The following is a 64,464-nucleotide window of genomic DNA, read 5'->3' as shown; positions in this document are numbered from 1 at the left end:
AAAAGAGATAAGAAACATGACTGCGTCTATGTACAAGAGCATAGATGAAAATATTTATCACATTCCCCAAATTTCACGATAGACTGCATCCTCAATTTTGTCATTACAACCACATGATGCTCTAAGTATTGTATCTCCCTTTTATCTATAGAGAGGTGATGCTACGCGAGGATTGATGGTAATGTGTTTATACTAACTCGAATATATAGAAAAAATTGAATGATCCAGTAGATTAAAATGTAAATGAACATTGTAATTTAGCAATATCGTTGATATATATTTTATGACCTCACATTCGTTTGTTAGCACTACTTTTAGTTTTACTCATACGCAAAGATTACAATTCATAAACGATATCATCCTATTTACAATTTAGATATTCGTCACTTGTTAAATCAATGGTAAATGAAGCACCTGTTAATTAGATTTACATGAATTGAAGTATTAAATTTAGATATAATTCAATCATTAAAATCTTAAAATCGTCATATTATGTAGAGGAGACACGTTCGCATACGAATTAGAAATTTCAGAGTTTTTACAAGAAATAGATAGACATCATTGAAACAAATTCAGATAACTCTCTCTGATTCAGCGGAGACGTCATAAAACGGGACACTTTTTACTGGGAGTCATTCAAAAACCTGAATTATTATTGCGGATCTTGATACTTCTATATACGAATTCGTGTGTGTGTGTGACTCGGTGAATGTTTCGTGGACAAAATATCTACCAGCCGTGACATTATATATACCATGAGATAATCAAGCATCGTAGTTCGAAGGTCCGGCAATATTATGGCCAAATAATAAAAAAAAAACGTAAAAACAAGCAGTATTCCAAATTTCACTACACAGAAAAACTTACTATTTAATAGGTTGACCAACACAAAAAAAACGTATGTGAACTCAGGTGTTCCCTAAGGTAAACAGTCATCGCTTCTGTTGTGGCTCACATCCTTTTGCTCATAACATTTGTTCTGCTGAGCAAACTCATCAGAGGAAGGCAGGAGTGTTGCATGTGACAGGCTTGCTTGCTCCATATTCAAAATTAGTATTGTTCTTATAACCCTTCTTCTGTTCACACAAATATGAGTGTCATACTATTTCTATGCCACCAAAGATTAAGATCCATAGTCATGTGATTTAACGTTTGTGTTAGGTTGTCATGTGATTTAACTGTTAGGTAGGTTGAACGACCTTGTAACTAGTGTAACTAAAAGTTAATCAAAGATCAGACAAACATATTTTTATTTACATGAATTTTATTTGCAAATTTAAACTTTTATTTTGTTGACTTTCAAAAGTTAATGAGATTTTGTGAACATTATTTTCTCTTATGAAGTAACCAGACAGTGAAAAAACATCGCTCATATAAGGATGAAAGTAATGGGCGTTCCAAATGAATACTGTATCGAAACAATTTTGCAATATTGAGACCATTTTAAATATTTTGTCACTTTTCCTTTGTCCTCTGTAACAAAAGATAATGACAATTAATTAAACATCTCTTCTTACGCTAAATTTATTTGTCATTTAGATACAAATAATTATTTGAGTTTTCCAATAGAATGCAGACGTGTTTTTGTTCCAGGTTTGTTTTGAACATTTGTGTATTTTTTCTTGTGTTGCCATAAAGGTAATTTCAGTCATTACTGGTCACTTTTATTAGGATTGTTGCCAATTTTGAATCATCAACATGTATATATATAATATAGCTGTCAATCCGATGAAATCTACATTAAGTGAACTATAGCATACCATTGAGTGCATGCAGTTTTATATTTTATCTCTAATTCAATAGTTCCCAACTTATGTTTTAAAATTTGCTTTTAAATCGTCGTAATGTGAACTATCAGGCACTTCTTTTCCGAGATCTTAAGATGGATGGAGTTTACAAAAAGAACGATTTAAAGAACACAAATCGTAAGTTATTTAAATAAAGTGGCAATTTAATACATTGTCCTTTTATGGTTTATTCATTTATTTCAAACAACAATTTCATATGGTTGAACGTGTTCAAATTATCATCAAATTTGCGAGCGAGTGTTTATTTATTTCGTCCTCACCTCCAGGCACAGCAATAAATGGCCTTTGTTTGTTTTTCTAAGGATTCACCATACTAAAAAACGATTGTATCATCAATAAAATTTAAGAGTTTTGAATTAACAAACATATTTATCAAAGGTATCTCTTTATCATTGTTTAATGGTTTTTCTTTCGGTGAGTGATTGGATAGGTCAAACAAAGTTAACGTGGTTAGATTGTTTTTCGAATAGTGTAACTATTGTTTGGTAAAGACAGTAGTATGCTTGTTTTCAAAAAGAAATTGTCATAATTTGAATACAAGTAGATCTTGTTTATACATGAAGAAGAGAGCAATACAACGACATAAATAAGTAAGACATTTAATGGTCAGTTTATATAATAATCAATTGTCTATTACAGCACTCGTTTAATGTTCACTTCTTTAGTACTTCAAATAAAAAGGTTTGGGTGGGGTTCATTTCGCTCGGTACTTAGTTTTCTATGTTGTATTTTGGTCGTTTTTCGTTTGATTAATGCCATGCCATTGTCAATTTGTCAACACCTTATGAGTTTGAATATCCCTTGGTATCTTCCGCCTCTCTTTTTAAACGTAAAGTAGTTATTGTATTAAAATATATTCAACGGTGTATTTTTACCAAAATAACTTTCTATTCTTACCATTCTGTTCAACAAACTTTTTGTTTTTTCAGCGTCCAATGTATGTTTTTGTAGGTTTTAGCAGTGATTTTGTTTTGAATAAAGTAAAACATAACTAAATATGTAATGCTTTACAGTTATGAACATTTATGGTCCTACATCCTGTCGATATATATATTTTGTCGTTACACTAAATCCGTTGGAGTTGTACTGCTTGATATTTTAGACTAAGAAGACATGATGCATGTATTAGTTGGTATGGGCTTTGAATAACTGCGAGTACTCTTATATAAGTACTTTCATATGAGTTAAATCTAATACAACTGATGCATTTACAATTTGTGTTCATGCTGTTTTGCGACACGACTGTCCCAAGTAATATGGGGAGAGAGCGCTCTTAGTCATTTCAACCCTGCCCAATTGTTTATGCCCCTTTCCCAAGTCGGAAGCCTGTAATTCAGTTGTTTTTTTTATGTCTGCTATAAGTGTTGTATTTCATTGTATCAGGCTTAACATAAACGAGGCCGATCGTTTTCTCGTTTGAATTATTTTACATTTTGTCATTACGATGCCTTTTATAGCTTACACAGTATGAGTTTTGCTAATTTTGGAATGTCGTAGGGTGACCTAAAGTTAATTACATCCACGTCCTATGGTCTCTGGCGGATTGTTTTTGTGTGTCTCAATTCTATCACATCTCCTTATCTTTTATAATTAGATTTCCTTATGTTTCAAAACTAGAGAGATAAGTGGAAAGATATTATAAAAAACCGCCCATATACCTATCACCTTTATTTTTGGCTTTGTTAAATCGAGATGCCTAGTTTTTTCTTTGTTCTTGTTTGCTTATTTCCTGTTAAAAAATGTTTATTGTGTGTTCAGTTTGCTTTGATGTGGGTATTCTTTTTGGGAAGTTTTCATGTTATCTTGTGCATATACATTTATGGCAAATGTTGGTAGTTTATTACTGTTTATTATGTTAATGTTTTAGATAAAGAACTTCAATTTTAGATGAATATTGCTTATAGTCATATTTTTCTTGCACCGATTTAGACGTTCTTTGATAAGATCGTGTCTTTAGTACTTGCAATCAAAATTTATGTGTTAGAAGACATGATTTCATTGTTCCAAGAAAGAAGTACAAAATGTTGGCTAAATTCAGTTAGTTACAGCAACCTTCATTGAAAAACTATATTCAAACAAGTTCTATGATTATATGTGTGTTATTTTCGTCTCTGTATTGTGTCAAAAATGTCCATGATTGTTCCGAGTACAAATCAAAGTAACGTGGTGACCTCTAATTATTTATTTTTAGTTATTGGTCTACTTTTTAGTTTGCCTTTCACCTATATTTTCCTCTATTCATATCTGTTTACATCCAGATTTCACTAAGATTACTTTTAATTGCCCTTTGAAATTAGTTTAATGTTTAAAGAAAATTTTGACGTATTTGAATATTGTGTAACAAAGACAATTTTATCCACAGTTGACAAATCTTAAAACCCGTTTTTTCTAGCATGCAGAAAAACCAGTTTATCAAGGTATTAAACATTATATTTTTTTTCATTTTGGAATATACTTTCTAAGGGTAAGTTTGAGTTTAACCGTGTGCTTCCTGTATTTTTTCCACAATTAAAGCAAAATACAAGTCTTTTTTCAAAAGGAGAGTCTCTTATTGATTGTTTAGCAGTCTGGTTGTAATTTTTTTATAAGACTGAGAATATAATTACCAGTGGTCTAGTTCATCAACAGCTCAGTAGTAAATAAATTTGGCACTGACATAACTTATAACGTACCTTGCTTAAATTCTACGTTGATGAATTTAGAAATTGTAATGAAACTCAGTTTCTTACAAGAAGACATTATGTGGATTCTTTGAAACCTTTTCTTACGGTTAAAGTCCTTATCAGCTGCAGAAGATCAAAGGTTAGCCTAAAGATGCATAGATATATAATTTGCAAAATGTTTGTTTTGCTCTATGATGTATAACTGGTACAATGTCATTTAAACAACATTTAATGACACGGCTGTCATTCGGTATATCGCGAAAAATGATTGTGAAAGAATACGTAACGGTGGTCAAGTATTGCGATTGGATCGTGAAAGATCTGGTATAGGATCGTGAAGGAAATTTTATCGAGAAGACACATGCATCGTCAGTAAATAATCAATTTAATCAATTATAATGACAAATATTGGAAAAAAAACTGTCTGTCAAAATGGTTCAACAGTATGATCAGTATCCGAGAAAGTCGAGGTTTAAAAGTACACCGTTTTTACAAATCTACAAAAGGCAGATAGCTCATCGAAATTTAAAAGAAATAAAAATATAAACAAATAAGATTTTTTTCAAATTTTTAATGCATACACTACTTTTCTCTTAAAAATATCGTTCATATAATATTACTGTTTAGAATAGTTCTTGAAGTTATTTTGTTTTAGTTTAATCAGAAACTTTGCAAACAATGGTAATATTTGTATAAATTTGATATTTCGGATCGTGAAAGATCTGGTACTGCATTTTGATGATCGTGAAAAGGATCGTGAAAGATCTGTTGCCGCTTATTCGTTATTACAAAAATCCACGAAAACGATCAAATCTTTCTTTAAACACATGATAATTTATATTAGTAATTGGTATAACAAAAGATGAGATTTGCATGACTTATTCCGCTTCACTTTTGTTTGTGAATATGGCTATGATGGTTCAATGCCATTGGATGAGATTATTTGATAATACCACACCGACTAGTTTTCTTATAACAATATAAATCCGTCTGTCCATCCTGCATAAATTTTATGTTGTTTGAAAAGTAAAGATTGTCTCATCTGATTTCCATTAATTTTTATGCACAGTCATATCTATAAAACGAAGATCCTTGTTGATTTTTGTAAAAATAGAAAAAAAAAGCGCAGGAAAACAACTGTCATATTCCTGACTTGGCACAGGCATTGTCCTTAGAAAATATTGGGTTAAATCTGGTTTTCATTCTAGCTAATACGACCACTTGTATAACAGTTGTTTAATGTTCCATTAAATTGGCAAATTAGGTAAGCAACCCAAACAGACATAATTAGTTACCGTGGCCATCACTGGGATCCAGCACCCAAAAACTGTGTAAACATACATCACAGACATACAAATGTACAACACAACTGAATTAAACGTTCAAACACATTTACAATCAAATATAACAAAGACGTCAATAAGAAAGTTTGTGTAGTTGATAATACAGTCAGTATAGTAAAGCATAGTTACGGAGCCCCTTAAGTGCCATTTAAATATAAATATTTTCGTTTGCCGGAAATTTAATCTGGTGCGCACCAGTTTGAAAAATTGTGCGCACGACTTGCAAACTGGTGCGCATGACTTTCAAACTGGCTCGCACTTCTTTCAATTTGGTGCGCACGATTTTCAAAAATGGTGCACACAACTTTTAAAAATGGTGCGCAGGACTTTCAAAATTTGGAACGTGAAAGTCGTGCAAACCAGTTTGAAAGTCGTGCGCACCAGTTATTGAAATCGTGCGCACCAGTTTTTGAAACGTGTGCGAACCAATTTTTAAATGTCGTCCGCACGATTTTTCAAACACGTGCGCAACAGATTAAATCTCCGTCAAACGAAACAATTTATACAAGTTTTACATGGCACTTTAGGGGCTCCGTACAACATGACATATACACTTTCCCGGTAGAATACAAAATAAGTCAAATATAAATACAAGGATATATACAAAATGAAAACAACACGATAAAAGCCTCATGTGTCCGAATCGCATCTCTGGACCCACCCGCATAAAGAACGCCAAAAACCTGAAAGCTGGATGCTCATATACCGAACCACGTCATACAATCAAATGGAGCATAATAGTACAAAGACAAATAAAGGTAAAACTATAAAGTAGATCAAATGCTACACAGAGTCAGCACCTAGAATCTATAACTCAAGACCACTCTGTATTATTGTTGTTAAGAGGACACTGCATAGTTATCTATTAGTATTAGGTCTTGGTACTTTCCAATGAATTTTTTCATAAAAAGGACGAGACGTATTTCACAAAACCCTGGCTCATTATTTTTTTGCTCAGACACTGATGACGTTTTACAAACTCTTATTAGCAGCTGCAAGCTTTTGAAAATCGTATGAGTTGAGAAATATATACTTCATATGCGGATGAAGTTGGTAAATTGCTGTTAAGGTGAGGAAAATTTATAATTTCAAAATTTAAATCATATCGTATGTCATAAACTCTGGTATTGAAATGACCGCTATAGGCAAATTGGGGCTATTATAAGTATACAAATTAGGTTGGGGAAGCTGTATATGTAGTGTCTGTAATCTCTAGTTCATGACTATTAATGTGACCCAATCAGGAAAGTTTGTATTGTGGATGGAAAGAACATCTTCAATACACATGCATGTAAAATTTAATGATATATCGTCTTTGATCTAACCCTTACGAAAACAAAAACGTACACATAAAGATATTCCCAGGGGAAGACTTCAAGACCCCCTCTCGCTTCACTCATTCGTGGATGCATTTAGCATTAGATATACAAAGATATTTGCATTTCGACAATTAAAGCTCCTGGAGGTCTTATTATCTTGGATGCCTAGTTACATTTAGCGTTGCCCCTTAAATGTGAGTAGCCACCATATTTCCAGGCTTATGGAGATACCTTGTTTAAATTTGTTTTTTTGGCATATTTATCTAGTACATACTGAAACAAAAAACTCTGTCATGTTATTATGACCTCTTTTTTTTTAATATTGCATAATGAGACTGGGCATAGGACATAAATAAAAAATGCACATAGGGTCATTTGAGCGCCGACATCATAGGACATTTTAGCGCCGGAATATTAACCTTACCTGGATTTTATAATAGGACGTTTGAGCGAAATATCCTGTGATAGTTTTATATGAAAAGAAAATATTTTTAAAAGTAAAAAAAAAGAGTAAGTTTTTAAAATAAATATATTTTATTTGATTTTACACCCAAGTAATTCGATCGGTTCTGGCTAGTTAATGGTAGTGTAGTCCTGAGTTCAAATTAAACCTCATAGCCGAACAGACATGGAGAAGGAACAGAATCTCCTGGACTTTCATGCGCGGCACTGCCAACAGGAAATAACAAGGGATTTTTATGTCAGAAGCCTAGGATATTTTCAAACCCGAACTGACTTGAAAATAATGCCATTGCCGAGTTTTAAGTTTTATAACCGTGCTTTGTATTTTTTTTTTACAATGAAAAGATGTTTTCAACTTTGTGCGTTATAAACTCCACATTTTATTAACTATATCCTGCTCGAAATCCTACTTCCACCTCCCCGTGGTGAGCAATGGTAACAGATTATACCTGGCGAACAGAAGAGGTACTCCTACATCATTCTTAAAAAAATTTCGCTCAAATGCCCTATGCTTCTTTTTTTTTATTTTCGCTCAAATGTCCTAAAATTTCGGCACTCAAACGTCCTTTTTTACTCGCTCAAATGTCCATTGCCGAATGAGACTATTCGATGACGACTTTTTATTATTTTTTTTATTTTTTTTTGTTGGCGCTTAGTAATCTCCAACAGCGTATTGGAATACAAATTTAAATGGATTAAATTTACTACAATACAAACAGTGTTTAGCTCTTGTTTAGAAAATGTAACTTAAACGTGTTGTAATGAAGTTAGTATAACATTTATCAAAGTATTTTTTAAATTTGTCTTTTGACTAAGATGCATGTCTTTTCACCACATTAAGCTTTTGAAGCGTATTAAACAGGTTATAAGCAGTTGTTCTCAGATACGCATTTGATATGGTGTATTTATTATAATGTATATTCCACTGATTTATGAAAATCTATAGAGCAGAGAATTTTGATTTTTTGTACCAATTTAATGTGTAGATTCAAATATTTTTCACTTCAAACGATAACGTAAAACTTCTTCAGAATTCGGTATAATACATGTTTATACTAAATCGGGAATATCAAGTAAAACAGAGAGTTTATATATACAGCAAGACAGTGAATCAGTCACAAAAGGTTCACATCAAAGTCTTTAGGTTTTGTGCAACGTTCATGACAAATTTCACGTTCAACGTGAAATTATGTCTTATTTCACGTTTTTTCCTTGTAAGCAACCCATTTACCACCCTCAATTATATGTTGGAAACCAAAATCATTGCAGAAAAATATTATCACTGCATCAAAGGGAGTAGTTATTTCACAACAGCATTCATAAATGAAGAAATTTGTCTATCCTGTTACTATGGTTACAGTAACAGGATAGACAATATTTGACTGAAACGTCTTTAAAAAGTATATAATTATATATGATTTTAAACATAATGAAATGTTTGGTTGTTTGAACTCATTTAGATATTACAACGTCTTAATCTTCGCAATTTAGAACATAAAAGTGCAATACTGCTATCGGGAACAGGATAGACAAAAAGGGTAACAAGATAGAACTGTTGTTATATCGTTAACGTACGTTCCTGTTACTCAACACAAAACGACAAAAGTAAACCAGCGTGCGAGGGAATTACTTGATGTTGGGTTTATTTGAAAGAGAAAAAAATGATGAACATTACTAATCGCTATCTTAAACTTACTTTGCTAGTAGTTATTTTTATACACTTTGAAAACCAATTTTTAGCGGTATTTTTCAGTACATCATGGAAATTTGACAAATAATCTATCATTGCCCAGAATGAAAATAGATAGAAGTTTTTTACTCTTGAAAACCATCTTATTGGCTATGAAAAACAAGCTTAAAATTTTATCGAAATCTTTTCTAAATAACTCAAAAAATTCTTTTGAACATGGTAACAGGAAAGAAAAAATATTGCTCCACCTATCAAAAAATGTTTCAATATATTCTTGCATGACATTATCAAGAGTTCATCTATTTATAAGTTGTTCCATAAGTATTGTTTGTTTTGATTTGCTTATGAAAAGGATGGTTTAAATTAGTATTATTAATTTCAAAATTCGACATTTTTTGAAAATGACCTATACAGGATGTAAAGTTCAGTGCCAGCAAAAAAAAGAATCCAAGGTAAATTGTTAATCTCTTCTTCACAAATACTTCGAAATGACAATTAAACATTATTCAATTGAATCTCGAGAAAATTAAAGGAACCATCCGAAAACAGTTATAAATTTGTAAATGAGAGATTTACTCTAAATCTATATATCATTTTTACCGGGTTTACTTGTGAAGTCAGAGGCGGATTTTTATATCTATTTCTTTTCTCTCTTTGAGTGTTGGGGGTGCTGGGCCGCAGCTACATATATGGAAAATGCATAAACGTTTTTCAAATGCAACTCCTAACGTTGTCATGGTACCCACCCTTTTCAGAATCATTGAACTGCAACTGGAAATTAATTACTAATATATTTTAGATCTACGATGCAAATCTATCTTACGACTTCTTTGGACTTCTATGATAAATACTGTGTCTGGTCTTTTCTGTTTTACTTATCTATGGAGTAACTGTACATCGCACTAATTCATGTGAATCGTTTTATACCAACCAACTGTCCCTAGTTTAGATAAATGCATCATCTTTCTTTAAATTCTTTTAAGAAGCTTGTATTCTTATGGAACCTACAATATTTTACAATTCGTGACAAATTTATGTAGACAAAAGCGTTGAAAATAATATATGATTGGAGGGGAGTATTTAGTGGCTATAACTTTACAAAAATAAGAAGATGTGGTATGAATGCCAATGAGACAACTCTCCACAAGAGATCAAAATAACGTATATTACAACTATAGGTCACAGTACAGCCTTAAACAATGAGCAAAATCTATACCGCCTATTAAGCTAAAAAAGGCCTCCAAGTGACAAATGTCAAACAATTCAAACGAGAAAACTGACGGCCTGATGTATGTACAAAACAATAAACGACAACCACTGAATTAGAATTACAGGCTCCTAACTTGGGATAGACACATACAGAATATGGCGGGGTTAAACATGTTTGTATACAAAATATTCATTAGAAAATGTGATGTACAATGCACCAAAGTATACGGAAGAAAAAAGTTCTTTTAAAAAAAATCATGTTTTTGATACCGAGATTTTAAATGGTAAAATATACAAATGTCCCATCTTCTTTTTGACGTTTATGATTAGTTCGCTCTTTAGCTAAAAGCGTTAAATTATATAAATTTCATATGCAATGGTAAAAAGAATACCAAACCTAAATTCAGTATAGAAATAAACGTGTATGTCCGTCCTCATACGAAATACATTACGTTTATATTTATATAATAGTTATTGAAGAACTGGTCATTATCGTGATATATGGACTGCCCACAGGACAGTGATATTGACTAAGACAGCGATAATGTCTGAGCCTTTGAAATTTTAGAGTTGTACCAGTTCATATCGCACATTACTATTTTTATTTGAAGCATATCTTTGCAGGCTCTGTTGTAAATAGCTACATAACCTACGTCATGTTTAAAACATTTTAGAATTGTACAAGCGTCTTTATGATGTTAAGTTTTGACTGTTTTATTGTATGAATTTCAAGATTGTTATAGTTTTATAATCAGACTAGATTGATATGATTCATTTTACATCGTGATCATACTCGACACTGATGAAGGTTATCTGTTATCCGAAATATTTAACATATGTTCATTTTATTATTATTTTTTGGTGATGTGCCCTTTTAGACTTGTTATATATATATGTAACACTCGGCCACCGAAAGCTTTCTTTATTATTGTGGAGCCTAGGTGGTCGTGTGGTCTAGCGCGTCGGATATAGTGCAGGCGAATTGGTGTCACGACATCTCAGTAGCATGAGTTCGAATCCCGGCGAGGGAAGAACTAAAAATTTGCGAAAGCAAATTAACAGATCTAACATTGTTGGGCTGATGTTTAGACGAGTTGAAAACAACGTTCAAACCTATGATTGCGTTGGATAAAAACCACAATTTTTATACGTGTGCATGCAAAACAAATTTCTCGATAGCGGGGTCTAAATACAGCACAAACAACATTTTTCCAAAAAACCAAAAAAGTGAAAAAGTATATATCAACAAAACGCATTTGACTAACAGGTCGAACAACAGATGTTCTTAAACCCTGCTGACTGCCATTGGCGATTGCCAAATAAACGGATCACAAGATGTTACAAAATGGATCTTTTAAAATTATTAATTAAATACCAAACAAAAAACAATAAACTTGAGGAAAAGATGGTATATCACAAACAAAAGGTGCAAAAATTAGTGTGCAAAAATTAGTACACCATATCCGGATTTCGACAATTAATGTCTCTTCAGTGATGTTAGGGATCGAAACGGTATTTGGAAGGCCATATAATTTACCTCAATTTAGGATAGACTCTTGAATTTTGAAGAGTCGAAATATTAGAAATAGGATAAACGGATCATATAAACCCGAAGGCAAATATAATACAAGCCCAAACGAAAAAATATAAACAAATCTAAATTGAAAACAACGTTCAAACCTATGATTGCGTTGGATAAAAACCGCAATTTTTATACGTGTGCATGCAAAACAAATTTCTTGATAGAGGGGTCTAAATACAGCACAAACAACATTTTCCAAAAGACCAAAAAAGTGAAAAAGTATATTTTAACAAAACGCAATTTACTAACAGGTAGAACAACAGATGTTCTTAAACCCTGCTGACTGCCATTGGCGATTGCCAAATAAACGGATCACAAGATGTTACAAAATGGATCTTTTAAAATTATTAATTTAATACCAAACAGAAAACAGAATATATACATCGAAAAGTTTTAAATTTTGTCCACGCTGTGCATAAAATAGGGGAAAAAAATAAGGCTGAAAATGCACCAAAAATTTATATTCAATATGAATATTCACATTTTGTCTATTACAACATTAAATTGTTCAAAAATGTTCTCTATGGTATCCCTGGAACAAACAAACAACATTTTCCAAAAGACCTAAAAAGTGAAAAAGAATATTTTAACAAAACATATATATCACCAAAAAAATTGAAAGCATTAGTTTACGTTCTTAGTAAGTAACTACACACTTCAACCAATTACAAGTATATAAATTGGTAAAAAAAGAATTGTTTTTAAAATAATATGAACAAATAATAACATACTTTTATTTAAATGGACTATCTGACGCACTAAATATTAAGTTTCAATTATATCATGATATTTTGGAATGTGACCATTATATATGTAGATACAAAAATTGATTTTTTCTTAATGATTCTCATAGGATTGTGTGTCGTCTTATGTGTTTTCCTTAAAAGTACTGCATCTTTTCTTTAACTTAGTGCACAGCATAATTAAGGAAGATGAATCATTTTGACAGACATATTTCTGTTTTTCTGATTTGTTCCACATTTTGAAAATACAGCAGACTTTTCACAGATTTTGAAGTAGATTTACACTTAATGGCATTCACGATCCGATACCACCCCTTTCATGATCCGATCGCAATGCCGAGTCGACCATTGTTAGTTATTCTTTCACGATCTTTTTTTCGATATACCTAATGACACCCGTGAAATGAGTTCCATTGATAAGATTATCAACACCGTGCAAAATCGATGTTACATTGACAAATACATCCGACTTTTCCGAACAACACGAGATCTCAGTGAGATTTTATTTTGTTTTGTTTTACTTTTGTTTTTTGTTTTTGTGTTTGTGTTTGTTTTTGTTTTTGTTTTTGTCTTTATTATTTCTTTTTTGATTGACATCGGTTCTATATTGGATATGCGGTCATGTTTCTTCTTATATTCGTTCCGTTTTACATTTTAAAAATACCTTTAAGGTAGATACTGTTACACTACGGTCAAATATTTTACTGATAATAGCCACACACATATTGTAGTCTATTAACGACTATATATAATCCCATTACAGTAAATAGAATATATAGTTTGTAACATTTAGAATTTACATATTTTCTTTTATCATATATAAGTAATAAATGAAATAAAACAGGTTCTATATTATCAACCAAGTCCATCAGTTATACATCTACTAGACAAGGTAAGTTTGAATGTTTTATTTTATTGCATCTTATTTTTTATTAGAGCGAGTACGTTCAAATGAGTTTATAACTTTTAAAGAGTTAAGATATTGCTATCTTATAATTCAACGTGTACTAATTCAAACTTATAAATAAGAATTAAATTAATTTTCATTTCTAATTTTGTCCATTTCATTGATTCGTCTCCCTTTTTTAGACCCACCTCTGTGCTATTCGCCAAAGATGAAGAAGAAACCCGAGAGAGGGCTCAAGGTAAATACAATAAGCCACAGAAAAAACACATCAACATACCACCATTTCGCCGATCAACTTTTTTCAATTTCATGTTTTCTTGCTAAATATTAGGTTTAAATTCTAAAATTGTAAGCATTTACCTTCAAAGATTGTGCCGCTAAAACAACTAATCACAATGCGTGTTGGATTGAAATGAACCTAGAAAATACTTGTTAGTTGTTTTGTATGACGACTGTCTGAATGACTCCATTTTGACGAAATTTAAAACGGCTTTTGAGAATTCAAAACAAAAAAGAATTTCAGAATTTTTGGAAAAAACAGAATTGAATTTCAATGTTATCAAAAATATTGCGTCATAATTTCTTACCAATGCTATCGTTAATTGAATAGATACATTAATTTGATTATTTTCGTATAAAACATGTAGTGTTGTTGTTTCTTTTGTCATTGATATATTTTCGTATAAAACATGTAGCTCATCGGCACTCATACCACATCTTCTTTTTTATATTCAAAGGTAAAGATAAGACCTTAAATAGTAGACAAGTGTTTGCACCCTTTCTCAAGCTCTGAAATAACCCTAAGTTTGAATTGGTTCAAAGAAGACCAACTTAATATAAAATAAGGAGATTTGATTTGATTACCATTGAGACAACTATCAAAACGAGTCCAAATGAAGTGGATTTTAGCAATTATAGGTCACAGTACGGCTTAATCGACGCCATATTCCTTGACTGGCAAAAAGATGTACGTATTTGCAATAAACATGTATCACTTGCTATGTGATATGCACAAGTTCATCTGAAAAAGGGGACATTGATTTATATACATTTTTTTAAAAGGAAATAACAAGTAAAGTCTACTTATGTTGTTTAATATTTTAGGCTTTGGCTACTGGTTCTCTAGCTATAGCCAGATTCCATTCTATATTAGATAAAACGGAGAAGCGACTGGAATTAGAAATACAAAGAGAAAATAGAGCTCCACCTCAGACGTTGGTTGGAAAGTAAGATTAATTCAACTATACAATTTGTTTATATTAACAATACAAATAAATTGAAATAGAATGTTTATTTTTAAATCAAACACCTGAAATAGATTTTTTTTACTTGCACAATTAGTATTTCCGTTTATCTACTTTAGAATAACATCTTTGGGCGATTAAGTAAGAGAAATATACTAAGACGTAATCACCAGCCACGCTACATAGGCATGGGAATTTGGCAAATCATTTAAACATTTTCGGAGATCAAATGTTTTATAGGAAAATTGTTTGTTGGTTTAAGTTGTAATTTATATCTGAATATTTGAATGAAGAACCATTGTTACATTTCTCCTAAAAATAGAATGACTCCACAGATGGAAAATACCTGGATAACAATTTTCTTATGTTCGATTATTATGTCTGGTAAAATAATTTTAAGGGAACCAAAAAGCAGTTTTAGCATTCGAAATTTCGACTAATGAATGTCATGTGGGTATTTGTTCGAGGTACAAGCGGTATCTATAAATTCTAAAAGAAACATTGCTGCCATTTTCTAAGGAAAAGTTGTACTTACATTACTAGTTCATCTCCAGTTTTAATAATAATGATATATAGTTTTGAATGAGAATGCAAACTAAAAGTAAAGAGAATAATAATCCTGCTTCATTTATTATATTTGCATGAAAGTTACAATATGCAAGACTGAAGTAGCTTTTGGTATACCAAGTCAAATTATCAACACTACATTTCAAAAAGACAGTTACATATCTATATGTCGTTAAAGTTTTGGAAGGGCTAATAAAATCAAGGTGAAAATCCTGTTTAAAACATGATGAAAGGAATAAGTGCGGTAAATTCTCTAATTGGTCCCCAATATTAAATCTATAAAAGCGTTTTCAGTCGATACATTTATATGTGAGAACGATTTTGTAACGCTTATTATTATAAAGTGATGAGATTAACACCCCAAAAAGGCCAGAGTTTGAGATTTTAGTGAACGTTGACGAAATCTTCTAGATCTCAATTCTGGATTATTTTATTAGTGGTTACATACTATAATAAAATTAAATAATATTAGTAATTTATCCGATGGTAAGTTGATCGTAATTGATTGATTTGTATATGATTAAAACTGTTCTAATAATATTCACATATTTTGCACTTTCTGAAAGTTTACTTCTGAAAACGAGGCGGAAGACATGAAAGGGGCAATCAAAATGATAGGTTGGTTCCTTCCGTAAAATATTCAGTATGCCTTTGGAATATACAAATATTAATGGTCGGTATGAGCTTACCATGTCCTTAAACTTGAACGTTTCGGTTCCCGGTTTGTTGACGTCGACATACGGTTCCAGTTGAAAATGGCGTTAAATTTTCTTCCATCTTCGGGTCTTGATGGAAACATATTTTTAACTCCGTGATTCTTGATTCAATAACAGGGGGAAATATGCTTATAAACATGAAGAATAATAGATTGTCTTCTGTTTCCTCATTCCTTAATGCAATGAAGGTACCCCCATTACGTACGACCCTCCATTATCTTATACCAATGCTTCCCCGCCACAGGTCATTATTTCTATCCATTGGGAGTTGGACTATCCATATACATAAATGAAGGTGGCTAACGAATATGTGTGTACCGTCTCCGCTTCTGACCATTTTTGTTACCTAGCTTTTTAACTTAATGTACAATTTGCCCTACCCTGTTTTATATTCCCCTCAGTGTTCCATTTCATCTTCTTTTATATGAGGGTAGGAATGCCCTTTACCGTCAGGCGTGAAACGGTCATTTTCGGCTGCCGTTATCGTCAAATTGTTTTAAATTTTATCGTGATTCGTCAGATGTCTCAAATAATTATCCGTTACCGTTATTTTTGGGAAAAAAATAACGTGATTCGTCAAAATCAGTCGATTTTTTTTTCGTCATGAAGAAAGTATACATGTTATCGTCATTCACCAAAAAATACCGTTAACGTCATTTGGCAAGATTGTTTTACCGTTATTCGTCATGAAGGTACCCCAATACGACCCTCTTATATATGGATAGTCGACCTCCTAATGGATGGAAACAAGCGCCTGTGGCTTCCCCGTAAATATTCTGTTCGATCGGTCGTATGATGTCATATCCACGAATAAGGAAATGTAACGGGCTTACAGGGCGACAGTATTTATAGGACTTCAGGGTTCAACGTTAGGCTGTTGTTTGATATAAATGATTTGGTAACTCGTTTTCTAAATCACGGTTTTTTGAAATGTTTCCCCCTTCTACTTCTCAGATGTCGCATTCCAATTTTTACCCCTACTCACCATGACCAACAATATTGAGTCCATTGATTTGCCTACAAAATCCTTAACAAGAACCAAGTGTTACATGCAATTTTTACTTTAACTAAACATTAACCAATATCAATTATTTAATATGCATGAGTCGGGACTGGGATTTAAGCTAACAGATACCTTGGTAGCTGTTACACCCAAATCATGTCCTGATACTCTCGGCATTAATAATAATAATTATTATAGTGATGTGCCTTAAACCAGAGAAGAACTTATGAACAGTAAATCAATTGCAACTAGTTAAGTTGAAAATGATTCAAGTCCAATGGCCGTTTCGTCACAGGTGGAATGTTGTCTCATTAGCAAAGAAGAGCTAATAATGCCTGTTTTCACCTCATTCCTCTCTTAATCACCTTACTAATATTATCATTAACAATTTCACCTTTGACCCTTTGGACCTTAATGTGGACCAATTTGAAAGCGTGACCAAAAATCAAAAATCTAAATATATGGTTAGATTCAGCATTTCAAAGAACCCCAAGAATTCAAGACTTTAAACAAAACACCATTGAAATTGACCAAGAAATAAGCAATTTATACAAAGTATTAGAAAAGTATTGTTTTTGGTCCCTTTTTCCTAAACAGTTAGGGCCATAACCCCCAAAATTAATTGGTATGGAACCTTGTGGAACATTTTTATAGAGATTTAAAGACTTATACTCAAGTTATTGTCCGGAAACCAGAAAATCCTTGGTTTTTTTGCCCTTAATTCCTGAACAGTTTGGGCCATAACCCCAAAAATCAATCCCAACCTTCCTGAGGTATGGAACCTTGTGGTACAAATTCACACTTATACACAAGTTATTATCCTAAAATAAGAAAAATGCTTGTTTTTGGTCCCTTATTCCAAAACAGTGAGGACAATAACCCCCAAAATCAATCCCAACCTTCCTTTTGTGGTATGGAACCTTGAGGTACAATTTCATAGAGATCGATACACTTATACTCAAGATATTGTCTGAAAACCAAACGTTTTAGGACAACGACAACGTCATGTATCATATACGACCGCTAAATTTTTTATGTCTTATAAAATATATTAAATAATATTTAGGCAGTCTCTGAACCATGAAAATGAGACCAAGGACAATGGACATATGACAGACGGAAACTTCTTAACATAAAGTATTTGTATACAGTCAATGAAGCATCCAAGTCTTCTACCCACGGAAATATGAAGGTTTATGCAAATAGTTTAAATCCTCGCTGGATTTTAATCCCTTTGACTTACTTTAGCAGGCGAGTTAAAAAAAAAACTAAGTCTTCTTGGTAAATTTTAGACCAAATCATAACAAAAGTCAATATTTAACATTGGGAATCAATTTTGAAAAGCATATTATAACTACTTTATCAAATTTTGTGGAAATTTTAGCCAAAAAATGTTTTCTCAAAATTTGTGATATTTTTAAAAATACCTAGTGTTCGACCACATTTTCACCCCCAAATTTTACAAAAAACACAAGGGATCTTCCGTTTTACATTTATTTCCACTTTGCATATACATTTTTTAAATCAGTTGAGGTAATCTTGACTTATCGTATGACATAGAAGTGTTGACAGACAGACGAACAGAGAGATTACTATATAGAGCAGATGTCAACAACTAAGCCCTAATAATCAACATTAATTGTCACAAAAAGATATAAAATCAATTTATGACAAAATATGTTGTAAAGTAGACGCAAATAAATTCTTTTTAGGCAGCATTCAATTCAGTAAATAGATATGAAACTTTTAAATTCACTATCTTTGGGAAATAATGGAACAAACGTTTTCTACAAAATAACATATTTGATCCCTGTGTAACAGTTCACATGTTGGCAAAATCCATCTATAAATCTGCAAATAACAATTGCACAAAATCTGGCACCTCAAGTTGTTTTGTCTAACTTCATGTTACTTCTTTTGTTCATTACTTGACATCGCTCATTACATTTTCCGGAAAGGAAAAGCACATATATAATTTTATAAGTAAATGTTGCTGTATTTAAAAATAATGCAAACATTCATGAGGAATCGAAGAAAATTCCAATTCCAGTATTTATATATCTCTTATTTTCATATTTTATAATATTCTAATTAAGCAATCTCAAAAAAAATCTTTTAATGCTGACTTGTGAATATGCAAGTTTTACCCACTTAGAGTACATTTGGCAGAGTAAAATATGATAATTCAATATAAAACTTTATTCCAAAATATTTAAAAGTATTCATTCTTACAAACTTGTGTAAAATTGAAGGTGCGTTTAAGGATCACACTGACTTTTTATTTTATAGTGGACACAAATAAATTTATTTACAAGTTTTATAGAGCTTTGCATATTGTATAAACACTTGTCCATCTTTGTTGTAATCTGAGACTATCTTACCCTCTGGATATATGATGGAGATGTTTGTCATTGTGTTGCTGTCTCATTGACAAATACCCACATCTCTTTTTATTCGTACATATGAAAAAGTTTGTATTACTTGTAGTTAGTGTTACTGAACTTCAAATTCTTCAAAGCGTGATTACATATATTTTATGTTTATGAATATATAATAAATATAATAAATCTATTATGATTTGTTTACTTTATATATATAGTAACAATGATGCAGTTTTTAATGATTAAACTAATCATGCTAATGAACCATTGGCTATAGTCAAAATAAAAATTCAATAAAAATTTTTCCCATAAACTAAGGTACAAATGTATAGGAGCCTTTAATTCAGTTATTGTTGTTTGTTGCTGTATATCATATTTGCCTTTTGTTCATTGATTTGTACATACAAAAAAGTAACATCAGGCTGTTAGTTTTCTTGTTTTTATTGTTTTAAATTTTTCATTTCGGGGCCTTTTATAGCTGACTATGCAGTATGGGTTTTGCTCATTGTTGAAGGCTTATGGTGACCTATAGTTGTAAACTTCTATGCCATTTGGTCTCTGTTGGAGAGCTGTCTCATTAGCAATCATATGACATCTTCTTAATTTTATATGTACATAGATTCAAGGACGTATATTAGTATATGTTAGTTATACGTCCTTGATAGATTTTGAAAATTTCTGTCAAAACTGTAAACAAATATAATATCCCATTTAGTTTTATTCAAAATTACCTCAGGCAATAGTTTCTGCTGTTTTCTTTCATCATCAGGTATTATAATTGTACAAGGCATTTTGATTTGATTACCATCCCCATCCCCCTCTTTTTTTTAAAGAGTAAGTTTTTTTCACAGTAGGTTTATCATTTATTAACTTATAGTTGTTTCGCATATATTTATATATTTCATTTACAACTTCATAATTTACTGACACATATATAAAGAAAGATTTTAATTACAAATATTTGATGTTTTTTTCTTTAAACTTTTATTTTTAAATTAAATTAAATGGATATGATACATGTATATCTTTAAAATTTCAATCATCATGGACAATGAGTAAATTATTTCATAACAAAGTAAAAAAATAATTTTGATAAAATATTGCACCAAAAATCAGTCATATATACAAAACTCATAACAAACACACATTACTAGTGAAAGACTTGGTTTGAGCAGTCGACACCTTTCTTTATCTTTTTAGTATAAAAATGTTATTCAAATACTACATGGCTCATTATAAGCCAGCATCTGCATCCCAACATAAAAGAAGTGTCAAAGTTTTTGTACAAATATACGCGAATATTACTTTTCTTAGTCGTGTTCAGCTCAAGTTATGAATGGTAAAAATGTACTGTTTCCTAATACAATTTCTTTTTAAATAAGTTACTGTAATTTAAAACAAGTTTAAGAAAAGATTAAATACGTCTTATGGAAAAAGAAAATAATCATTTTACTTGTTTGCCATATTAATCAAACTTAATATCATAGTAGTGTAACGTGTAACCGGGCGAGGGCGTTTTGATATTTTTATCCTCGGGTTCGTACCAGTTTCCTGGGATTTGAAGAGCAAATGCAAAATTTTTAAAGTCAAACAGTTTACGCTATACTACTTAATATAAAACAAATACTTCATAAAACGAATTTCAACACCTATCAGCCTAACCCGAACCTTGTAAATTAAACTGTCTAAAACCCTTTCAGTCTGATACTTGTTTAAAACCAAATGTTTGGAACTATAGGCTGAAACCTAAATGTATGGAACCTATTAAAACGAACTTATGGAAACTATTTGAACTGGTGTAAACTTTCGTATGAAACTTTATTAAACAAGTATGTCTTTAACTGTCAGAACAACAGGGTAGCACTAAGGCATGGTATGTCAGCAAACATTCACTGCAATAGTGAGAGATGTGAGACGCAAAACCTTAGCGCCAACCCTGTTTGGACAATCTGTACCGAACCAACAGTCTCAGCCTTTCTATATCCTGTCCGCAGGTTCCAAGCACTTCACTTCACTTAAACTAAACATTCTGCCTGTTGTAAACTTCTTCCTTTCCAAATTTTCCGATGTTCACTGTCTGCTGTCTTCGGTACAAATGACAATTTGAACAAATGGAAGTTTTTTTAACGACCTTGACTGGCTATACAGCCCTTGCACGGTCGGTCAATTTGAACAACAACAAATGGAAGTTTTTAACGACCTTGACTGGCTATACAGCCCTTGCACGGTCGGTCAATTTGAACTGAATAGCTACCCAGTATTTATACTTCGAACGCGGACCTCGAAGAGAGCACCCTAGCAACAACTGTATAGGTAAAGCGTCTTATAGCAACCAAGGATAAAGGGATGATTTCGATGCTGTTTTCAATGATAAAAAGATCAAATGGGAAATTCATAGAGGTATCGGAAAATATATAACTGTAGATATATTATAACATTCTTAAACTGTAAATTCGTAACAGTTGCAAATTATATTTTTTTTAAGAAAAAGGGTATAATTAAAAACTTTATCAAAGCTTATGCAGCTTCAGTGGGTAGATACATAGGTCATCAAACTTCGTGTTATTCGGCAAATTTAAAGAGAAATTGGATAACTGTACTATAATAAAAAGAATATAAAAATGGCTATACATCTATTTAGGTTGTAGTTAATGAAATTTAAAGAAATATTCAAGGAATGACTGTAAAAAATTTTTTCTGTCTATGAAGAAATAACATAAAAAATGTGGTGCACACTGAATAACCCGCGTATGCACCACATTTATGAGGTTATTTCGAATAGACAGAAAAAATATTACAGTCTCCTCCTTATAATTTAATTCTAAATTTCATTTTTTGAAGGAGTAAATCATGCATAAAAGTTGATGTCGTCACGGTCACATGACACAATTATGTCTATGAGCTGATAGACAATAAACGTTCAGCCAATCCTTCACTTATTGTTTCCTTAAAGGAAACAAAGATGTATCATAATAAAGTCAGAATTTGAATTGGGCGTTGAGCAAGCAACACTCAATCAACCAATCAATCAAGTGTAATAATTCTGTTTTATTTGTGGTACTTTCAGAGCACGAAGAAAGGGAGAACATGTTTTACATAGTAAACAAGTACTATTCTGTATTATTATTCTGAACGTCATCGACTGTATTCTTGTATTGGGAGAACTTATTCTGGACATGTATTATGTAAAAGGTATAATCTTATCTTAACATAGTATGACTTTTGTTTTTCCATCCTGCCCAATGTAGGTCATGAATTTCTATGCTTATTTCATTAATTGCACATTTGTTCAAGTAACTAAAATAACAATATATTTGGGAAAGTATTAGGGAATGACCATTTGATATTCTGGGGGATGAGGAAGGGGGCAGGAGAATTTTGGAAATATATATTTTCTGGCCTGGTAATAGCCCAAAACATAATAGAAATGAATAGTCTTTCCATTTAAAAGCAAGACAATGCAGGTATAAGTTGTGTACACATGCGAAATAAATAACCCGTGCTAACAACAAGTGAAAATAGATATTACATCTGCATAAAATCCACCTCCCACGCTCCCCCAGAAAACCAGTTCCGATTTTAGTGCACCAGACGTGTGTTTCTGGAAGAGTCTTCGTTAAGTACGCTCGAGAAAAAAAAGGTTTCAGATTTCAAATACTTGAAAATCCTTGCATGGTGCCTTTTACTTCTAACTTGTGATGCGTTTATAAATTTTTTTTCGTTACTTTAATCTAGGACGCTTTCCCGATGTAAAAATGATCGGTAATTGAAAACAAAATGGGTTTGAGCAGAACCATCTTAGTTCATCTTTTCTTGTGTAACACTGGAGTTTTATAGTATTTTACGGTTTCCGGTCTTTTCGTTAGAATTGCCATAGATTTCAGAGCATCTGTTTTTTAAAGGTTTTACTGCGAATGAATAGAAGTAATGACTTTATTACTGGCTTTTCTTACCCGCGTCATCCTGAATATGCATGAAATATTTGCCACTGAAAGTTCAGCACGGGACAATCGATTTATTTTAAGATTTGTCTTGGTTTACAATGATATTTACACTATAGCCTAATATCAATATAAAAATAAGATGTGGTATGATTGACAATGAGACAACTCTCCACCAGAGACCAAATGACCGTACGACCTTCAACAATGAGCAAAACCCATTCCGCATAGTAAGTTATAAAAGTCCTCGTAATGAAAAATGTAAAACAATTCAAACGAAAAAGTTAACGGCCTGATTTATGTACAAAACAATAAACGAAAAATAAATATGAATACAGAAACAAACGACATCCACTGAATTACAGGCTCCTGACTTGGGGCATACACATACAGAATGTAGCGGGGTTAAACATATTTGCTGGCGCCGAACCCTTCACTAACATGGGACAGTGATGTATAAACTCATAGGTGAAGCTCAACACTGGCTTCTAAGGTTCTATGTGCGTTGTAATGGCTTTCACATTTATCTGATAATGACATGAACCAGTTGTTCATTGAGATGCCAATTGACAATCTAGACAACAGAAAACTGACAATCAAAAGCTACTTAGCAGTTAAACATGCTAAAAATCAGAAAGAAATAAAATCAAAATATATATTTGAGAAAGACTTGGTTATGAAAAAATAATGTTCTTGTATGTAAAACAATATTACAAGTTATTCTCGAAAAGAAATTAATAAATGCGGATATCTTTTTTTTTAGCCAGAACTAATGTTTTCATCATATTTACATATTTACATTTTTAGATTTTATATCTTTTATCACAATTTAACTTTATTTAAACAATGTATGTTAACTATTATAAACAAGTCTTTTGAAAATAATATAATTAATAGAAAACATGGAAAAAGTTGAATATATGCTCCATAATATTTATTTACCATGCTTTACATGGAATGTTTTGGTAGTACGCTAAAGCTCTTTACTTAAACTAATTTAATAAACATCATGAATGAAATTATTATAATTTAGCCATGATAGATGTATAAAATCATATATCTATAAGACTCTAAGACAATCTAAGATAAAATTGAATAAATAATAACTATTGTTGTGTATCTTACAGGACATCTTAAATCACCAAATAAATAATGACCATTGTTGTATATGTGTATTGCAGGACTTCTTGAATCATCGGAATCAGTGACGAATAACTTCATCATTGATATGAAAACTATCTATCCGACGGAATTGTCAGTTATCGAAATACCGGATGTAGAACCACTGTATTCTAAACTTTTGCACGCACATATAGAATGGAGCCATTCTGAAACCAACAAGCTACCGTCAGTAGTTTTTAACTGTAGTCCTGAATTGACAACGACTTCACATCAAGGAACCAGTCATCATGTAATAGAAAATTCCACTCCTCATACGATAGAAAAACGATCTGCCAATGTGCATACTGATACCCAAATCAATGGGACAGATAACGAAAACGGAAACAGTACAAAGGAGGACCATCACGATGATCATCAAGGCGATCATGCGCATAGTTTTGAAGAAGACCTAGCGCATGCGTTTCATAAAGCCAGTATTAGTATTTTAGCAATTTTAGCTGCTGAGGTGAATAATTTGAAATAGTATATCAGAATATCAGACTTTAAATTTAAAGAGTATATTAGTGCTTTAGTTACTGTAATGCCTAATGGAAATGAATACTGCACCTCCGGAATTTATCAAATTTATAATTCAATCAGTTGTAAAATAATTGGACTTCCGCATTGTCTCGGTTTTGTAATATGTGTGCATACATTTCTGTTTGTCTGTCTGTATCCATATGTCTGTTTGTCTGTCTGTATCCATATGCTATTACCATTTCATGTTCCTTTGTTTGTAAAAGAAATACATTTGTACATCACATGTGTATTACGGCTATTCGTTCTAAAGTTTGACTTTTGTATTAAATACTTAGTATTCATATATTATTTTTCAGACAATCTGTAAGATATTTGCATATGGGCTGAGATTTTTTGAAAGAAAATTAGAAGTAAGTGCAAAATATAAATGAGTTGTTCAAAGTGACAAGATTGTATTCTATTGTTTCATAGCACTGTAGAACACATTCATTAATACCATAGTTGCTTTCAGATTTGTCACCGTTCATTAAATATGAAAAGAACTATAATACTGGTATCAAAATATCAGAAAGGCAGCGGTTGTACGTGAAGAAGAGGTCATACAGCAACTTCATTAGTCTTCAGGGAGATATGATCTTATTTTTGTCAAAAGGAAATCTGTATGATAGAATTACAATCAATAAAAAGACGCATTCTATCTGTTTCAAACTACAAATATATGCTACTAAAAAGAAACGCAAAGATTAACCAGAACAGTTCAGTTAAAATCTTAATCAATACATTTAATAAGACAAAAGAAAGTCTTGGACCTGAAAGACCATTTGTACACTTTTTTGCTTCATATATAGTATAATCAACGGGTTATGAAACACTCATCTGCATTAAATTTCTGCAATTGGCATAATACTTTTACAATAAATTCCTGGTTTTTTTTTATAAAATTTAGCACAGGCTTTGATATCTTTTTTTCCTCTTCTAATATCTATATTTTTTGTTTAACAAGTCTTTCAGTCAACAAGTGTTTTTAAGTTTCTCGATCGAAAATGGATCGACTTGTTGTTTTTGCTGCGCTTTTTCTTCTTATTATTATTATACATACACATATGAACTATCATCATTTGTATTACTGTTATTATTATATCATTGTAAATGGAGCTGCTGCAAAGAAGATGTTACTGTTATAAATTTGAGGTTTAAGAGGGGTGCAAATATGTAGTTCATTTTTTTCCATTCAATAATAGGATAAGGGAGACACATTATTCCTTGTAAAGATTATCTTCAGGTCAGAAAATCAGTTTTTCTATATTTTATTGTACATATTTTTATCTGAAATATTTGACAGTGAAAAAGACGGCCTTTAAGCCAGTTGGTTTTAATTCATCAATATGTTCATTGTAGGTATTTGACTGTGTAATAGTCTTTGGGTCACTCTTTGTTGATGTCTATTTCTTGAAAGGTATAAGCGCCTACAAAATACAAGATTTTGTCATTATCTTGGCATTTCTGGTACCATGGCGGGTCATTCGAGTAGTAAATAGTAAGTAGATTTTTTTCTCCATTTTATTAATAAACAAAAGTGTCATAGTAGTTGAGATACTTCATTATGTTTAATACACCCAATAAATATTAAAAAAAAAGTATAGAGAATATTTCCATTGAAAATGAATTCGATGCGCAAACTTCACTGATTTTTTTTTCTTTTTCCATTTTAGGAGGCATAACTTAGAATGGTTATGTTAATAGTTTGACAATAGAACTCCGCCCGTGTTTAGTGGAATCTATTTTTGGTTGGTACCTCAAATGATTTTTGTTAGAGGATATCAAATTCGAACTCGGTCATTATATATTTAGGACCTTCTAACTTTGTGTTAAAATATCAAATGATGTGGTTCAAGTACACTCCAAATGTTCAACGTCTGTCTATTTTCTTCATTATCAAAGAGAGGCGAACGATACCAAAAGGACATTCAAACTCATAAGTCGAAAATAAACTGACAACGCGATGGCAACAAAAGAAAAAGGAAAAAAAAACAGTACACAAAACACAACATAGAAAACTAAAGGCTGAGAAACACGAGCCCCACCAAAAAGCGGGGATGAGCTCAGGTACTCCGGAAGGATAAGCAAGATTATCAAGGGGATAGCAGTGGAACCAAAAAATATTTATTTGAAATTACGACCGGATTTTAGTTGTCAAAATTGAAAGTTATTTTAATGCAGATTGTACTCTATAATGAGAATTTATTATATCTTATAAAAATCTTTTACCAGTATATTTTTTTGCATTAAAGGGCCTAATTCTGAGCCATGTATTGGAAACAAGACCTGTGTTTATTATAGAACACATCGTTATGTTTACAAGAATATTTAAATTATTTGGTGAAAACATAAAATTTGACTAATATTTATTTTATTAGGTTGTATTAGTATGGGAGGGGAAAAGTTGAAACCAACTAGTACAGTGTTTAGAAACTTCTAGCATTTTGTTTGAATTTTAAATAATCTCATCGAAGCATTTTCGAGTTATTGAACTGAAACCAATAATATAGTGTATATATGGAAGAAAACGACATAAGTAATGTTCCATTTTTTGGTCAATGAAAATGAAATAAGATTTAAGCATGTTTTCCAATTTAAGGTTTGGTTGTTGCTGTAATTGATCACGAACACTTCCGTTTAAAACTACTTTACAAGCAGAAAAAGGAAGTGTCCCATGACCTAAAGAAAACAAAGAGCGAAGTGAAAAATTTACAGGTACGCATCAAAACTATTACAAATTTATGTAACACAAATTACGTATTAGATTTCGTACATAAGAGGGGCAAACAAATTAAGGGGACGACCATATGATATAATATCAGGGGAGAGGGGCAGGAGGATATTTTGCGGATTGAATATTCATTTTCATATATGTTGCTATGCATGCTTTTTTCCGCGGCAAGGCACACAAATTTATTTGCACTTTAGTATACAAATGGAATATTCATTTTCATCCCCCCCCCCCCCCCCGTAATTCAAATGGTCATGACATCCCCTAACAATGACCATTCAAATAGTCATCCAAAGCTAAATTCGATTGAATGGACTTCGAGAACATGTCCGAATGAAATGAAAATAATAATCATGTAACGAATATTTCAATCTATTTTCAGCAATCAATGGATATTGTGAGGAGATTAGCAAATGAAGCTGGTGTCACTGAACAGAAAATATCTCAACATTTGGGTAGGCCTTTGTCTTATAAATACAATAATGCAATAATGGCGAAACAATCTCGAGAAAAAGAATGTCCATAGCTTCAGATACCATTGTCTTAGAAACCATTGCCTAGAAAGCTTTTGAAACTGTATGTTTCTTATTAGTTCAAATGTAGGTCAAACGAGATCTCATATCAATTGTTTTTGTATCACAGTAACACGAACTGTATTTGCTGTGTCCATGCTTATTTCTGGATTTACAGTTAACATCCAGTGAAGAAAACGTTCATACAGCCAGATATCTGCAAACTCATAAAAATATGACAAAAGGTCTTTAAAATAACAAAAACCAACAAATAATTTTTGACTAAAGCAATCGATTCACTAAACTAAATTAAGTTATTTGTTTTTTAATTCTAATTAGGAATATTACTGTAAGTGCGATACCTCGCAAAAAAACATTAAAACTAAGGTCAAGGGTAGCAAAACTAAGCTCAAGGTTGAAGAACTAGAGGCTCATAAGAACCTGTGTCCCTCACCTGCATCTTCAACAATGGCCACTTTTAAGGTAGATGGGGTGTCTAAATTATAATCCATAGAATTTTTTAATAATTTGCCAAAATGTAGTTTATATCATGCTTTTTAAAAAAAAAATAATAAAAAGAATGGGTCACGGGGCTTATTTTCACGCTACAGGTTGTGCAAAATTGACAGATTTTGTATAGATTATGCATGGAAAACCCAATTTTCTGCCATAAAACGAAAACTACACCATAGAATTTTGAGATAAAATATGAGAAGATAGCTCTAATAGTATGCTTTCAGATAAGAAAAAGAAAAAATGGGGTCACGGGACCCGTTTTCTTGCTACATAATAAAATAGGTAAATTCCTAACACATTCTATTGTAAAAGTAACTTTATCTGAATTATCTGCCCTTACATTTGAGTTGCCTCCCCTTATGTGGCAAAGTTGGAAAAAATAGAATCAAACAAAAGTATTCTGTTTTTCTGTAAAATACAACCATAAATATGATAAAATATGTCATTTTCTCTATTGAAATGAAAATTCTTACACATGAATTACCTACTACTCTCAAAATTTGCACCTTTTATTAAAGATCTAGACCGATTGTTTTCTTGTATTTCAAAATCCAAGATGGAGGAAGACACCCTATCTACCTTAAGTAAAAATCATCATTAAAGGGGAATAACTCTATAAAGAGTTAACTATAATTTCAGTCATGTTGACATATCTGTAGATCTTATCCTACTGATAATCACTCCGTTTTAAAGTTTCTATTTATTTATTATAGTTTTCAAGATAATGGGCAAAAAATGTTAAAAATTGTCATTAAAGGACAATAACTCCAATAACGAGTCGACTGAAGATTTTTGCCATTATAACTTATTTCTGGATATTGTCTTGCTGATCATAAGTGCTTTTTAAAGTTTCTATCTATCTATTACAGTTTTCGAAATTATAGGCATAAATGGGAAAAAATCGTCATTAAAGGGCAATAACTTCAATAAGGCGTCCACTAACAATTTCGGACATGTTGACTTATTTGTAGATCTTATCTGATCATTTTTGCTCTTTAAAGTTTCTATTTATCTATTGTAGTTTTTAAGATATGAGGCAAAAAATTGGTAAAAATCGTCATTATAGGCCAATAACTCTAATAAGGAGTCGACTAAAGATTTCGACCATATTTGACGTATTTGTAGATATTGTCTTGCTGATCATTTTTGCTATTCAAAGTTTCTGTCTATCTATTATGATGTTCAAGATAATAGGCAAACATTTTTTTAAATGGTAAAATTCATCTTTTAAGGGCAATAACTCCTATAAGAAGTCGCCTGACAGTTTTGACGTTAATTAACAATAGGTAGAGCTCAACATTCTTAACATTTTTCCCTGTCAGATTTTCTCTTTTGATAGCGGTTTTCAAAATACTATGCAAAACTTGCATTTTACCCCTATGTTCTATTTTTAGCCATGTCGGAAATCTTGGTTGGCAAGCGGGGTCATCGGACACATTTTGTAAACTAAATACATCAATGATGATTGTAGCCAAGTTTGATTAAATTAGTTCTAGTAGTTTCAGAGAAGATTTTTGTAAAAGTTAACAGACGACTACGGCAAACGACGAATACAGACGACGACGGACGCCAAGTGATAAGAAAAGCTCACTTGGCCTTTTAGGCCAGGTGAGCTAAAATCAAGCAAAACTGAAAACAGCAAACTCGTAAACAAAATTACACAAATGCATCAGAACTTCACACAACTATGATTGCAACCTTTTATTACACTCACTATCTATATTGGGAGCAATGTGTAAAGATTTAAAACCGTTACTACCTTTTAACTTGTTTTTGTTTCAGCAGCTTTCCTCAATCAGAATTTAGGAAAATCGAAAAAGAAAGGTTTAGGCTTTGGTCATAGTTTTCCATTATTTCACCATCACCAACACTCTCCAAAATCTTCACATTCAACCTCTGACCTGAAATTACACCTGGAAGCAAAGAGAAACGGAATTCTGAAAGAGGAAGGCGAAGTTACTGAACATGTAAACATTATATCCAATGGAAATATAACTCTTGATACAATAAATAGTCAAGTTAACGCAGGATATGTCGAAGAGAGAGATGATGGTGGTTCTTCACACGACAGTGATGTTGTTATACATGTTCCCAATGGAGATGCCTCCCACCATTTATAAACATTTGTGTATAGTGTATTCCATTGATTTGGTATAATTACAATTCTATATTTATGATATGCTTACATCCACTTCATTTGACCCCTGGTGGATAGTTATCTCATTGACAATCCTACAACATCTTTTTATTATATATATATATAAGTCATATATATATATATATATATAAGTCTAGATATTTGCACAACGATACTAATATAAGATGGTATTATACGAAGATGTTCTTATTAAATCGTGTTGACAAATATTTCGACTTAACAAATAGCCTTCTTCAGTGTCAAATAATTCGGCTTAACAAATAGCCTTCTTCAGTGTCACTGAAGAAGGCTATTTGTTAAGCCGAAATATTTGTCAACACGATTTAATAACAACATCTTCGTATAAATACCATCTTATATTAGTATCGTTGTGCAAATCTCTAGACATATATATATGTTACAGTGAATTTATATAATCAGGGATTCTACATAATCCCTGAAATTTTCAGGGATTATGTAAAATAACTGGTTAGTTTAGGGATTATATATAATCACTGAAATTTTCAGGGATTATGTATAATCACTAGAAAAGACGTCAGGGATTATGCATAATAACTGAAATGAAGAAACAGTTTTGGGTATGAAAAAAATGAATGTAAGTTAAACTAAATAATTTATAATATCAAATCATAATAAAACTTCATTATAAACATCCTAAAATATTTCCATACACCAAATTTGTAGACCTATTGCATACAGTATAAGAAAAACAGATCATAACAAAAAACTGAACTATAACCACTGAATCATGAAAATGAGGTCAAGGTCAGATGACACCTGCCAGTTGCAAATGTACACCTTACAATCCTTCCATACACCAAATATACTAGTCCTATTGCTTATAGTAACTAAGATATGGACTTGACCACCAAAACTTAACCTTGTTCACTGATCCATGAAATGAGGCCGAGGTCAGGTGAAAACTGTCTGACGGGCATGAGGACCCTGCAAAGTACAATGTACGCACATACGAAATATAGTCATCCTATTACTCATAATAAGGGAGAAATTAACATTACAAAAAATATTTAACTTTTTTTCAAGTACTCACTGACCCATGAAAATGAGATCAAGGACAATGGACATGTGACAGACAGAAACTTCGTAACATAAGGCATCTATATACAAAGTATGAAGCATCCAGGTTTTCTACCTTCTAATATAAAGCTTTTAAGAAGTAAGCTAACGCCGCCGCATCACTATCCTTATGTCGAGCTTTCTGCGACAAAAAGGCTCGACAAAAATGATAACCTTAGAGTATAATAAAAATGTTAGGCATAATATTTTAAAATGTCACACAAAATTAAAATATTAAGCACTATATATTAAAATAATAACCTCAATATATTTTACACAAAATACAAAAATGTTAAGCACAATATATTAAAACATTCATTAAATAAATTTGGATGGCAGAAACTTTTGCACATTTGCCCTGTTTTTCTACAGGCACATCTACCTGATTCGCATCTGTTTTACTACACTATCCACATTAAAAAAAAACCTTGTCTTTCTCATATCGAATCAGATTTTACGGCATGTCTAAGAGAAATAAAGTTTGTAATACAATCATCTGAAGGTACCCAAAAAAAGGGAATCAGCAGCCGTGAACTGATTGCGGATGCTAGCAGAATTCTGTTGCGTTATTTCTCTCAGAATTGAATTTCATGTTCTTTATCCCCTCTATGGACAATGCCCTCAATTCAACTCGAATCAACCACTGATTTGTTATAAAAACTAGTATACTTATGAGACGCAAATCATATAAATGGTACTTCTGTTTTTGTATATCTAGTTTTGACAACTTTTGCTTTTCACACAATATATATTTGTTTCGTCAAATATTGAAGACTATCTATTTTTAGATCCATGCCCACCAACCCCGTCCCCTCCTATAGTACTGCATAATGCTGTAGAGAGTGTAATATATGTATGAAATATATAGGATAATAGCAGCCTTAAAACAATTTAAATACAATGTATATACTTTGTTAGCAGATAGAATTAAGCAGGATTTTAGTCTTTTTTACTTGGTTCTTTTGTCATCAAAGTAAAAATACCATTTTTTGTTCCTTGTCCATAGCTTGCATTTTGTATTTTCCTCTGCCATACTTATTTGTTTGTGAAATATTGTGGTTCAACATACAGTTAAATAAATTACAATGGTAACCTTTCCCTTATTTTTTTTTTCATTATTGATAATCCCTGAAATCATATTAGGGAATTTGTAAAATAATTAGTAAAATGTTCAGTGATTATGTAAAATCACTGGTCATTTTCAGGGATTATATATAATCACTAATGAGTTTAGTGATTCTACATAATCCCTGAAAAACCAGGGATTCTACATAATCCCTGATTATACAAATTCACTGTAACATATATATATATTCCGAGGGAAGAACAAAAAAATTGCGAAAGCAAATTTACAGATCTAACATTGTTGGGCAGATGTTTAGACGAGTTGTATATACATATATATGTAAATTCACTAAATTGTATGGCTTTCCAAATACCTATTCGATTCCTAACATCACTGAAGAGACATTAATTGTCGAAATCCGGATATGGTGTACAAAAACCTTTGCCCCTTTTGTTTGCGGTATACCGTCTTTTCCGCAAGTTTATTGTTTTCTGTTTAGTATTTAATTTATAATTAAGATCGATTTATTACATCGGTGATCCGTTTATTTGGCAATCGCCAATGGCAGTCAGCAGCTAGGGTTTAAGAACAATTGTTGTTCGACCTGTTAGTCAAATGCGTTTTGTTAAAATATACTTTTTCAGTTTTTTGGTCTGTTGGAAAATGTTGTTTGTGGTGTATTTAGACCCCTCTAACAAGAAATTTGTTTTGCATGCACACGTATCAAACCTATGATTGCGTTAATTGGATAAAAACCGCAATTTTTATACGTGTGCATGCAAAACAAAATAAGTACGTCTGAACCAGTGACGACTCTACAACAGATTTTATCCATCGGATCACCAGCAGTGATGGTGATACAAGGCTGAAAGTACATTCTGTATACATAATTCGTCTAAACAACAGCCCAACAATGTTAGATCTGTAAATTGCGGAAGCAAATTTTTATCTTCTTCCCTGGCCGGGATTCGAACTCATGCTCCTGAGATATCGTGGCACCAAATCGCATTGCACTATGCCCGACGCGCTAGACCACTCGACCACCTAGGTTCGACAAAAGTCAAGCTTTCGGTGGCCAGTTGTTACCTTTCCTCGTCAGTTTTTATCTAGCGTCGTAACACAGTACATGATATATAAGGCATGAAGATGGAATATTACAGATCAGCTGAATTATCTATCGTAGAGGATCTTACAAATTAATGTAGGATGCAGTCACAGAAATAATTATATTATAAGTAAGTCTGAACCAGTGACATCTCAACGTCAGATTTTTTCCATCGGATCACCAGTGATGGTGATACAAGGCTAATATCATTTTAGATATTTCTAATCAAAGGAATATATTGGATTCCAAATAAAAATATGAACTTTGTCATTTTCCGATTGGGATAACATTCCCCTTTTCCAAATCTGTTTAACCATTGAATGGATTTCCATTATATTTAGTACTCGGTGATCGATGATTTCGCGGTGTCATGCTCGACTCGGTTTTTGAAGCCACATTTTGGTTAAACTAAAAGTAAGAACAATAACTGGTCCGCTCGGAGTCGGAATAATGTCATGAAATGGGATACCTGATGCATATCTTCTTCGCTCTCACCCTTTATGGAATTTACTGACCCTATATATATCGTAGTAGGTCACTAGCAAACTGTATAACTAATAATATATTCCTACAAACTGTTACTTTGTGAGATACTTCTTTCGAAATCCTACTCAGTCTAGTATAAAGCAGGGTATGTTCATATCTCATTAACAGAAATCGTCCTGAATATACAAAAACAAATTTGCGCTAGACATTAAGCAGCCGTCAATCAAAAATTCATGGCATAAAACGGTACAGTACAACATGACATTGTGCAACTCCTATTTTATTTCATGTTCAAAATGGTGGAATATACCACTGCAAAACATGGATTTTGCGGCATTTTGTATATATAATGTATTAGCTCAGACTCTCCTCATACGACACTAAGTGTTAATTATGTTCGATATGCATGATTCCTGGTTTGACGAGTTTTATTTTCGCTTCGGTCATTTTAAAGTATATACATCGGGTATTTATATCCACTGCGGATAGAGACTAAATTGTTTGTAGTATCTGGAAATAATGTGTTTATATTTTTGCACTTAATGTAATTTTATCTTTTCTTTACTGGATGAAGCTATTTGTTTTTTGTTTTGTTATTGTTTTGTTATTGACATCATTATACATATACTTTTCTTAATGTTTTATTATATTTCACGGTTTAATTCGACAAAAATAAATCATTCAGTTATCAATATTCATTACATACATATATATATGATCGTGTTATCATTGTATTTATAGCATCTTTTTTACTCATTAAAAATAGAAAATTTAAAAACGCATCATTTTATTTTTCTTGCAACTATTTGTCAGCGAAAAGTTAGATACACAAAGTAAGCATATCTTATGATATGGTTTCTGTCCTTGCTTGATAGTAAAAATTACATTTGTTGGAACTATTCCTTGGATATGTGGGATGCATATATACACTGTCACGTCTGTATGACTGTGCGGGATTTATATAAATACACTACCACGTCCGTTTTACTGTTTTGGATTTATAAATACATTGCCACGTCCGTTAAACTGTTCAAATACAAAACAATTCCCCATTGGGGACATTGACCCTAAGATACCCAATTGGGAATTACAATGACAATTACTGTTATGTCAAGAGGGAGTTTTTGCGCTGTAAACCCTTTTTCAGCCAAAACCTTGTTCACCCACCATATTCATTGGAAAGAACATGTACCAAGTCGGGACTAGGACAGTCGATCGACAGTTGTTCTCATTCGCATCGTTTGAAGTGATATCTCCAAAATATATATGAGCATTGATTATCATCTAATTTCACATTCAGATATATTGATGATGTTCTTTCCACTAACAATCCAAACTTTTCTGATTGGTTTCCATTAATATATCCTCCAAAACTAGAAATTAAAGAAACAACAGACACGGCTTCATTCGCCTCATTTTTGGACTTATACCTCGAATTTGACATCAGCGGTCATCTCAGTAACGGAATCGATACTAAACGAGACGATTTAATTTGGAATTATAAGAAAAAGTTCACCGGAAGATACCAATACCTAGTTGATAAATATTCAATATCAACTTCACAAATAGCTTATGATGGTCTTTAAGTATCTAGATTCTAGGTACTGACGTTCTTTATCATCTTAATTGCGTGTTATAGTGTTCTTTTTATTTGTCTTTGTATATTTTTAACCTTTGCTGTTTAGTTTATTTTTGGATATATCCTTCTTGCATGTCTCGGTATTTATACATCCCGCCATTGTGTTATTGTGCTCTGGTCATTTTTTGTATTCTTGTCATTCATTTTGGCGTACCCTTAATTCGATTGTTCATACCCACCAATTAGAATAAAGACAAAGTCCATTTTCAACACTCTAAAAAATGAATGAAACAATCCAGTTAAGTATAGTATAGCGAAAAGCGAAATAAGTGTAATATGTTTTCAATGGAATAATGGAATGAAGATAACATAAAGGATTCCCTAGAGCCAGTTTGCTAGACTAAGTTTAGATAAGTTACAGACGATGCGATAAAATGTTTTTTTTTCACAGGTATTGACATAATCCTTGTGGTTGATAGTAGAACACCAATCAGTTGTATAAATCAAATAAAAATAAAATTACCAACTTCACTGTTGATCACTGTTAGTGTATTCGATTACTTTCAAGTAAATTGTCTTACTGTTGTGAAGAAGCAGATACGTTATTTTTTTTGTAGAAAAGACAAATCCCTGTCCTGCAATGTGAGTCTCCCTCCTCTTCATCCTCCTCGCACGGAATCTTTTGGATCAAACACATTTTCAAATGCAGTACGAAGAAGATTCTAAAAATGTTACCAGTTTTTTTTTTGTATCGTTTTAACACAAAAACACATTTTCGATTTCTGAGAAGGAAGACATTTAACAAGTTGGAGATAATTTACATCATGAAGAGAGCTAAATATACAGATTAAAATTTTAAAACAATCCATACCATTCTCGGATTGTTAACTGGTTTGGATATAAATAAAACTACCCTGATTCAACAACTTTGGAGGCTTTTTTAGTTATTTAGTATTACTCTTAAACAATCCTATCGAATGAAAATCTAGGCTGTGTGCAAAGCACGCAGCAGTAAAGAAATGTACGTTTAACTCTGTTTTAAAAATTCAGAAAAATGATTAGAAATATTCTTTATAGGCATAGTTATTGACTATTTAGGCTTCTCCGGTCCAATCTTAGAACAATATGGGAGCTTAAATCAACACTTATTTGGGGTTTTTCCATTCACGACACTATCTAAACAAAGAATGTGGGTATAATAGTCATAATTGATTTATGTCCGTTGTATTGGAAATTATTACTTTTTTTTTCGGCGCAAGTGAAAACCTACAGACATGTACTTTCACAACTTTCATTGTTATAACAAGTAACATGAACAGTTATATTTTCAGAAACGAATACTCTTTTCCTCTTTGATAAAATTTTCAATTCGTTATTTGTTTTTTTTTTACAGGAAGGGTTTAAGACCATGTAAAATATATAATGCTAATATAAGTTAACCCACGTCGTCCAACGCGAAACAGAAATCCTGCAACAGTTGGCTCAATAAAAAGTTTTAACTCTTCACTATCAAATACTGGATATATGAACCATTATATACTGTATATCTTGGCCATAACATACAGTATATCTTGACCATACAAAATATTTTGTTCATTAGACCATTATAAACGGAATGTCTTGACCATCATACCATTACACAAAGTATATTACTATCACATAAGGATATCTTAATCAATTTCTGTTGATGTCTTGACCATTACAAACAGGAAATCTTGACCATTTCAAAAAGGACATCTTGACCATTACATACATAATATCTTAACCGTAACAAACAGGATATCTTGACCAGTATGTACAGGACATCTTGGTCATTATATACAGTATGTCGTGACCATTACAGGCAAGATATTTTGACAATTAGACCATTATAAACTGGACATTTTGACCATCATACGATTATATAAAGTGTATGTTGACTATTACATAAGAATATCTTAATCATTTTTTGTAGATTTCTGACCATAAAATACTGGATATATTGACCGTTAAATACTGTATATTTTGGCCATTACATATATTATATCTTGACCATTACATACCGGTACATGTTATATTAACTTTTACATATAGGATATCATGACAATTAAATACAAGATATATTGACCATTACATACATGAGATATTGACTTTTTCATACAGGATAACTTGACATTTACATACAGGATATCATGACCATTAGATAAGGATATCTTGGCCATTACATATGATATTTTAACTATAACATACAGGATAGTTTTACCAGTACATACATGAGATATTGACTTTTACATACAGGATATTTGACCATTACATACATGAAAATTGACTGTTACATACAGGATATCTTGACCATTACATAAATGAAATATTGACTTTTACATACAGGATATCTTGATCATTACATATAATTGACTTTTACTTGCAGATATCTTGAATATACATACTGGAAAACTTGACCATTACAGATATATAGACAATGTTACCATAATAAACCGCAAATCTTGACAATTAGACCATTACATAAATTATATGTTGACTTGGGCGCAGGACATTTTAGCGAAAAGTTTTAAACTACTAGGGGACATTTTAGCGCGGACATTAGAGCCCATTTTAGCGCAGGATTAATCCGTTCACCTGTATTTTCGAAGGCACATTTGAGCGAAAATTTACCTGGTTGAATAATAATCACCTTACTAAAACCATGAACAGTAATGTATGCTGGCTTAATGTTGAAGTTGACCAAGTCGCCAGAAGTTCCATGTAAGTCAAAGCGAACAAATAATGGTCCAGAGTCGTTCCATGCCAATTGTAATGATCATTAACAGGTGTCACGCAGCTATTAACGTTTTTCTTGATTCTATCATCAAATTGCAAACAACAACATATATAAAAATACGAAGTCTAATAGACGAATGTGCACCACAGTCTAGACAAGCTAAAGAGAAAGAACAGTTCCTACTGCAATTTTATGAACAGTATTGTACAGGAGGTATATCCAGAGCCCATAACGTACGTTCTATAGGATAAATTTCAGGCTAGAACGGACTTTTAACATTTGATTTAACCTTTTAGGCTTCTAGTGCTGTATTTTAATGGACATGATATTTTTCATATTGTGTTGTCTTATTCTATTATTTTTTTCATTCATTATTAATTATTTATTGTAAAATATTGCGCTAAAATGGGCATTGATAATATTAATTTTCGCTAAAATGGGTTAAAAATCTTGCGCTAAATTGGGTTATGCTTTGGCGCTAAAACGTCCGATATTTTCGCTAAAATGTCCTATCAATTCGCTAAAATGTCCTCCGCCGGTTGACTTTCACATAATAATATCTTAAACATTTTCTTTTGAGTTCAATCTTAACATGCAACAATCTTATTTGGAGACAAATTATAACAAAGTAGATTAATTAACGTCAATATACCTTCATTATCTAACATAAATCACAATGTTGCATGCTATTTTGTATATATGTTAAGGTAAACAACTAATAAGGATTAAGAGACTCCTACAAATGAGTTCACACATGTTTTGCTACAAATGTCGTAGTGTCATTAAATTATCTACCTTTGTATATTTTTATCAATTTATTATTTCGGGGCATTTTTTTTCATTGTTTTATTTTCAGCGGAAACGTTGGAAGATAGGGATAACATAGCTTTATTATTATAATTAAACAGTAAATATGCAGGTATGTAGTCATTTGTTTGGATATTTTCTCCTCCATGCATTTCAAATTAAAACAAAAACTAGTCTGCTATAAAAACCTTAATTTACTGCAACATTTACAAATGCTTGAATTAATATCATAACCAGAATATTTGCTGGTTATCAAATGAAGATTCGAGTCGTATATAACATTTTACAATAGTGAGTTCGGTGTTAACGGTCAGCGTCCTTTTCCAAAACTTACTACAAATTATTGTACGAAGTATATAAAACCTAATAATAAAGAAATACATGTAACTATAGATTAAGCAAATTTGTTTATTGCTAAGTTAATCGACGACACGACACGTAGTTACGAAGTCCAGTATGAGATTAGTTAAAACATCTGTTTAAACCAAAAGATAATTACATGTGAAAGTATTAGTTAGAGGTGTAGTATTAAAAGTCCGAAAGATAAAAGTCCAACTAATTGAAATGGTTTCCTTAAACTTTTTATTATCTAGATTATTTTTTTCCGGAGTTTTTATTTTAAATTCTCTCTCTCTCTCTCTCTCTCTCTCTCTCTCTCTCTCTCTCTCTCTCTCTTTGCCAGTGATTACAAGTTATTTCGAACCCACAACTATCATACATTAAAAAATATCTTTAAACATTTTTCATATTAAATGTAAAAACCAAATTTTCTTATTCTCATTGCTTATAGGAACATTACAGTAGAAACTTGTTATACTGATATTTTAAATATGTTAATCTCTGCTGTATATTGATAAAACAAAAGTGGAAAGTATCATCATAATGTTCGTCCAGAATCGCAAGCTATTTGCATACACCAGTTTTGAAAGTGTTTTACGAAGTTCTCCGATTTCAAGTAAACTGCCCACAATGTGTGGTCGCCTATCGCTACACTTTTTGAAAAACAAAATGCATATTGTCTCATTCTCATTGTTTATAGAAAAAAATGCAGTTGAAGCTTGCTACATTGATATTTTAAAGATCTTAATTTCATTACGCTAATATTCCAAATATGTTAATTTCATTTCACTGATATTAAAAGAGGTTTATTCATTATACTGATATTTTCAAGATGTTAATTTCATTACTAGTGGAGCTTTAAGATGAAATTGCGGACCAGTTTAGGGCTCGAGGTGTTTGCAAATGCGATAATTTGTTGTCAGTACATTTCCCACTACACAAACAATCGTAGTCCAATCTAATTAAATCTACGCGGTAATGTCTATGTTTACATAATAAATAGACCACATAGTCTTTTGTTACGATAATTTTTCTTCAAAATTATGTAATATTTTTACTCAGAGTATGTATTGATTAAATTATTTTAAACGTAATAAGCAATAAAAATGTCATAAGAGAAAAATAGAACATGGAATCAACCGTAAAAAGTTCTGATCCCCTTTTGAAACCAATTTCAGCGGGTAAGCATATATTTTTCTGTTTGTTTTTACATTTTTATATTGCTGTGTGTCCTTTTATTATTTGAAGAAAAAACGGAAAGACATAATATGCATTCAAACATTTAACCTTTAACAGTAAGACAAGTCATAAAGTCTTGGAAACCCTTGTCACCATTATCACCGAAATAACAGTCAGGAGAGTATGGTATTTGATTTATAAAGATGACGAGGCTAACATTTGAAAATACTCAATAACAAAATGATTTCATGCGTTCCTTTAAAATTCAAAATAAAAAACGACCAATAGAACATCATATCAGTTCTTATAAGGTCCAAAGAGATCTAACAAGTTGAAGTGGTCTGGTTTTTTTTCCTATACTTTCTAGACGCCTCTCTCTACTTGTCACCTATATATCTTTATTCTGACAAACCTTCGTCAATACAATGGTATACAGAAGCTATATTAAAAGAATAGTACAGTTATGAATTAAAATAAACATAATATGTACACTATTTACAAATCTAAGCTGAATTTAGCCAGGAGAACACACACATGAATTAATATGCCTTATAAATGTACATAGCTTTTTTAAATATGATTGTTTTGTCATATTCATTACTTCCTTAAATTTAATTATATTTGGATAATCAATATACTTTTTATCAATATACTTTTATCTTTCTATAGCCATAAATTTACACTTCATTACATAATGGAATTCATCTCCAAGTTCTTTTAAGTCACATAGTTCGCATATTCTTTTATCTCTCTGAATTTTTTTCCATCTACCACTTTCTATCGGTAAAGTGTGGTTAATTAGTCTAAATTGACATAAAATATAAATATCATGGGGTTCCAAAATATCTAAATACTTTTCGAATCCGAAAAGTTCCTTAAAAAGGCGGTAATTTAATGTTTCTGAGTTCGTTTGAATATCTGAGTACCATGTTTGTTTAAATTGATCTTGGAGAGATGTTCTAACAACAGTCTTTAACCAAATTTCATTTATACAAGTTTGAATTAATCATACATAAGATAAACCAGTATCATTTAGAATAGATTCTATACATTTCATCCAATAAAATCTAACATTGTTTCCATGAGATAAACTAAACATTAATTTGTATGCTATTGTTGATAATTTACTGGGTTTGCTAAAAATCAATATGCCCAGTATGAAATCATGCGAACTTTGATATCTAAGCTAATAGGATAACGTCCTAATTCTCCATATATGACACAATTCAGAGTGGAAGATTTTAGATGGAGTAGAAGTTTACAAAATTTCAAATGAACTCTTTCTAATATACCATTATTTCCAAATCCCCAAATTTCACAGCCGTAAAGTAAAACAGGTTTAACCAATTTATCAAATAAATCTAATTGACAGCTTATTGATAAGCCATGCTTTCTCCCTTTTTGATAACTTCATACATGGCTCTCGTAGCTTTTTCTGCGAGATGCTTCTTATTTGCTTTAAATGAGCCATTTTTAGAAAAATAAATCCCAAGATAATCAAACTCATTAACAATTTCTAAGTCAGAGTTACCAAAATTAAATTTAAGGTTAACCGGATGTCTACCACTACAAAAAATCATGATTTTAGTCTTGTCTACATTGACTTTCATTTTCCAAACATTACAATATGATTCAAATTTGTCTAATAGTAATTGAAGTTCTGTGGTTGATTCAGCCATTAAAACCGTATCGTCTGCGTAGAGAATTGCAAACAGTTTAACATATATGTTTAGTTCGTCTTCTATGGTATCTAATATAGTGTTTAAGCCTATCAAATTCCCTTTACAAAAGAAATCTTCCAAATCGTTCAAAAAAAACGAAAAAAGAAAAGGAGATAAACTCTCCCCTTGGCGTAGACCAATGTTGCTTGGAAAATAATCAGATTTCTCACCATTGTATGACAAGCATGATTTTATATCATCATACATGTTATGGATAATTTTATACATATAACCATTAATATTATTTACAAGCATCTTATACCATAAAGCATCTCTAGTCACTGTATCAAATTCATCCTCAAAAATCGACAAAAGCACAGAACATTTTTTTCTTTTTTAATTTCAAAATTTCAAAAAAAGAGTGTAGTGTAAAGATACAATCACTAGTTGAGTAACCATTTCGAAATCCACACTGATTTTCATTAAGTAGTAAAACTTCATCAGATAACCTTGCAAGTCTATTACTTAAAATAGCTGTAAATGATTTACCCATACAACTTACAATAGTAATGGGTCTATAGTTTTTAGGATCAAATTTATTGCCTTTGTTTTTATAAAATGGCTTGATCGTTCCAATCACCCAAGATACTGGTACTATTCCAGTTCTAAAAATCAAGTTAAACAATGCAGCATAAACATCAATAAAAAAATCGCTAGAATTCTTAATATATTCGTTAATAATCATATCATCACCACAAGCTTTGTTATTTTTTGAATTCAAGGCCTTCAGTTTGCGCTTAAATTTTCTAAAATTCTGTCTCTCAAATTTTGCACTCAAGGTTAAACCAAGGTTTATCTCCCTTGTTTTTGGATGCTCGTTTTTTTGGCTTGTCACCTCGAGTGCAGGGGGTCGTGGGTTCGATCCCGGTCGGATGAAATAAAAGAGTTTAAAATTAATAGTTACTGCTTCTCCGCTAACCACGTAGCCTTGATAATATAAATAAAAGATTTTGCAATTATTTTATTACATATCCATAATATCAAAATGATATTCGGCGCTATATAATTGTTATTGCAGACAAATTTGATACAATATCGCAAATTCTACATATTTTTGTTAAATTTTGCATCTAGGGACATGAAAGAATTTGTAATGATTTATAAGACAAAACATAGCTTTTCTTCCTGTATAATTTTTGATATGGCTAAGAATGTCCTCCTCGTTTATTTGTGCGATAATTACTAGTATGAAAACAAGAAGATGTGTTATAATTGCCAATGAGACAACTCTTCACCAGAGACCAAATGACATAGAAGTTAACAATGTCACCGTACGGCTTTCAACAATGAGCAAAACCCATACCGCAAGTAGTTTGCAAAATTTACCAAAATTGCAGTTATGAGCCATCTTTATGCGTATCAGTTCATATTATTAGAACTCAAAAGAACACATATGCATAATTGTCATAGTGACGTAAAGTTTTGAAAACTTTTTGAAAGTGACCCTTGTGTGAAATAAATAATACGACAAAAGACTGTATAAAGGCAAGTTTATACGATCAATGCATTTTAAATATGCAAATAATATTGTTGTAGTATAATACGCTTTGCATGGTTTACTCATTTTCATTTTAAAAAAATGCGTTTGGCTTTAAATCAATCTGCACCGATCAATTTTTGAAAATTGTTGTTATTTTTGAATCTTGAACTTGTCTGAATTTTCAGAGGTTTTATCCACGCGACATATCAGAAACGGGAGCGTTAAGAGATCGGTTTTGAATTAGATTTGATCTACATAATATTACAGCGATGAAGTATTTTCAATAAACTTTAACCTTGGAAAAGTATACTGTCAAATGTATTCAAATATCATAGAATAATAAAATGTATTTCAATCGAAGTGAACGGTTAATTAATACCGTACCGGGGAAGGATTAATCAGACCGTATCCTGGGGTTTTCATCCGGATCAGATTAAGATCATCCAGAAGAAAAGTTACACAACTTCAATCTGGCCGCTCAATCTTTGGACGTCAATATTAGTCGTGGTGTTTTCTATTCAGTCTGAAATTGGCGGATTTTTTAATGGACTGATTTTTTTGTGACAAGGATTATAAAACAAAGACAAGTAAATTAAGAGGTCAGGATTTTGTACAGTTTGTGATGTCAAGTAAAAATCTGTCATGATGTTTTCATCGGTATTTGCTAGGTTTTTTTTATATAATTTTTTTGGGTCTTTTTGTTGTTTTTTGTTTGTTTTTTTGTGTGATTAAGTTTATTTGAAAACAGTTTTAAGTATTGTATTGTCCATTACTGATAACACATTTTCCTTGTGTATAAATTAATTTTCCCAATAACTTTTATTTCACAACAATCGACTAATTATTTCAGTGTACATATATGTCATGTCAATTTATCTAGCTTACCCGCTAAGCACGGCATTTAGAAGTACAAGAAAAGAGTGGTCGGCTCGGAGTTAAAACAATGTTTCCGAGTAGGTTGACATGTCTCCCTACCTTGCGAACTAGCATGTAAAATATCTGACTCAGCGTGTCGTTGGGGGTTCATGTTCATTTCACACTTACATGTTCTCGCCTTGAATATGCATTTTAAATTGCCACTATAATTTAAACAATCATCCATTATCATAATCATCATAATCAATTCAACCAGCATCGATAATTTCATTTTCTCCTGTTGTTTTGCATAAAAAAAATTTCTATCAAGGGATTTGGTAACGTATGAAACCATTTTCCTGTCAAATAGTATGAAATCGTTTCCCTGTCATAGTATGAAACTATTTCCCTGTCATAGTATGAGACCATTTCCCTGTCAAAAAGTATGAAACCATTTCCCTGTCATAGTATGAAACTATTTCCCTGTCAAAAAGTATGAGACCATTTCCCTGTCAAATAGTATGAAATCACATTTACCTACTAATTGCATGAAACTATTCCCTTAATGAAACCATGACTTTTCTTTGATTGTTTCTATTTTTACCAATACAGAGCTTGACATTTGTAAAGACACATATTGTTGAAGACTATATGACAAAAATGTGATATAATCTTTACTTCCAAAATGTTTAGCGAAATAAAGAAATCGTCTATCAAATATCATTTAAAAAACAACAAGATCGGAAGCTATGTCTTTATATAAGATACCTTTCATCATTAGATTTAAACTCGCAGATTTTGAATGAATCTTATCCTCTCCACATTTTCTTACTTTTGGTTATGCTTTCATTTCAAAACGATGGTTTACGTATTTCAAGATGAAAAGATTCATAAAGTCCAAGTTTAAAGTTACAAGTGTTCATACATCCAATAAACTTTGACAGTTTATTAAGGAATGAAATCCATCACCAACGCCTTATGGTTAACAATATTGTTGTGATATAAATGGTGATGATATAAAACGTAAATCAAATTTACTGAGAAAGTAATGTGGGGTATACACAATGGGAAGACACCACAAAGACAAAAAAAATAGAAAGACATCTTATAACATAAAAGGCTTCTATTGATTTAAAGGAAATGTGGGGCAACCTACTATGCAAAAAAAGTGTTAAGAGTTTGGGTTATATGGGTTAAGGGAAAATGCATATATTTCAATAGATTTAGTTCCAAGCAACATAAACGATTAGTAAATCTTCATAATTAAAAGATTATATCATTGAATTAATAGTATTATTTCAAAGGAGAAAACTATTAACAATAACGTGTTTAACCTTGTCGAGTTTCTGTTCTGATCTGGCGTGTAAGTCACAGCTCTGGTGATACGGTACACGCTATTCTCTTATCAGATATCTACAAGACTATTTGTGTTGAGTTAATCAGAAAAGACTTTTGAATAATTACCATAATATGATTAAGTTAGTTTTCAGACTGTCGTACTGTGAGCTGTCTCGGTTTTATAAATCAATAATGATCAACTTTCATCAGTTCAGCAGGTAACTTATGTTTTCCGCTTCCGTAAATACAACTGGAAGGTATACACAATAGTCTTATAATATAGCATATTCCCATGACGATTGAATGCCTCTTTTTCTTCTTTCTATTTTTACATATAACCTATAAGTTTATATGAAGGAGGCTCCTTGGTCCAAGTTAATAGTTTACATATGTAATCATTGTCATGCCTTCCGATACTCGGACACAATTATTACAGCTTCTGGTTGACTTGTGAGAAAAGGTTATAAATAATTGATTTCAAAACGAGTGTTTATCTAATATAGAGATTGAAAACAAAGGCTAATCATCGATTATATAGATTTGTATAAAAATTTGTAACAAAATAGTTAACTGTAAATGTTTTGGAAGTGCCTAAGTTAGACATGTAATTATTTTTTAAAAAAACAATGCACAAATCTTTTCGTGACATATATGTTTCAGCCGAGGTCAGAAGGATACATATGATGAAGAAAAAGCCAGCTAAAGGTCTTCAGGTAAATACATTTTGACTTTTTTAAACAACTGTTTTGGAATGAAACATTTGTTCTTCATTAAAAACTAGGACAGAAAATAAGAAGGAGGATTTTTTTGTTGTTCAAAACATGTTTTTTTTTTTAAATTTTCAAATACAATGAATTTTATGTGATTGATTATGGCAAGCGGTTCTCGTCAAAACTATGTTTATACCATTTTTTCGAAAAAATTACACACTGAGAATTAAAAAAAATCACACTGAGATTTAAGAACCTAAAATAACACACTGAGAAATCGAAATTACACACTAAGATTTTAAAATTGCACACTGAGATTTAAAAAAAATGAAAAACACGCACTGAGAATTTAAAATTACACACTGAGATTTTAAAAAGACACACTGAGATGAAATAAATGGAAAACACACACTGAGAATTGTTAATTTCACAATGAGATTTCAAAAATACACACTGAGATTAATATGCAAATTACTAATGAATATTCATGAGATGAATTATTCAACAAATTAATATCTTGGTCTCCCGAACTCTTGCCATTATAATGAAATGCGGTTCCTACAACCAACATTCGTAATAAATTTCAAGACTTAACAACTTTTTTTGCTAACTCATATTCATAAGTTTGTTGCCTATAATTCAGATTATTACTAACAGTATATCGATATGTTTTGCTTAAAACTGTTTAAGCATGGTCCCTTTTCAAAAGTCTTTCAATTGTTACCCTGATTTCGCAAGGTAATCCTTTATATTTTTGTTACGTTTATATGCTATAATAGGCACTTGGGAAAAAAATTCACTGCATTGTTTGTAATTTTGCAGATTATTCCAATGTGTTCTTATAATCTTAATAAAGTTTCTCCATTTGGTTATATTTTGTAAAGAGAGTAAGTGGGTATTTTTCTTGTTCTATTGGTCTTTAAAACCGTAGTTTTTCTATACGTTGTACTTTTTATGTTTTTTATAAAACATATAGCGCCAAATTGAAGAACTAACGAGTTCTGTCCCCTAGTTGTTTTAAGCTTGTAATAGATTCAGATTGAGTATGCTAATTAGATATGTGCGCATAAAAAGTGCGCACAAATCTCAGTGTGTAATTTTAAAGTCTCAGTGTGTAGTTTCAAATTCTCAATGTGTGTTTTTCAGTTTATTTCATCTCAGTGTGTCTTTTTGAAATCTCATTGTGTAATTTTCAATTCTCAGTGTGTAATTTTCAATTCTCAGTGTGTAATTTTCAATTCTCAGTGTGTGTTTTTCATTTTTTGTAATCTCAGTGCGTTTTTAAGAAATCTCAGTGTGTAATTTTTAATTCTCAGTGTGTGTTCTTTAGGTTTTTTAATCTCACTGTGTTTTTTTAAACTCTCAGTGTGTTAATTTTTCGAAAAATGGTTTAAACATAGTTTTGACGAGAACGGCTTGCATTAATTGATCCCTATCTAGACCTGTTTCTATAAGAAAGCATTTACATGAACATATGTCTAAGAAATAAATATAACCGTTCTATTTTAACATAAAAGTTACAATCACAAAAGTTTGAAATTATAAAATCGCTTGTTTAAAATATAAAAACGTAATTGCATTGTGTTACTCTTTCTTCTACCATAGGCTCTTGCCTCAGGAACCCTTGCCTTAGCAAGATGTCATACTGTTTTAGATAAAACAGAACAACAATTGGAGCATGCAATCGAGAGAGAAAATAGGGCTCCGAAAACAATGATCGAAAGGTAGGTAGATGTATTTCCCTTTTTAGTTGTTAAATGTACAAGCAGCTTAACGGGACACATTTGGTTGATTGATTGCTGCCGTCTGCTTATCGTCTAGTGTACATATTTAACTGAAAATAAGCAGCTAGACCTAAAAGGCTGAAGTAGAAAGTCTATTAAAATGCAGAGAAATCGCTTTCATAATTTCGAACACGTGCCTTCGTTGGATTTAACGTTTCCAGTAGGATCGGACACTACTGGGTATTTGTATATCCCGTATGGTCATATAGACGCCTCACTATTTCCCAAATCTATCCAACTCAGCGGGATTATTGCCGTGTCGGATGGAAGAAGTCAGTGGCAGTCAACCTTTTTGAAGAAACACATCCATTTTGATTGCATTTGTTTTATACAGAATCTTTGTAGTTTCAATTGAATTCAATATAAAAAAATAAGTAGATTTGGTATGATTGCTAATGAGACAACTCTCCACAAGAGACCAAATGACACAGAAATTAACAACTATAGGTCACCGTACGGCCGTCAACAATTAGGAAAGCCAATACCGCATAGTCAGCTATAAAAGGCCCCGAAATGACAAATGTAAAACAATTCAAAGGAGAAAACTAACGGCCTAATTTATGTACAAAATAATGAACGAAAAACAAATATGTTACACAGCAACAGACGACAACCACTGAATTACAGGCTCCTGATTTGAGACAGGCACATACAAAATGTGGCGGAGTTAAACTAGTTTAAAGGCGCAATTCCTCCCCCTAACCTGGGATAGTGGTGTAACAATACAACATAAGAACAAACTATAAAAATCAGTTAAACAAGGCTTTACTCATCATATGGATACAAATAGAAATACATCTAACAAAAACAGAGAGTGGACGTGGCAGGGTACTTATACATCTCCACAACAAAAAGACACGACGTACAGATCTGAGAGTACTCGCAGTTAATGACAGCTAGTTAGTTTTAATTAGACTTTACTTTAATTAGTGTTACCTGATATCATCTACTTCCACTTGAAAATTAGGGGTCTTACTTTGATATAATTGTTCAATTAACATTTTTCCCAAAATTGTCACTCATTTTACAAATGAATTTCAGTTTTCTTTTCAGAACACATACCAATAAATTAAAAATATATAAATTGGTATTTTGTTCTTATGTTGTGCTGTAACATTACTGTCCCAGGTTAGCGGGAGGGTTGGGCGCTTACAAACATGTAAAACACCGCCACATTCTTTATGCGCCTGTCCCAAGTCAGGAGCCTGTAGTTCAGTGGTTGTCATTGGTTCATGTCATATTAGTTTTTTCGTTAATTGTTTTGTTATAAATTAGGCCGTTAGTTTTGTCAATTGAATTGTTTAATATTTTTCATGTCGGTGCGTTTTAAAGTCGACTTTACGGTATACGGTTTTCTCGTTGTTGAAGGCCGGACGGTTGCCTATAATATCTTACATCCACTTCATTTGAACTTGGGTGGATAGTTGTCTCATTGGCAATCATAACACATCTCCTTATTTTTATAATAATAATAGAAGTCTCCATATCCAAGTCATACTATTCTTGAATAAGTGTTCCTGGCAATCACTATCTATTCAATCAGTCCACATTGAAAAGAAAACAGTCAGTCAATCACTGGAATTGGATGGCTAAATCTGTTTTCATTACACTGCAATTATTTATTCACTATCAATGGGCTAAAATGTTCACAAGTTGATCATATTGTAGAGATGACTTTAAACTGGAAATAGGAAAAACATTTTGGTCAATGGGTATTGTGAAAAGACGAAGCTTTACAAACACATACTGTAATACCACAAAAATAGAGAGCGGTGGAATTGATGTATTTAAAAAAAACCGGTAAAACGGTAATGGCCCAAATTGATTCCGGTCATTTATTTCATGTATATTTTATATCGAAGGAATGCTAAATTTAATGTTTATTTACATTCAAAATGTGATGTTTTTCCTCTTTTTTTTGGCAATCATCAAACTTTAAATGTCTATTATGTTTAATTTCAGAGCACAAATGAAAGGAGAAAAGTTAATTCACACTAAACCCGTCTTGTTGTGTGTTGTTATGCTGAATATAATCGACTGTATCCTTGTTCTTGGAGAACTGGTACTTGACATGTACTACATCAAAGGTGAGATTCAAACTCTAGACATGAAATCCATCAGCTAAAAACATCATACTTCCAGTTAAAAGTTACAAAAAGTGTTGTCATTTCGGGGCCTTTTATAGCTGACTATGCGGTATGGGCTTTGCTCATTATTGAAGGCCGTACGGTGACCTATAGTAGTTAATTTCTGTGTCATTTGGTCTCTTGTGAAGAGTTGTCTCATTTGCAATCATACCAAATCTTCTTTTTTATACTATGTCACCAATTTTACAAATGAACTCAATGAGTTTTAAACAAGTTCAACAATATTTGTTTTGTTATTCGTGTCATTGGGTTGCTGTCTTCATTGACGTGTAAACGACATCTCCTTTTCACCTGAAAAAAGATTTTTTTCTATAAACTTGTAAAGTATATTTTATGGTGTTATAGGAGGACTTTTATGGGTTTCCAATTTTAATCTAAAGAAAGGTAATGTATGAAATCAGTAATAATGCAAGTTATGATTGGTTTGCTTATTTACTGATGTATATTTTCTGTATTAGTGAATGGAAATAATTATCAATTAAAACAATATATACAGCAGTACATTGTCACATAGCAACAATAAAATGTTTTTGTCTAGACAATTATCTCCATTTGCATTATGTATTAACCTAGTGTTTCAACGTAATTGTAGATGATGCTACTGGAAATAGTCAGAAATAGTCACGATGAGCTAAAACCCAAATAGGATATCTTCGACAAAAACTTATTAAATCGAATCAGTATTTTTTTTCGCATTATGCATTAACATTTTGTTTTAACGCTATCATGTAGAGGATATAATCCATTATCTCGTATGAGATAAAAAAAAAATAAATGGATATCTTAGACAAAAACATGTCCAAGAGGTATCTGAAATAGGTTTTCACTTAGTGCAATGTAACTCGTCAACCTTAAGTAATCACTTTTAACAGGATGCGATAACAATGCTGATACAAAAAACCGTCATTACAGACTATCATAAAATGATTCTTATTCTACTTTTCAGCTCTGATGGAGTCACATGAAGACGTAACTCACACTTTCATCACAGAAATGAAAATTCTGTACCCTAATGTGCTTTATAACATAGGAAAATCCGATATTGAACCACTGTATGACAATATTTTACATGCTCAAATAGACTGGGACAATTTTACGATGGCTCACAGCAAGTCGTTACAAGATAAATTGTCTGCGAAAAATATAACAAAATTGTCTCTTCAACATAGTATTGTGAAGAGAGAAGCAGAATTACCGTCACACATTGACAAGTTTATAAATGACAGAATAAACCATACACATTTCCACAATAATCGTCATGTAGAGGATCATCCTATAGAGGAAGTCCTAGCACATGCTTTCCACAAAGCCAGCATTTCAATTCTTTGTATTTTAGCCGCAGAGGTGAGTCAACTTTCTATTCTAAAAAAGCATGCAACCAAAACAATTTTTACCATTCAGATCTTTCCATCTCTACACTTACAAAAACGCAATAAGTTGAAAGATCTTAATCCAGACAAGACTTTATAGGATAAAGGAAAATGCAGATGGAAATTAACAGAAAAATAATTTGCAATATGAGATAATGTGCCACCTAAAAACATTAGTTTCTGCTATCGGAATAAATGCATGTTAAAAAAAAATGCCTATAAAAAGTATTTGATAAAGTAGTAAGTGGTGTTTATATAAATGTTTTAATTTTGTGCCAAAAAATTACATATCATTTGGATAAAAATAAATATTAGCATTATCAAAAGTGGTTATAACTGAAACCCATAGGTTTCCCAAAGTCTGGGCAAAATGTTTACATATACAGAAAGGAAAAAAATCCTTTCCAATTAAGACGTTATGAAAAAGCAGTTTCTCAATTGGAAGCATATCAAAATATGTATGATGAAATATAATGGTTTAAAATTTTAATCGTTTTTCCATATTTCTCTTTCGTTCTACTCAACTCTTTCTCCGTATCACGGCTTTGTGACTTCGAAAACCTTAACCAGAGTCATCAACGACAAAATAATGTTTTGTTCTGGTGATATATAAGTTTGATAAGCTTCAAAAACATTTTAAAAACTGACATGAAAAATACTTGAAGGAGACGATAAAATAAATTATCATTTTTTTCATGAGACGGATATCATATTCAATTTTTCATACTGAATGTGCTATCATTATTGTCTTTTAAATCTTTAATTGAAAGTACTTAACTATTACGTCATGCGCATAAAGACGTTACGGTAATTAGAGAAAAAAAAACAATAAAACAACAAAAGTGAAGCAAGATGTGTTTTTTTAGTTTGAAAGTCTATATATATGAAAAAGTTCTCAAGCCAAAACGTAGAACTTGAGCATTGTCTTTGTTTTTTTTGTAAATTCTATTCGATGTCCTATAAATTATCGGTTTTTAATTGGTCTACACGAGAGGGTGACATAGCCATGGGTAGCCTGGGGTCCTGGCTAATCTGTCAGTATAGCCAGGCGTGTATCAATGTCCTGCCTGTCAATGATTGGTTAATACTAATTTTGTCGCGCAATGTTTGTTTTACATCTGTATCCAATCAATTTTTGTTTAACATCAATTAGTAAAAATTAGACTGTATTTATTTTTCTTTATGAATTGATGTACAGTGTTATCATATCTAATTATTAGTATGATGATAATTAGTAAGCAGAAAAGGGTTAATTCTTATCAGTAATCAACTGGTGAGAAAGTTAAAAGTTTAAGATTTCACATGACCAAGGTGTGAATTGGATTTTACTTTTACGACCTAATTTACATGTACACATGTATCTCAAAGGGCAAAATATATATGGAAAAAAACATAAACAGTAAATGCCAACAAAAATTGCAGTTATTTTTTTTTTGGGAGAGGGGTTACATTTCAAATGATGTGTACATGTGCGAAGATACACCATCGTACATCTATTTTAAATTATAATTACATTAGACAATTACAATATTTATTAAATTTGATTTTTATAAATAAAGAGTTGTTTCGTTGACTCTTACCCCATATAATCCTTCCTGATAAAATATATATTAAATGTACAACATTTTTCAAAGTTTCTTTTGATTACACATACTAGTATTTATTTATACTGTTTAATATATATTTATTTTATTATATTACTGACAATGGGGACTCGTCAATCTGAGAGCAAAATGTATTGAATCAGAAGCAATGTTTCTTAATCATTGGTTTGAAATCTCTGGTTTACATCAAACATCAAAATTTATGCAAATATTTATTCAGCCTCACTTTAGATTCAGAGTCAACTGGCACTGAATCGATCACGTGGTATTTGTTCCCCACCTGGCCCTTGCGACGCGCAGCTAGATCGGGCCGGGATGCCAGGCTATGAATCGATCACGTGGTATTTGTTCCCCACCTGGCCCTTGCGACGCGCAGCTAGATCGGGCCGGGATGCCAGGCTAAGCCATGGGATGGAGTAAATTTTCTCCCTCGTATTATCCAACCAAAGTCTGGCATTTTAAAGTGAAGTATAATAATGTAAAATATCACCACTCAACATACTGTGGACCTTTTCCTTTTTAGTTCGTTCTCTGTACTAATTAGTTACGTCATTATAAAAACTTCAATTTTTGACCAACGACTGATATTTTACAAAAGCTTGATTATGAATTCAAGAAGTTATGGGATATGCGCCAATGACACATCAACCCAACAACATCAAAAATAAACCAGAAACAATTTTGATTACTGACGACCTTGACGATACATGCCAACGCTCAATTTCGTATGAAGGTGGCACCAATTTCTCCCGGCTAAATTTATTTCATACCACGGCCCTTTCCATGATAAATTTCTGTAATCTTTACTAAAATTTAAAATACTAGTATCATAGCTCTATATGTAAAGTTTCTGGTTGTAACAACAGTATGTCAAATTTCAGCTTGTAGCTGAATTATGAATGTCTAAAGAGACTCAATACTACCAATGTGAAAGATTTTGACAAATTTCGAGTATTTTTCAACATGAATAAGAATGATTCTTAAACCAAAACCAATTTCTTAACGGAAGTAATGCTATGTAGGTTAATTTCTGTGTCATTTGGTCTCTTTTGGAGAGTTGTCTCATTGGCAATCATACCACATCTTCTTATTTTTATATCCCCCTTGAATTGTTTTTTTTTCAGATACAATTCAATACATTTTGGTTGAGTGTGTCCTTCGATGCAAAATTTTACAAACTCTGGTAAAATTTGCAATATTCATTAAAATTGTCTTCAACAGAATGCATAGAACTACATATTAATATTTCAAAATGATGGACAAATACATAAATTGTGGCAAAATCCATTAATTATCACTGTGAGTGATAGCAGTTCAGGGGGAATTAGCTGTACCTCTTTATATGTAAATGGATATATATATATATATACATATGACAATATTACTCAAACTAATCTTTTTGTTTCTTACAGAATCTGTTTAAGATATTTTCTTATGGGAAAGCATTCTTCGAAAGAAAATTAGAAGTAAGTTACCATTATATCATTTTCTTCTACGTTTGCAAAGAGATCATACTCTTTCTTTTATATGTTCAGTTAGATTTTCCGTAATGAGAGTACATATTTAGTTGTGTAAGCATAACGTCTACATCAAGGCAACAAGTTTTCACATAAATTATTTGCAGTCGTTCAATATCAAATAATTTTAAAAATAATCAGTTCAACTCACGGTGGACGTCAATGTTCTCTTTTATTTCAGATGTTTGATTGTATGGTTGTATTTTGCTCTTTGTTTGTTGATGTCTACTTTTTGAAAGGAATAAGCGCTTTTAAAATCCAAGACTTCGTAATCATATTGGCTTTCCTGATGCCATGGAGAGTTATCCGAGTTGTCAACAGTAAGTAATGTCTATATCACATTATAAAATAAAATAGCATTATGGTAGAACAATGAAAAGCTGCAGAATTTTTTACAAGTATTTTATTTACATCATATTGAACCTTTCAAGATTCTCTAAAATTAGAATCCAGAAATATGTACTCGGGGGAAAATATGTAATACGTAATTGACATACTGTATTGACACCTGTCTGAGGTATTGTTGAATACCGTATGTTTACATATAGCTATTTTTTTGTGTCGTTGGGTTGCTGTTTCATTGACGTATACACCACAAACTCAAAACAAGGAGGAAACACTATAGATGCATGATTGATTGGATAGCGGTTTAACGTTGTGTCAATGCCAATGAAATGCTACATATTAATTATACGCCTGTCTTTATGGGAATTAAAAAACAACACAATGAAAAATCTACCACGTACTAGTTTAGTATAGGAGCATTGAAACGTATACAGTAATATAATTGTTCACTATAATGCAAACTGAAAGTAGACATGTATTTTTATCGGTTTTGCCATCAGTCTTTTATAAAATCGTGTATTTATACCAAATTTAAGGCAATTGAGTACGATTCTCTTCTGAACTGCTTGGCAAATTTTCACTAAACTTGGCTGCAAAAATATATAGAAAGTTGTCTACACATGAAATTCATTTGGTTTCGATCGGATTGCAGAGGCTCTTTGCACGATTGTTATTTGCTAACTTTCAAACAGCTTCTCCTTTGAAAGAACAAGGCGAAATTTTTGAAAATTTAGAGATTGATGACAACACAGTCATCTGAAGCTAAATTTGTCAATAGTTAATGTGTAAAGTGGGGACGAATTAGGGGCCTCTAGTTTCTACTTGTCATGGAGATTCTAGATAGATTCCTGCCATGCATAAATTGATCTTTTGAATCAATTTGTCTTACTTTTTTATCATGGTATCATATTTGATTATGAGCCGAGAGTAATATTCAAATATCTGTATGCCACGGTTCATTTTGGTGTCCTCTTCATGGATATTAAAAACCTCAAATGGATGAAAGAACTTCTGTCCACCAACATAGGTCCGATTGCATTTTCCCGAAGAAAATAGTCTGTATCTAAAGTTTTAGTCGAAATAAGATATAACGCCAAATTTAATAAGACACATACCATCCACTAATATGCACATGTCAGTTAAATGAGGTTAGGACCTGTAGCAGGTAATTGATTTGATAGGAATGGTATCAAAACAAAGAGAGGCACTTTTAACGGATCCAAAGTACATGTACTTTAAATAACAAAAATGAAGTTTTCAGGGTAGGTCTTTAAATGTACAATGTAAATTATTTTTCTCTAGGTCTAGTTGTATCAGTTATAGAACATGAACACTTCAGAATGAAACTTCTCTACAAACAAAAGAAAAATATTGCTAATGACCTTAAGAAAGTTAAATCAGAAGCCAAAGTCCTACGGGTACGTATATATACTTTGATATGTAATAGATATATGAGAGAGGCGAAAGATACAAAAGTGACATTCAAATTGTTCGTTTGTCTCGTCGAAATTTGTTTTACTTCAAGTGCCAATTTTTACCGTGGTGTCCATTTAAAAAAACGTGTGTTGCATTAGTTTAAACAATATTTATTCAGATAAATCAACATTAAACGATATTATACAAATGAAATAATATTAAGGATTCAGAAACAAGCAATTTGCTTTTACAAATCTGTCTCCTTTTACAAAAATAATACACTTATTGGACAAAATGTGTTGCATTGCTTCTATAAACACATCTTCATTGAATCGATTAAATGTCTTCTGTTTGCCATGAGTACATTCTAAACATTTTTTTATATAAAACAATAAATAGATAAAAAAAAAATAGAACCAGTTCGTTATTCTTCTGATTTGCTTCAATATACCTGTAGATATGAATATACTCATTCCAGGATTAAATACATGTTTTAAACCAGTAAAATAAAACGGTCCTAATATCTATTTTTTTTTTATTTTCAATATTTTTCAGTTTTTCCTAAAAGCTTTCACAAAAGTAATTTTATATTTTTAGCAGAAGTGTTTTAGATAAATAAGCCCTATAATAGCAATTACAAAGTTATTTTTATCTTTCAAGCAATGTTTGGATGTTGTACAGAAGATGGCCATAGACGGAGGAATTCCAGAACCGAAAATATCTCAACATTTAGGTACAATATTCATATATATATTTATGTATACATTTTTTTGGTTATTATTCTATATCGGTGAATAGACCTCAGTAATCGATACAAAAATGATACAATAATATAAGATTTTTCGGAAAAAATAATAAATAAACAAAGTAACATTATCATATTAAATAGAGACGGAAGATACCAAGGGGACATACAAAACTCATAATTTGACTGAAACTGACAGCGTCATGGCAAAAAAAAAAGAATAATGTCGTAAAGACAAACAAGTTAACAAAACACTACATATAAAACCAAAAACTGGGCAACACGAACCCCCACCAAAACTTATCAGGTGTTCCGGATTAGTAAGCAGATCCTGCTCCATTAGGGCAGACGGCGTTGTCTAACTTATGGTAGGTCCAGATTAGGTGATGTCACAGTCCAAGAAAAGAAGACATGATTGTGTTTAAGACAACTGGAACATATTCGTGGTCATCTGTAACACAGATATCCCGTAACGGTCAACAACTCGTGATGGCGTCAGTTAAACTTTCAAAGGGATGACTTCAACTTTAGCATTTGGACAATTAATGGTTTAAAAGCTAGCTTCCTTGTAAGCAATAACCTAGCTTCTGTCAAAGAAATCATGATAGGAAATGCAAGCTTTAGAATATCGTATCAAATGGGCGATATATACTCCGTATGCAGGTGCTGCTTGAATGTTGCTATATAGAAATGGAAAGTTCACAATTTGAAAGCTGAAATCATCCCTTTTCTTAAAAGTTTTGTTCTGAACCGACCATCATTGTCAATGTCCAGATGTAAGTAAAAATATGTTGTAATATGAGAAAATTTAAAGTATACCTACCAAATATAGCTTGATGATGTTATATCGGGTGTCTCTAAGTGTTACCTATCATCTCCAAAATTTGGAATTAACAAATTAATTTTTGCCTTAGAAAGCATAGTGTGTATGCATGCTCTGTGGAAGAAAGCGTTCAAAATAAGACTTTGCTTCCAGGATTTTCTTGGAAGTAAAATCATTAATCATTATAAATATGTACATTATACACATCTAGGCATGCTTTTAGATTGTTTATGACTCTCGGAATATGATAATTATATATACATCAGATTTTTTGATAATTTTTTTTAGATTAAGATACAGTTCCAAATTTTCCAGATGCATTAAAATTCCATAAAGTTTAAAAAAATTACCCGTTAATAGTCCGAACAAACGTGTGTAATTTATTTTAATTATCATCTTCTTTGTTGTTTTTTTAAGCCTTGCTTCAACAGAAACAGAACAAGAAAAACAAAATTTTTGAAGAAAACATTAAACAGAGTTTACCATTGTCTCCGTTCAAGAAATCTTCGGAAAGTTCATCGTCGGAACCATTGTCCGTAGAAAATGGATCATCTTGTCGGACTGTACATAATTACACAGATGAAGACAATAATACAATATCTAATGTGGGTGGCACAGACAACAATATGGTTTAGTCAACTACTGTTTTTTATAAAGCGAGTATTGTATTGAAGTAAAGCAAGAGAAAATATTGTAAGAAATGTCAAAATGGCATTGTGCTATTTTGCAAGAGCAATTATAAATAGAATGTCTTCCGCTTAGGAAATTGAGTCATCATGAGAATATCCGAGGTAAAGCTTTTCCATGACAACGAAGTCTTGAGAAAACTATATGAATAAAGTTGTTGTTATGAAAACTTTAAATGGAGGTGTTTTCTACTTAACATATTATATTACATGTAGATTAACTGCACAATAAGTAGTAAACTTTTTTATATAACAGAGCCTAACTTTTAAGGTTGAATTTATTCATTTTTATATCATTTTTTATATCATTTTTTGTATCATATCACATGTTGTATTGAGTTTTATATTTTATATTAAAACATCCATTTACAGCTTGTTTCCATGCAGTAGTTTTTCTTACAAAGAGCATTACTTTAATTTCATTGATCACACAAAGTCGTATATTGCAGAATTGAACAAATTAAGCCTTACAGGAAACGTTCAGCAGTTGTAATTAGGCCAAAATATGACAACTAGTTCATACTTCAAATCTGATAATGACGAATTTTACCATTTTTTCTTCTTAATTTTAATCTATTGTCATGTTGAAAACTAGGGATAGATAGAAACTTTAGCAAAAATGACCAGCAAGACAAGATCTACAAATACATTACATGGTGGAAACGTTAGTCAACGTCTTATTGGAGCTACTAACCTTTATTGATGAGTTTTGCCATTTTTTTTTTCGTTTTTGCAAATTATCTTGAAAACTATAATAGATATATAGAAACTTTAAAACCAAAAATGATCAGCAATATAAGATCTGCAAAAAGGTCAGCACAAACGAAATTGTAGTTCGTAGTAGAGTTAATGCCTTTAAATGACGATTTTATAATTTTACCTTCTTCTGTGTTATCGGACAAGCATTACAGAAGATAGAGAGAAACAGTAAACAGAAAAAAATACCAGAAATAGAAGTTCAATAAAAAAAGAGATTTTAGTTATAAATTATAATACGATGTTGGAGAATGTCAATTGTTTATATAAGCCGCACATAGACCTAGGTGAGCGACATAGGCTCTTTGGAGACTAGTTTTGTTATGGTTATGCATAATTGTTGTTTGTTGCTGGATGGACATAAGTGATCTAACATTATCTTCAGCAGTATGTTTATATTGGTCTTGTAATTGTTTATGTTCGGTATCTCATTTATACTGCATATAAAAAAAGAATATAATTTACCAACTTATTTTTATTCATATTTTTTTATTTTTTGCGGACGGAATATTCAGTTCACCTGTTGCTATATGTCGGCTTATCTATATCATGCGACATTGCCGCGCGAAAAGTTATTTTTAACTTTGTACATAATTATTTCCTCCAAATTGATACGCAGAATATTTATTTTCATCCCTCCCGTCTTGGGCAAGAATATTTATTTTCAGTTCTTATTAGGTTAGTCTATGTATTCGTTTCTAAACTCCTCCCCCTCCCCTCAAAATCAATTGCTCGTCCCCTTAGCTCAACTTAACCTGAGTTATTTGTAACCTTAGTTTTAGTAAGTGTGGCGTGCTCATATCGACAGTTAACATTTGCTCTACAACTTCGTGTTTGGCCTACCAACTGTTTTAATTCGAGCGCCCTTTCTGATGGCTATGTAGACGAAATGCGCGTTTGGCTTACAAAATTATCTGGTATCTTAATTTGATAATTTTTTGTATATTCCGGAGATATTCTGGAATGAATCTATCAATAACCTAACTTTTCGAAGTAATGACCCAATAATTCATTGGTTGGCGTTGGTACTATGCACTGGGTTTTTAATGGCGTACATTGTACGTCTGTGTCATTGTCCAGAACTAATTTTCAAAGAATACAATATTTACGCTGAAAATGGTCTGCTATCTAGAATTCAACATCCGGCCTATATCAACGTATATCCTACATTTCTCTTTATCTATATTCAACTGTAAGTATGACTTAGTTTTTGTTTAGACTGATATCGTTAATGATCTTTGAAAAGTATGTCTTTTCAAAGGAAATTTATCGTCCCTCCAATTATTGATATCGATGTCGATTGGATCTTCATTTATCGACAATCTAATTAAAATATAGAACTCGGATTTACATACGTAGTTTAACGAAATCCGAGTTCTAAATTTTAATTAGATTGATTTTTCGACAGCTTGTTAGCGGCATATATGATAAAAGTTCATTTATACTAACAATTCTAATATCTGTTGATATAAAGTGTGAAGTACTTGAGTCAAGGTAAACTTCTTATTTTCGATTTTTTTCGATTACTTTCATCCTTTTTCTCGCCAACCCGGTTTTTCATGTTTATTTTTGTTAGTGTATGTTTTATAGACCGTTGTTTGTCTTTTCATCGTTTTACTATTTTGCCATGATGTGGTCTTTTTTTTTCTTCGGGTTGTGATTTTTGATGGGATTCTTGACTCTATTTTATGGTAAATTTTCTCCTCGTTTCATCGTTTATGATTTATTATCAAAGTCGATTTATGTTCGGGTTGCTACTTTTCATGTGCAACAGGTTCACATATAGGCATGCTATATAGAAGCAACACTACCTGTTTGCCCTTTTATAACACATTAGCTCATCTCAGATTTTGGTGGGTTCGTGTTGCCTATTAATATTTAATTTTGGAGACTGTTTGTGTTTTTGTGTTTATTTATTTGGTGATGGTGTTTTCTAACCTCTGTGGAGTAATTATTTTTGTTTTAATTAATTTGCATGTTATAGTAATTGAAACTGATTTTTCTTTTGAAAAAGTACACAGCCCGATAAAACAAATGCTTTCAGAGACAATCCATAAAAAAAAATAAATAAATATGATCGACGTCCATTTTACAACAATTTCTAAAGTATTGAATTATTTAAAACACTAAGGTTTTTCTACCCCAGGCAAAATAAGAACATGCTACTTTGAAGTCTTTTTCTTTTGATAAGTACACAGTCCGATAAAAGGAATGATTCTATAGCCAATCCATAAAAAAAAAAAAAATATATATGATCGACGTTCATTTTACAACAATTTTTTAAATATTGAATTATTCAAAACACTAAGGGTTTTCTACCCCTGGCAAAGTTATCCATATTCGCCGCAACTTTTCGGAATTATTTGTTTTCAAGCTTTATCAACTTCGTATTTGAGTTTGCCTGTTCGGAACTGTTTTGATTCAAGCGCCACTTTTGGGTCTGTGTATACGAAATGCAATTTTGTTCAACCATTTGATCGATGCCACTGCTTGTGGACGTTTTGTTTCGTCCCAAAGCAGTGTTCCAGCTAGGATTTCAAAAGGGCAGGGTGCCAAACCTGAAAAGGGCACATTTAACGCGTGAAAGATAATTTGAAAAAGGCATGTTTTAATAAAGATGTAAATCAAACATTGTTTTATTCCTTTGATCATAGGTAACATATATATACAATCACAATCACAATCACAATGACATTAGCCTAGATAAAACTTTATCTATCTATCTTTAGTACTGAAGAAATTGTCAAGCACCTTGTCACACAATTTATAAAAACATTGCTTGTCACAATTAAGTTTAACATGTAAAATGTTTTGTAATGTATCTTGCTTCATCCTATTTCTGTGGTCACACTTAACGAGTTTAACTTGTGAGAATACTCTCTCTACCTCTGATGTGCTCAAAGGCAACACAGCAGCTGTGCTGAGTAGGTGAATCATGTTAGGGTAAAGTGTAATTAACCCTAAATTACTGTTTGATAAAAACTTAAGGCAAGCCATGATTGTTCTATCATGACTGCTCTTGTCCCCTATAAGTTCACAAAATGATGTCCATTCATTCAGTAGAATGTCATCAACTATTGCAAAATGTGATGACAGCTCCATTATTTCAGAAACAGCATATGTTTCTGGTACTTCTTCCAACATGGATGTGTCTAAAAGTGCAAGGTTGTCCATGGCATCTGTGTCTACAAACCTACAAAGAAAAAAGATAGTTGCTAGTATAAAGGATAACATGAAAATATGATTTCCTAACAATTGATATTTTATGATAATTTTTACATACCTAGTTTCAATGTTGTCTATCAATTCAGTCAGGAAAGGTTCCCTCACAGTACTGTTGAATTTGTCCATCTTAGTTACATCAATGGAACACTCATCTGCAATAACACTCAGTTTTTTCTGCCATGGTCCATCATTTTGAGCAGTTTTCATTTTATTTAAAAGAGAAATTGTCTTGTTAACCATACTTTTAACCATACCTTAAAAGGAATGTCATAAATGTATCATTATACCATTTATTAACGAATGTGGAATAATTTGGAAACATACTAAATTAACAGGTGTATTGTATTAAAATGTGTATTTTATTTAACAAA

General features: G+C 31.7%; 2 protein-coding genes across 2 annotated transcripts; both read left to right on the top strand.

Annotated features, from left to right (window-relative positions):
- The first annotated feature begins 13,934 nt into the window (after window positions 1-13,934).
- Window positions 13,935-31,192, top strand: LOC127706656 (uncharacterized). The gene is made up of 9 exons (XM_052211311.1): window positions 13,935-13,964; window positions 14,831-14,952; window positions 22,705-22,829; window positions 24,760-25,205; window positions 25,576-25,629; window positions 26,618-26,756; window positions 27,858-27,973; window positions 28,372-28,444; window positions 30,803-31,192. Exons 1-9 carry the CDS (start codon window positions 13,935-13,937, stop codon window positions 31,135-31,137), a joined length of 1,440 nt encoding a protein of 479 aa, XP_052067271.1. The 3' UTR covers window positions 31,138-31,192.
- A 15,951-nt stretch (window positions 31,193-47,143) lies between these two features.
- LOC127705949 (uncharacterized) lies at window positions 47,144-60,488 on the top strand. The gene is made up of 9 exons (XM_052210332.1): window positions 47,144-47,678; window positions 49,281-49,399; window positions 51,422-51,546; window positions 52,553-52,950; window positions 55,993-56,046; window positions 56,279-56,417; window positions 57,745-57,860; window positions 58,519-58,591; window positions 59,844-60,488. Exons 1-9 carry the CDS (start codon window positions 47,592-47,594, stop codon window positions 60,059-60,061), a joined length of 1,329 nt encoding a protein of 442 aa, XP_052066292.1. The 5' UTR covers window positions 47,144-47,591; the 3' UTR covers window positions 60,062-60,488.
- The last annotated feature ends 3,976 nt before the right edge of the window (window positions 60,489-64,464 follow it).

This window comes from Mytilus californianus, unplaced genomic scaffold, assembly GCF_021869535.1.
Source record: "Mytilus californianus isolate M0D057914Y unplaced genomic scaffold, xbMytCali1.0.p SCAF_6, whole genome shotgun sequence".
NCBI classification, from domain to species: Eukaryota; Metazoa; Mollusca; class Bivalvia; order Mytilida; family Mytilidae; genus Mytilus; species Mytilus californianus.
Note: the sequence above shows the minus strand (reverse complement) of the source record. Positions and strands in the feature narration are given on the sequence as shown.

Coding starts and splice junctions, on each gene's coding strand:
- LOC127706656 (XM_052211311.1), top strand. CDS start 13,935: ATGAAGAAGAAACCCGAGAGAGGGCTCAAG. Junction 22,830..24,759: donor GGACATGTATTATGTAAAAG/GTATAATCTTAT, acceptor TGTGTATTGCAG/GACTTCTTGAATCATCGGAA. Junction 25,206..25,575: donor TAGCAATTTTAGCTGCTGAG/GTGAATAATTTG, acceptor ATTATTTTTCAG/ACAATCTGTAAGATATTTGC.
- LOC127705949 (XM_052210332.1), top strand. CDS start 47,592: ATGCACAAATCTTTTCGTGACATATATGTTTCAGCCGAGGTCAGAAGG. Junction 47,679..49,280: donor AGCCAGCTAAAGGTCTTCAG/GTAAATACATTT, acceptor CTTCTACCATAG/GCTCTTGCCTCAGGAACCCT. Junction 56,418..57,744: donor AGTTATCCGAGTTGTCAACA/GTAAGTAATGTC, acceptor ATTTTTCTCTAG/GTCTAGTTGTATCAGTTATA.